General features: G+C 46.0%; 3 long non-coding RNA genes across 3 annotated transcripts; all 3 read right to left on the minus strand.

Annotated features, from left to right (window-relative positions):
- Positions 1-18988: 18988 nt before the first annotated feature.
- On the minus strand, positions 18989-23827 carry LOC130298385 (uncharacterized). Its single transcript, XR_008849771.1, has 5 exons — positions 23630-23827; positions 20816-20900; positions 19665-19731; positions 19400-19564; positions 18989-19296 (listed from the first exon to the last, which is right to left on the minus strand). It is a non-coding gene; the product is annotated as an uncharacterized LOC130298385 (long non-coding RNA).
- A 16094-nt stretch (positions 23828-39921) lies between these two features.
- Positions 39922-49440, minus strand: LOC130298383 (uncharacterized). The gene is made up of 5 exons (XR_008849769.1): positions 49383-49440; positions 41669-41753; positions 40570-40636; positions 40305-40469; positions 39922-40202 (listed from the first exon to the last, which is right to left on the minus strand). It is a non-coding gene; the product is annotated as an uncharacterized LOC130298383 (long non-coding RNA).
- An 18451-nt stretch (positions 49441-67891) lies between these two features.
- On the minus strand, positions 67892-68639 carry LOC130298384 (uncharacterized). The gene is made up of 3 exons (XR_008849770.1): positions 68528-68639; positions 68263-68427; positions 67892-68160 (listed from the first exon to the last, which is right to left on the minus strand). It is a non-coding gene; the product is annotated as an uncharacterized LOC130298384 (long non-coding RNA).
- Positions 68640-72089: the final 3450 nt, after the last annotated feature.

Raw genomic sequence — 72089 nt, forward strand, 5'->3', positions numbered from 1 at the left:
CCTAGGCCTGTGCCTTCATCCAACGTCTTGCTGTAGGTCCCGAAATGCTACTCCATGTCCTGGAAATAGTGCATCTAAGATAGGGGACAAAAAAGATAGATTATTTACATGTTTATCATAGAAATACACATGGAACTGCACTCAAGATCTTTTGGACACAACAATGTAACACTTACCAGTCACAGTCATGTGTATGACTTTGCATTCCCGCGTCCCTACACAGTGTCCAGCACCGGCCCCTCACTGATGGAGAATGAACAGGAGCCGTGTTATTTCTGCTCAGTGCTGCTCTTTGGTGGACAATGGTTATGACATCACATGTGTGACACGCTGTTACCTCCTGGGAGTTCTATTTCAGTAGTGCTGCTCTCTGATTGGCTGAAAATCAAAAAAGCTTTCTAATACATTCTGTATGACTGTTATCTAAGGTTTTTGACAAATTTTATTAAAATGGCGCCACTCCCTGTGGGTGCGTTATATTTGTTTCTCCTAACCAGACATTCTGTATATGTAATATCATTTGGTGGCCCCAACAGCCTGGGCCCATAGGTTTCTTACATAGATCAATGCTACTCCGGTAGGCTCAATGAGCAGCGCTGGCCGCCGGGACGTCTGACGAGTGACGTCCCTGACGTTGCGGTCTGGAGCGAAGGATGTCATTAGTCAGATGTCCCAGCAGCCATTGATTTAAAGTGGTCGTGGCTCCTGCTGCCAGTTCAAGATCAGACACCATGGCCCTAGATTGACATACTGCAACACCGATCCCCTGTGGCTGCCCACCTGTTGCAAAACTACAACTCTCAGCCTTTGGCTGTCAGGGCATGCTGGGAGTTGTAGCTTTGCAATAGCTGGACAGACGTCTGTCGAAAGGGGGGAAAAAGCACCAAAAATAAAGCAATGTGGGCTTTGAAAAACACCATTTATATGTTGTTTTTAATCACAGCCTAAGCCTAGGAACAAACACAATTCTTGTTTGATGTATTTTTTTTATTTTTTGCTAAAAAATCTCCCCCCTCATTTCTTTTCTCAGCTATCTTTGTGTTATTTTTGCTAAAAGCACTGGGGGGGGGGGGGGGGGTCTTAGAGATTTATCAAAACCAGGGAAGAGGGAAAGTGGACCAGTTGCCCATAGCAACCAATCAGGTAGTTTCTTTCATTTTTAAGGAGGCCTCTGAAAAGTGAAAGAAGCGATCTGATTGGTTGCTATGGGCAACTGGTCCACTTGACCTCTGCACAGGTTTTCATACATCTGTCCCAATGTGTATTATTATTTTTATCAATCATCATCATCATCATTATTATTATTATTATAGGAAGTGTTTTTTCTTTGGTGTTTTTTTTCCCCTCTGGCTTTTCTCATTACAAGTCATGTGATTCTTTCATCATTTGACTGAAGGATTTCTATAAAAAAAATTGTGAGAAAATACCCCCCCCAAAAAAAAAAAAAAGGAGGGCGCATGCGCGCGGCTCACTAGGAAGGACGTGTTCCCTGTGAGCTCCGCGCCACCTGCCGAGATTTAGCTACAACTAGCGCTGATTTTTCAGCTCCACAGCGGCATCGCGAGCACTCAAGACAGGCTAACCCTACGGAGATGGAGAAGAACCGGGCAGGAGGCTCGCAGAGGTCTCTCTCACCGACCATACCTGAGATATTCCGCTCTGGCCAGAAATCCAATATGGCGCCGACTCCCTCGCGCGCTTCCAGTCCTGTAGTCCCTGAGGAGGAAGACAGAACGGACGAGTCGCCGGCTCCTATTCTCCCAGCGGATCCCATGAACCCAGCTGAACTGTACCGGTCCATTCAACTTATGTTCAAGGCTGAACTATCTAAGGCCGTGGCTGACCTCTTCCAACAGGTGGGCGAACTGGGCAACAGGGTCTCCGATATGGAGCTGAGGGCTGATGATTTGGCGGAAGCTATTGAGGCTGATAGAAGTCTCCTCTCCGACCACATTGACAAATTGGACTTGTTGGAACTTAAGATCGAGGATCTTGAAAACAGATCCAGGCGGGCTAATGTTCGCATTTGCGGCTTGCCGGAAACGGTCACTGACCTAAACACTACTATTCTGAACCTGTTTGCTGCGCTATTACCACAAACAGACCGGTCCTACCTGCGAATGGATAGGGTCCACAGAGCACTTGGATGTCCCAAAAACCCTGATGTGCCGAGAGATGTTGTCCTACGCATGCATTATCCTGAAATGCGGGACAAGGTTCTGCAAGCCGCCCGCAATGTTTCACCACTACCTGACATGCCACCTTCAGTTCATCTATATGCGGACTTAGCACCCTCGACTCTGGAAAGAAGACGCCATATGAGACCCGTTACCTTGGGGCTCCAGAAGGCCCAAATCAAATACCGCTGGGGATTCCCCTTTTCACTACAATTTGAAATACGCTCGCGCTCATATGTTGTTCATACTCCCTCGGAAGCTATGGAGATCCTGCATCGTGAGGACATTCCTTATGACGAACATGCTACTTTGCCCTCTCGCTCTCCGACCCTTAAGAGGCTATGGCAGAGAGCTGAAGTTCCACACAAGCGCCATCGGAACCAAGCACACAAGCCTGGATGAACTCCGTTTTATTTTATTTTTCCTTCCACTCCTCTACTATTGAGGTCTATGCCTAACCCTTGTTTATTATGGGTCTTGCTGGCTACGGTGGATCCTGGACTCACGCAGGTTTTGTTTTGATTGTTCTCCCCTACACTGTGGATGAGTATACTGTTTTTACGGCTTCCTAATGATAGCCCTGTTTGTTTACAGTTTCTATGCACTATATAGGCATAATTGCCATTGTCTCTTTCTACTTTTTACCTCTTCCTTACTTCTCTCTTTTGTAACTCATGACTCTTTTCTGGCTCCTTATTGGTCCCTTCCTTTATTGACAGCTTTGTTCTCTGTTCTCTGTACCCCAGTACTCTCTGATACTGCTTCTTCCCTCCATTCTCTACCTAATCTGATCTTAGCCTGTTTTTCTATCTCATTCTTTTCTATATCTGTGGCGATGCCCATCTCAAGGGGATCTCGGTGGGGGTGGATTATCTTGCTGCCCTATCTCTCGGGTTGCTTGTGATGTTGAAATGGCAGAAAGATTTGGTTCATTTGTTTTACACATTCTTCTGCTACTGTGATTATATGTCAAGTTCCCTTGGTTTGTTTCCCTTGTTCTCCCCCAAGTTCACATGGAGCATCTTACCTTATGTTTCTCCCTTTTCAGTTCTAGTCTGTCCAGTTGCCCCTATGTTGATGTCTGCCGTGGTCAATGCATGTTCTTCCCAGAATGTCCCCCTCTTTCCTCATGTGTCGTGTCTTATCTCATAATGTGAGGGGCTTCAACTCCCCAGTAAAGAGGAAAAAGGCGTTTGTAGATTATCTCAAACATGATCCTGATGTCATTAACCTACAAGAATCCCATTTCACCCCTACCTCTTTTCCGAAATTCTTACATAAAAACTACTCCAGGGTTTATGCTGCTTCATACCAGACAAAGACTAGGGGAGTGGTAGTTATGTTAAAGAATTCCTTCTCATTCACCCCTACAAATGCCTATAGCGACCCTGAAGGTAGATTTCTCATTCTTGAGGGGGATTACCAGGACAGAAAAATGTGTATTGTAAATTCTTATGCCCCTAATGAAGATCCCCTTGCCTTTTTTGTATCATTGGCGACCAGGCTGCAGTCTCTCACATATGATTTTTTTAATTTGGAGTGGGGACTTCAACATGGTCTTCAATGGCGTACTGGACAGGTCTAATACCTCATCTTTTCGACGTACAGGAGCTCAGCAGAGGAGGTTGACCCGCACCTTTGCTGACCTTGAATTGATTGACACCTGGAGGGAGCATAATTTGCAACAAAGAGGTTACACGTATTATTCCCCTTCCCATGGCCTATACACGCGCATTGACTGGATTCTAACCAACTCTTCCACTCTCGCCCACCTTCTGTATGCACGTCATATAAACTGTGTCTGGTCGGACCATGATCTGGTCTTATCTGAATTTACTATTGGTACCCGTTGTTCTACTCCCTTCTCCTGGAGACTGAACAAGTCTTTACTTTGTAGACCTCATGTTCGCACCCAGCTTGAATCCGACCTCTCTGACTACTTTTCTTTCAACTCTGATTCCTCTAATGATGCTGGATGGGTCTGGATGGCACATAAAGCCTATATCAGGGGTAAGATCATCTCTCTAGCCTCCCGTTTGAAGCGAGATAGATTGAAAGCTCAGACCATGCTTGAAAATAAACTGGCACGATTGGCAACTGCACATCAGCTGAATCCTTCTATGTATCTACTTCATGCTTTGCGTACCACTAAATTACAATTAGATGCTGTCCTTTAAGACCATACAGAGAAGGCTTTTCGCTGGACTCAGGCTACCTATTATAAATGGGCCAACAAGCCTGACCGCCTTTTTGCCTCTATGTTGGGGAGTAGACAGAGGATCAATAAGGTACATAGGATACAGCTGAGACCCGGTGTGCCTACCTCGGACCCATCTTGCATCTACTCTGTCTTTCACTCCTTCTATTCCTCTCTATATGGTACGTGCCCTGCTTCCTCCTCCCCATCTGCTATTTCCTCGTTTCTATCTTTTGTGTATCTCCCAAAGCTCACCTCTTCTGCGAGGGACTCACTTAATGCACCTATCTTAGCTGAGGAGGTGGATGTAGCAATCTCCGGCTTGAAATTGGGAAAGGCACCAGGCCCTGATGGCCTCTCTGCCTTATACTACAAAACATTTGCACCCCTATTGATCCCTCATATTGTGACTTATTGTAATAAGTTATTGTCCGGTTCCCCCATGCCCCCAGAATTCCTACAAGCATCTATAGTTGTGATACCCAAACCTAATAAGGACCCTCTATTACCTTCTAATTATAGGCCCATTTCACTTATTAATCTAGATGCTAAATTATTTACCTCCATACTAGCTAGGCGCCTCAACACTCTATTACCCCACCTTATCCATAACGACCAGGTAGGCTTTATCCCGGGCAGACAGGCCCCCGACAACATACGCAAGGTTCTATCTATTATTCAATGGGCCTCAGTTACTAAGACGCCTTTAGCTATGTTAGGCCTTGACATAGAGAAGGCCTTCGACACTGTTTCTTGGCCGTACTTGCTTGGGGTCCTGTCTGCTATGGGCTTTTCTGGTCCCTTTGTGAAAGCCATACATGCACTATACTCAAATCCTGTGGCATATCTTAAACTTCCGTCCCCTACTCCTTCTCCAATACCTATTCTGCGGGGTACTCGCCAGGGGTGTCCCCTTTCCCCAGCTCTTTTTGCTTTGGTTATGGAGCCCCTGGCGAGTCTCATCCGCAATCACCCGGACATTACTGGAGCCTGTATTGGCTCATCGCAATACAAGACTAGTTTATTTGCTGACGATTTGTTACTCACCCTAACCAACCCTCTTATTTCACTTCCTAATTTATTCCCTTTACTGGACCGTTTTTCTACAGTTTCAGGCCTGGTGATCAACAGATCCAAATCGGAGATCCTTTTTTGCAACACACCTCCTCAGATACGTGACTCCATATCCAATAATTTCCATCTTAATCCCTCCTCATCTTTCCTCCCGTATCTTGGTATCTCACTTCCATCAACTCTCACAAATCTCTATAAGCTTAATTATCTTCCTCTCTACATATCTATTAGGGAAGACCTGGTCAGATGGAACCTTCCACATATCTCGTGGCTTGGGCGTATCCATTCTATAAAAATGGTGGTACTTCCCAAACTTCTTTACCTTTTCAGGTCCTTGCCTATTCCTCTTCGGATGGCAGACCTTCGAAAACTACAGCGAGATGTTTTTGAGTTCATCTGGCGAGGTCTTAAACCTAGGATTCCTCGAACTATTATGTTCTATCATAAAAGGCTAGGAGGCCTGTCTGTACCTCACTTTGTCCATTATTATACTTCTGCACGTCTGGCTCAACTGCTTCTCTGTAATGCTCTCTCTTCTTTTCCTCGTTGGGTGACCTTAGAAAATGACTTGCTTTCACCTTACACGCTGCAATCTCTTATGTGGTCTACTCCTTTGATCTCCTCTTATGTGCCCTCCTCGGCTATTCTCTCACTTCATTCTCTTCTTCTTTGGCAGTCTGTCCGCTTCAAGCTTAAGCTGCAATCCCCTGTTTCTCCTGTCACTCCTCTGCTTACTAACCCCTTCTTTCCCCCTGGTCTACAGAGGTCGGATTTTTCTTGGTGGCTGTCTCAAAAACTATATCTACTCCACCATTTCCTTATACGTAAACAATTGATTACCCAGACTCTTTTTATTGATAGATACAACCCTCCCCCGGAGGAATTATTTAGGGTCTCCCAGGTTTTCTCTTTTTGGCGCTCCCTAACCATTACTTCTGGAGCTATGGACAACTCATTCTTTGAATCCATGGCCCTCTATTCTCCACTACGCACTGGAGCACTCTCCCTTATTTACTCAGCCCTTAACCGTCCACCTACAGACAATAAGTTACTGTTTATGTCCCAATGGGAAGAGAACCTACACATTTCTTTGACACTCTCACAATGGCAAGAATGCTGTGTGCAATTAAGTAAGGGTAGTTGGCAAATTTCCCTGACGGAAACAGCCCTTAAGATATTACATAGAACGTATTATGTCCCCTCCAGGTTACACGCTATATATCCCTCAGTCTCTTCTCTTTGCTTTAGAGGTTGTCCTGAAACTGGTGATATGTTGCACACCTGGTGGACCTGTCCGTATGTTTCAGCTTTTTGGCATCACATCAGAGATCTAATCCTCTCTATTTTACAATTCTCCTGTCCATTAGACCCAGCTGTTTATTTATTGGGCCATAAACCTCAAGGTCTACCTTATGTCAAGTTCAGATTTCTTCAATTTATCCTTTTGGCGGCAAGAATTCATATTGCATCCAAATGGAAAACCTCGGTACTATTCCCCTCTGCAGTTATAACTAAGCTTAATGATATTGTGTTATCTGAACGACTTAATGCAATCAGAGGGGATGAAATGCAGCATTTTGACAAGGTGTGGGGCCCATGGATTAGCTCTTCATATGGCACGGATCTTTCTTACTATCTTTCCTTATAAGCCTGTTTAGTTTATACTGGTCCATTTACATTACACTTTTTTTTTTCCCTCCGTTAGTACTGCATTGACCATGCTTTGTATTTTTATTGCTGTTAGTACAATATTCTGATGATGGACGACTGTTACTGAATATGTATTACCTGCTCCTTACACTTCCTGGATTTATCCATTGTCTACCGCTCCATGTTTCCTCCCCTCCCTTCCCGCCCCTTTTTCCCCTTGGAGCTTTTCACTTTGTATTGCTCTTATTTGGCCTCGGCCCTTGTACCCTTTGTTATATTTCCACTGCATTTATTGTATCCATGCTGTGCATTTTATGTTTGAGTTTTAATAAACTTACTCCGTTTGATACTAAAAAAAAAAAAAAAAACATGCTCTCCGCATCCCACAGATTTGATAGCCTAAAAACACCATAAAAGGATGAAGAAATCCCCATTAGTGTCTGGTGTTTCATATTACCCTATTGATTCCAACCTAACATGTGCCCGCAGCGAGCATGGTGTTTTTTATCACAAACACGCCAAATGTAATCCCAGCTGAAATGAATGTTTTCACAATAGGTGTGAACAGGCTGCAGGCTGTGCTAGATATATTTGCATAGTTGCGGCATACAGCATGTGCAGCATTTATGTGGCGGCTTTCCGCTGGCATATATGGCTTTCTGTACTGGTGAATGCAGCGGGCACTTACTGGTAGTTTTTTCCTAGCTGCACAGTTTTGCACCACAACCACTCCGGCTGGGACCAGGCTGACCGATCTAACGACCAAGATGCCGCAGTGAACGGCTTTCTTTCTGTGAAAGTTCTGGTGAACTACAATGCTCAGAAGAGGAGGAGCGCCATTGAGCTTTTGGAAAGTGAATTAGTTTGGAATGGTCAGGGCCATGTGCGTTTACAAACCCCCCGTGGTGCCAGAACATTGAACCCCCCCCACATGTGACCCCATTTTGGAAACTACACCCCTCACAGAATTTAATTTACGCCCCACAGATCTTTGGAACAGTGGGCTGTGCAAATGAAAAATTTAATTTTTCATTTTTACGGTCCACTGTTCCAAAAATCTGTCAGACACCTGTGGGGCGTAAATTCTCAATTTACCCCTTATTACATTACGTGAGGGGTATAGTTTCCAAAATGGGGTCACGTGTCGTGGGTCCATTGTTCTGGCACTATGGGGGCTTTGTAAACACATGTGGCCTTCAATTCCGGACAAATTTTCTCTACAAAATCCCAATGGCGCTCCTTCTCTTCATAGCATTGTAGTTCGCCCGCAAAGCACTTTAAATTCACATATGGGGTATGTTCTTACTCAGAAGAGATGGGGTTACAAATTTGGGGGGGGACTTTTTTTCCTATTTTCCCTTGTGAAAATGAAAAATTTAGGGTAACACCAGCATTTTAGTGAAAAAAGATATATTTTTTCATTTTCCCATCCAACTTTAATGAAAATTCGTCAAACACCTGTGGGGTGTTCAGGCTCATTATACCCCTTGTCACATTCGGTGAGGGGTGTAGTTTCCAAAATAGGGTTACATGTGGGTATTTTTTTTTTTTGCGTTTGTCAGAACTGCTGTACAATCAGCCACCCCTGTGCAAATTGTTACGCCGAGCGCTCCGGGTCCCCGCTCCTCCCCGGAGCGCTCGCTACACTCTCGTTACTGCAGCGCCCCGGTCAGATCCGCTGACCGGGTGCGCTGCGATACCGCCTCCAGCCGGGATGCGATTCGCGATGCGGGTGGCCCCCGCTCGCGATGCGCACCCCGGCTCCCGTACCTGACTCGCTCTCCGTCGGTCCTGTCCCGGCGCGCGCGGCCCCGCTCCCTAGGGCGCGCGCGCGCCGGGTCTCTGCGATTTAAAGGGCCACTGCGCCGCTGATTGGCGCAGTGGTTCTAATTAGTGTGTTCACCTGTGCACTCCCTATGTATACCTCACTTCCCCTGCACTCCCTCGCCGGATCTTGTTGCCCTTGTGCCTAGTGAAAGCGTTCCCTTGTATGTTCTTAGCCTGTGTTCCAGACCTCCTGCCGTTGCCCCTGACTACGATCCTTGCTGCCTGCCCCGACCTTCTGCTACGTCCGACCTTGCTTCTGTCTACTCCCTTGTACCGCGCCTATCTTCAGCAGTCAGAGAGGTTGAGCCGTTGCTAGTGGATACGACCTGGTCACTACCGCCGCAGCAAGACCATCCCGCTTTGCGGCGGGCTCTGGTGAATACCAGTAGTGACTTAGAACCGATCCACTAGCACGGTCCACGCCAATCCCTCTCTGGCACAGAGGATCCACCTCTTGCCAGCCGGCATCTTGACAGTAGATCCGGCCATGGATCCCGCTGAAGTACCTCTGCCAGTTGTCGCTGACCTCACCACGGTGGTCGCCCAGCAGTCACAACAGATAGCGCAACAAGGCCACCAGCTGTCTCAACTGACCGTGATGCTACAGCAGCTACTACCACAGCTTCAGCAATCATCTCCTCCGCCAGCTCCTGCACCTCCTCCGCAGCGAGTGGCCGCTTCAGGCCTACGACTATCCTTGCCGGATAAATTTGATGGGGACTCTAAGTTTTGCCGTGGCTTTCTTTCACAATGTTCCCTGCACTTGGAGATGATGTCGGACCAGTTTCCTACTGAAAGGTCTAAGGTGGCTTTCGTAGTCAGCCTTCTGTCTGGAAAAGCTCTGTCATGGGCCACACCGCTCTGGGACCGCAATGACCCCGTCACTGCCTCTGTACACTCCTTCTTCTCGGAAATTCGTAGTGTCTTTGAGGAACCTGCCCGAGCCTCCTCTGCTGAGACTGCCCTGCTGAACCTGGTCCAGGGTAATTCTTCCGTTGGCGAGTACGCCATCCAATTCCGTACTCTTGCTTCTGAACTATCCTGGAATAATGAGGCTCTCTGCGCGACCTTTAAAAAAGGCCTATCCAGCCACATTAAAGATGTTCTGGCCGCACGAGAAATTCCTGCTAATCTACATGAACTCATTCATCTTGCCACTCGCATTGACATGCGTTTTTCCGAAAGGCGTCAGGAGCTCCGCCAGGATATGGACTTTGTTCGCACGAGGCGTTTTTTCTCCCCGGCTCCTCTCTCCTCTGGTCCTCTGCAATCCGTTCCTGTGCCTTCCGCCGTGGAGGCTATGCAAGTTGACCGGTCTCGCCTGACACCTCAAGAGAGGACACGACGCCGCATGGAGAATCTCTGCCTGTACTGTGCCGGTACCGAACACTTCCTGAAGGATTGTCCTATCCGTCCTCCCCGCCTGGAAAGACGCACGCAGACTCCGCACAAAAGTGAGACTGTCCTTGATGTCAACTCTGCTTCTCCACGTCTTACTGTGCCTGTGCGGATATCTGCATCTACCTTCTCCTTCCCTACTATGGCCTTCTTGGATTCCGGATCTGCAGGAAACTTTATTTTGGCCTCTCTCATCAACAGGTTCAACATCCCGGTAACCAGTCTCGCCAGGCCCCTCTACATCAATTGTGTTAACAATGAAAGATTGGACTGTACCATACGTTACCGCACGGAGCCCCTTCTAATGTGCATCGGACCTCATCAAGAAAAAATTGAGTTCTTGGTCCTCCCCAATTGCACTTCCGAAATTCTCCTTGGACTACCGTGGCTCCAACGCCATTCCCCAACCCTGGATTGGTCCACGGGGGAGATCAAGAGCTGGGGTATCTCTTGTTTCAAGGACTGCCTTAAACCGGTTCCCAGTACTCCCTGCCGTGACCCTGTGGTTCCCCCTGTAACCGGTCTCCCTAAGGCCTATATGGACTTTGCTGATGTGTTTTGCAAAAAACAAGCTGAGACTCTACCTCCTCACAGGCCTTATGACTGTCCTATTGACCTCCTCCCGGGCACTACTCCACCTCGGGGCAGAATTTATCCTCTGTCCGCCCCAGAGACTCTTGCTATATCTGAGTACATCCAGGAAAATTTAAAAAAGGGGTTTATCCGCAAATCCTCCTCTCCTGCCGGAGCTGGATTTTTCTTTGTGTCCAAAAAAGATGGCTCCCTACGTCCTTGCATTGACTACCGAGGTCTTAATAAAATCACGGTAAAAAACCGCTACCCTCTACCTCTTATCTCTGAACTCTTTGATCGCCTCCAAGGTGCCCACATCTTTACCAAACTGGACTTAAGAGGTGCTTATAATCTCATCCGCATCAGGGAGGGGGATGAATGGAAAACGGCATTTAACACTAGAGATGGACACTTTGAGTATCTGGTCATGCCCTTTGGCCTGTGCAACGCCCCTGCCGTCTTCCAAGACTTTGTTAATGAAATTTTTCGTGATCTCTTATATTCCTGTGTTGTTGTGTATCTGGACGATATTCTGATTTTTTCTGCCAACCTAGAAGAACACCGCTAGCATGTCCGCATGGTTCTTCAGAGACTTCGTGACAATCAACTTTATGCCAAAATGGAGAAATGTCTGTTTGAATGTCAATCTCTTCCTTTCCTAGGATACTTGGTCTCTGGCCAGGGACTACAAATGGATCCAGACAAACTCTCTGCCGTCTTAGATTGGCCACGCCCCTCCGGACTCCGTGCTATCCAACGTTTTTTGGGGTTCGCCAATTATTACAGACAATTTATTCCACATTTTTCCACCATTGTGGCTCCTATCGTGGCTTTAACCAAGAAGAATGCCAATCCTAAGTCCTGGCCTCCTCAAGCGGAAGACGCCTTTAAACGGCTCAAGTCGGCCTTTTCTTCTGCTCCCGTGCTCTCCAGACCTGACCCATCTAAACCCTTCCTATTGGAGGTTGATGCCTCCTCAGTAGGAGCTGGAGCGGTTCTTCTACAAAAAAATTCTTCAGGGCATGCTGTTACCTGTGGTTTTTTTTCTAGGACCTTCTCTCCGGCGGAGAGGAACTACTCCATCGGGGATCGAGAGCTACTGGCCATTAAATTAGAACTTGAGGAATGGAGGCATCTGCTGGAGGGATCTAAATTTCCAGTTATTATTTACACCGATCACAAGAATCTCTCCTATCTCCAGTCTGCCCAACGGCTGAATCCTCGCCAGGCCAGGTGGTCTCTGTTCTTTGCCCGGTTTAATTTTGAAATTCACTTTCGCCCTGCCGATAAGAACATCAGGGCCGATGCTCTCTCTCGTTCCTCGGATGCCTCGGAAGTAGAGCTCTCTCCGCAACACATCATTCCTCCTGACTGCCTGATCTCCACTTCTCCAGCCTCCATCAGGCAAACTCCTCCAGGGAAGACCTTCGTCTCTCCACGCCAACGCCTCGGAATCCTCAAATGGGGTCACTCCTCCCATCTCGCAGGCCATGCGGGCATCAAGAAATCCATGCAACTCATCTCTCGTCTCTATTGGTGGCCGACTCTGGAGACGGATGTTGTTGATTTTGTGCGGGCCTGCACTGTCTGTGCCCGGGACAAGACTCCTCGCCAGAAGCCTGCTGGTCTCCTTCACCCTCTTCCCCCCCTCCCTACTCCCTTGCCCTCTGGTTTGCCCGCTGTGGATGAAATAACTCGTGATCTTTCCACCATATGGAAAGAGACCCAAATTTCTCTCTTACAGGCTTCATCACGCATGAAGAAGTTTGCTGATAAGAAAAGAAGAGCTCCCCCCATTTTTTCTCCCGGAGACAAGGTATGGCTCTCCGCTAAAAAGAGGGGGAGACCCAAGGGGGGGGGTACTGTTACGCCGAGCGCTCCGGGTCCCCGCTCCTCCCCGGAGCGCTCGCTACACTCTCGTTACTGCAGCGCCCCGGTCAGATCCGCTGACCGGGTGCGCTGCGATACCGCCTCCAGCCGGGATGCGATTCGCGATGCGGGTGGCGCCCGCTCGCGATGCGCACCCCGGCTCCCGTACCTGACTCGCTCTCCGTCGGTCCTGTCCCGACGCGCGCGGCCCCGCTCCCTAGGGCGCGCGCGCGCCGGGTCTCTGCGATTTAAAGGGCCACTGCGCCGCTGATTGGCGCAGTGGTTCTAATTAGTGTGTTCACCTGTGCACTCCCTATGTATACCTCACTTCCCCTGCACTCCCTCGCCGGATCTTGTTGCCCTTGTGCCTAGTGAAAGCGTTCCCTTGTATGTTCTTAGCCTGTGTTCCAGACCTCCTGCCGTTGCCCCTGACTACGATCCTTGCTGCCTGCCCCGACCTTCTGCTACGTCCGACCTTGCTTCTGTCTACTCCCTTGTACCGCGCCTATCTTCAGCAGTCAGAGAGGTTGAGCCGTTGCTAGTGGATACGACCTGGTCACTACCGCCGCAGCAAGACCATCCCGCTTTGCGGCGGGCTCTGGTGAATACCAGTAGTGACTTAGAACCGATCCACTAGCACGGTCCACGCCAATCCCTCTCTGGCACAGAGGATCCACCTCCTGCCAGCCGGCATCGTGACACAAATCACCAATTTAGGCCTCAAATGTACATGGTGCGCTCTCATTCCTGAGCATACATACATCTGGGGTATTTCCGTACTCAGGAGAAATTGCGTTACAAATTTTGGAGGTCTTTTTTTCCTTTTACCGCTTGTGGAAATAAAAAGTATGGGGCAACACCAGCATGTTAGTGTAAAAAAAATAAAAAAATTTACACTAACAGGCTGGTGTAGCCCCCAACTTTTCTTTTTCACAAGCAGTAAAAGGAAAAAAAGACCCCCAAAATTTGTAGTGCAATTTCTCCCGAGTACGGAGATACCCCATATGTGGCCCTAAACTGTTTCCTTGAAATACGACAGGGCTCCGAAGTGAGAGAGCGCCATGCGCATTTGAGGACTAAATTAGGGATTGCACAGGGGTGGACATACGGGTATTCTATGCCAGTGATTCCCAAACAGGGTGCCTCCAGCTGTTGCTAAACTCCCAGCATGCCTGGACAGTCAGTGGCTTTCCAGAAATGCTGGGAGTTGTTGTTTTGCAACAGCTGGAGGCTCCGTTTTGGAAACCCTGCCGTACAAGACGTTTTAAATGTTTTATTGGGGGGGGGGGGGTAGTGTAAGCCGTGTATATATAGTGTTTTACCCTTTATTATGTATTAGTGTTGTAGTGTTTTTAGGGTACATTCACACTGGCGTGCTACGGTGAATTTCCCGCTAGGAGTTTGCGCTGCAGCGAAAAATTTGCCGCAGCCCAAACTTGAAGCAGGAAATTTACTGTAAACCCGTCCGTGTGAATGTACCCTGTACATTCACATGGGGGGCAAACCTCCAACTGTTTCAAAACTACAACTCCCAGCATGTACTGACAGACCGTGCATGCTGGGAGTTGTACTTTTGCAGCAGCTGGAGGCACACTGGTTGGAAAACCTTCAGTTAGGTTCTGTTACCTAACTCAGTATTTTCCAACCAGTGTGCCTCCAGCTGTTGCAAAACTACAACTCCCAGCATGTACTAATCACCGAAGGGCATGCTGGGAGATGTAGTTATGCAACAGCTGGAGGTACCCAACTACAATTCCCAGCATGCCGAGACAGCTGTTTGATTTCTGGGCATGCTGGGAATTGTTGTTTTGCAACATCTGGAGAGCTACAGTTTTTAGACCACTGCACAGTGATCTCCAAACTGTGGACCTCCAGATGTTGCAAAACTACAACTCCCAGCATGCCCAGACAACAAACAGCTATGTGGGCATGCTAGGAGTTGTAGTTTTGCAAGATCTGGAGGGATATAGTTTAGAGATCACAGTCTCAGACTGTATAGTGGTCTCAAACTGCAGCCCTCCAGCTGTTGCAAAACTACATATTCCAGAATGCCCAAACAGCTGTCTGGGCATGCTGGGAGTTGTAGTTTTGCAACATCTGGAGGGCTACAGTTAGGATCCCGGGAGCCGTCCTCTTCAGAAGCACGTGACGCCGCCCGCCGATCAACGTCGCCGCAGCCTCCGGACGGGTAAGTGGACGTCGGCGCCCGGTCCCCTTCGGTTCCCCATTCTGCCCCGCCTATTGTGGGTGGGCAGGACGGGGAAAACAAAAGTTAACCCCCCCGCCCCCGGTCTGCTATTGGTCGTCGCCTCTGACGATCAATAGCAGACCAATAGCAGGGATAGGAGGGGTGGCAACCCTGCCACCCCACTCCTATGCCTACAGGGGGATCGTGGGTGTCTTAGACAACCGCGATCCCCCTTCTATTCCGGGTCACCGGGTCACAATAGACCCGTATGACCCGGAATCGGCGCAAATCGCAAGTGTGAATTCACCTGCGATTTGCGCCGATCGCCGATGGGGGGGGTCTGATGACCCCCCTGGGCATTTGCGCGGGGTGCCTGCTGATTGATATCAGCAGTCACCCTGGCCCGGTCCCCGTCCGGCGCGTGGCGGGGACTGAAATTCCCACGGGCGTATGGATACGCCCTGGGTCCTTAAGTACCAGGACGTCAAAGCGTATCTGTTACGCCTAGCGCTCCGGGTCCCCGCTGCTCCCCGGAGCGCTCACAGCGTTTTCCTGTTCGCAGCGTCCCGGTCAGACCCGCTGACCGGGTGCACTGCGATAATGCCCCTAGCCGGGATGCGATTCCCGATGCGGGACGCGCCCGCTCGCGGTGCGCATCCCGACCCACTTACTCGGTCCCCGTCTGTGCTGTCCCGGCGTGCGCGGCCCTGCTCCCTAGGGCGCGCGCGCGCCGGTTCTTTGCGATTTAAAGGGCCGGTGTGCCACTGATTGGCGCATGGTTTTTAATTAGTGTGTTCACCTGTGCACTTCCCTATATTACCTCACTTCCCCTGCACTTCCTTTCCGGATCTTGTTGCCATTGTGCCAGTGAAAGCGTTCCTTGTGTATCCCTAGCCAGTGTTCCAGACCTCTTGCCGTTGCCCCTGACTACGATCCTTGCTGCCTGCCCTGACCTTCTGCTACGTCCGACTCTGCTCTTGTCTAATCCCTTGTACCGCGCCTATCTCAGCAGTCAGAGAGGTTGAGCCGTTGCCAGTGGATACGACCTGGTTGCTACCGCCGCTGCAAGACCATCCCGCTTTGCGGCGGGCTCCGGTGAATACCAGTAGCAACTTAGAACCGGTCCACCGACACGGTCCACGCCAATCCCTCTCTGGCACAGAGGATCCACCTCCAGCCTGCCGAATCCTGACAGTATCCATACGCCCTAGGTCCTTAAGTGGTTAAACACTAACCTTGAGGTTGGGGAAATTTGCAAGATTTGTAAATTATTTCTATTTAAGAATCTTAACCCTTCCAATACTTATCGGCTGCTGTATTCTAGAGAAGAAGTTATTTTCTTTTTGGATTTTTTTCCAGTCTGACCACAGTGCTCTCTGCTGACACCTCTGTCCATGTCAGGAACTGTCCGGAGTAGGAGAAGTTTACTAAGGAGATTTGCTCCTACTCACAGAGAGCACTGTAGGCAGACCGAAAAGAACTGTACAACTTCCTCTGTAGCATACGGCAGCTGATAAGTACTGTAAGGATTAAGATTTTTAAGAAGTAATTTACAAATCTGAATTCGAGTAGAATACAGACATAGCGCACATCTACAATCTTGTATAATGATCTGATTGCTTCTCAGCACAATATCAAAAACTAACAGGTTGTTAGTATACATTTTTGATCAAAAAGTACAAGCCCACTCGCCACGTCAAGGCCACCTATTCAGAGTGGGTCCCTAACATCCCTAGCATAAAATGGCGTAGCACTGGGCGGCGACCACCACCGCTGCGACACAGGTGCCCACAGGGGGGGGGAGCGACCCACTGGCAGAGCGGCCCCAATGCCTCTCAAACCAGTTTATAGGCCGCACCCGCCCGCAGACACAGCGCCACGGCAGCAACAGACGCCGCCCCGCACCTCACCAGTGTGAACAAGGTGTAATGGCTCACTTACCTTGCTCTCCCAGTCAGACTGGGAGGCAGCTAGGAGTGAAATGGCCCTAGTGTGGCTAATTACCACCTGAGGGCTGAGGGGGTGGGGAAGAGTGCAGCACATGTTCCAAAAAAAAATTTAAAAAAAAAGGGGGAAGATAGAAATCACAATATGAATTTGAGTAGAATACAGACATAGCGCACATCTACAATCTTGTATAATGATCTGATTGCTTCTCAGCACAATATCAAAAACTAACAGGCTAGGGACATTAGGGACCCACTCTGAATAGGTGGCCTTGACGTGGCGAGTGGGCTTGTACTTTTTGATCAAAAATGTATACTATCAACCTGTTAGTTTTTGATATTATGCTGAGAAGCAATCAGATCATTATACAAGATTGTAGATGTGCGCCATGTCTGTTTTCTACCCTAATTTACAAATCTGTTTAACTTTCTGGTACCAGTTGATTTAAAAAAATAAAAATTTCCCCCGGAGTACCCCTTTTACGTAACACCTTTAAATTCTGTACTACGAATATCACCAGCCACTGAAGAGAGAGGTCATCCAACAACTGAAGTCCCAAAAAAATCTGCCACTAAATCCCTCAAGCAACCATTCAGTCCCAGTCCAGAACCATCTGACCAGACCACAGGGACCAGTGTGGAGGAGAACAGGGTCCAGGCTGTAAAATAGAAGAACACCGGAGCAGCCAGATACACTGACTCTAAGGCTGAGCCTCATACTTCTACCGAAGCTGCAGAGTTATAGGGGAACTGTAAAAATGAAAGTACTACAACCCCCAGTGTGGTCCGTCTGTGCCCCCCTAAGGGTCAGGGTTGGAGGAGGCACAGGTTGAACAGACACACTACAATGGGAGTTGTAGCACTGTAGTTGTTAAAGAAAAAAAAGATGTTTTCATCAGGTTGCCCATAGCAACCAATCAGATTGCTTCTTTCATTCTTGAGAAGACCTCTGAAAAATAAAAGAAGTAATCTGATTGGTTGCTAAGAGCAACTGAACAACATTTCCTCTCCACAGGTACATTTCCCCGATTGTCTTCATATTTAGCATGAGAATCTACTGACAAAGTGAGTAGCCAACCATTTCTGGGCATAAAACTCTGTAAGAGACAGCAGTCTGGGGGCGTCTGTGGTGGACATGAAGGAAGGGGGGGGGGTCCAGGGAAATTGAGATTTGACGTCTGCAGCGAGCGCTTCTCACTGAGCGACGGGTCTCATCCCAGGTATTGCAGGGAGACCCCCCACGATCAGCTACTTATCCCATAACCCATGGATAGGGGATAAGTTAATTTTTGCCATAGTTCTCCTTTAATTGGCCAGAACACACCCAAAATCGGTCCCAGCCAAACATTGCTTCGTATTCTGTCATTTCTCCCAGCTGTTCTTTTTCTACCTGCTTGTAAGGCATGCCTACACTCTCTAATTCCTTAAAGTGGTACTCCGCCCCTAGATATCTTATCCCCTACCTTAAGGATAGGACAAAAGATGACTGATCACTGGGACCCCCGCGATCTTCATGCAGCACCCGGCGTTCCAAATAATATATTTAGAACTCTGGGTTCTCGAGGTGCGGGTCGTGACCTCACGCCACGCCCTTTCCATTTATGTCTATGGGAGGTGGTGTGATGTCACAAGAAGGTGTGGCATGATGTCACGAATCCCACCACAGGAACCAGTGATCTAAACATACTATTTAGAATTTTGGTTGCTGCATGGAGATTGCTGGGGTCCCAGCAGCAGGATCCCCTTGATCAGACATCTTATCCCCTATCCTTTACATAGGGGATAAGATATCTAGAGGCGGAGTACCCCTTTAAGGGACAGTTCATGTACCCAAAAGTTGATCCTTTGCAACCGTATGACCCCTAGCAAGTTCCCTGCATGAGTCCCATTCATCAGAAAAAGGCTTGTGCATGGAACTTGCTGGGTGTTCTACGTTTGCCTCATAAACTGCACCACCCAGCACCAGTTACCTCTCTCCGCACCGCATTATGCAGATCGTGCAGGAGAGCAGCTTTGGTTATCCATGTTTTGCTAACTCTATTTTCACACACAGAAATAAATAAATGAGTCGAACAAGTCAAAGAACAGTTTAAAAAAAGGGGAACTTTATTTATTATTTATTAAAATGTTTGTGTAGGGGATTTTTTGTAACCTCCCATCACTCACAAAGAGCGTACAGTAACTAATACTCAGGACAGGAAAAACCTCCAGAGGGGAGGAAACCTGTAGGGAATCCATGGCTACTGTATGGCCCTTCCTCTGGGCATACTAAAGGAGGTTACCTCTATAATTTGGGCAAATGTTTCTGTGTATGTGCATGATTCCTAGGCCTGTGCCTTCATCCAACGTCTTGCTGTAGGTCCCGAAATGCTACTCCATGTCCTGGAAATAGTGCATCTAAGATAGGGGACAAAAAAAGATAGATTATTTACATGTTTATCATAGAAATACACATGGAACTGCACTAAAGACCTTTTGGACAAAACAATGTAACACTTACCAGTCACAGTCATGTGCATGACTTTGCATTCCCGTGTCCCTACACAGTGTCCAGCACCGGCCCCTCACTGATGAACAGGACCAGTGTTATTTCTGGGGCTATGCCTTCATCCAACGTCTTGCTGTAGGTCCGGAAATGCTACTCCATGTCCTGGAAATACTGCATCTAAGATAAGAAAAAAAAGATAAATGATTTACATGTTAATCATAGAAATACACATGGAACTGCACTAACGATCTTTTGGACACAACAATGTAACACTTACCAGTCACAGTCATGTGTATGACTTTGCATTCCCGCGTCCCTACACAGTGTCCAGCACCGGCCCCTCACTGATGGAGAATGAACAGGAGCCGTGTTATTTCTGCTCAGTGCTGCTCTTTGGTGGACAATGGTTATGACATCACATGTGTGACACGCTGTTACCTCCTGGGAGTTCTATTTCAGTAGTGCTGCTCTCTGATTGGCTGAAAATCAAAAAAGCTTTCTAATATATTCTGTATGTCTGTTATCTAAGGTTTTTGACAATTTTTATTAAAATGGCGCCACTCCCTGTGGGTGTGTTATATTTGTTTCTCCTAACCAGATATTCTGTATATGTAATATCATTTGGTGGCCCCAACAGCCTGGGCCCATAGGTTTCTTACATAGATCAATGCTACTCCGATAGGCTCAATGAGCAGCGCTGGCCGCCGGGACGTCTGACGAGTGACGTCCCTGACGTTGCGGTCTGGAGCGAAGGATGTCACTAGTCAGACGTCCCAGCAGCCATTGATTTAAAGTGGTCGTGGCTCCTGCTGCCAGTTCAAGATCAGACACCATGGCCCTAGATTGACATACTGCAACACCGATCCCCTGTGGCTGCCCACCTGTTGCAAAACTACAACTCTCAGCCTTCAGCTGTCAGGGCATGCTGGGAGCAGGGGCGGATCCAGAGTCGAGTCTCGGGAGGGGCGCTATTAGAGTATTTTGTGTTGGTGGACAGAAGATTACGGAACTTACACTATTATTAAATGTATCATACAGTCCTAACCTTGTTTAAGACTCTTAGGCCGTGCTCATATGTCAGAATAATAATCAAATATACCAATTGCCACAGAATGGGAAAGTGCTAAAGCTCTATAGTGAGGAGAATACGCAGTGATATCAGTGACTACAGGTGACGTCTTATTATTGTGTATTCTCCTCACTATAGAGAAGACATCACCTGTAATCACTGATATCATTGTGTATTCTCCTCACAATAGAGATCAGTGATTACAGGTGACGTCTTCTCTATAGTGAGGAGAATACACAATGATATCAGTGACTATGGGTGACGTCTTCTCTATAGTTAGGAGAATACACAATGATATCAGTGATTACAGGTGACGTCTTCTCTATAGTCTTTCCTTATCTAATTCAGATGGTACATACCACCAGAATTTGTTCCAGCTAAAACTTCTCGATGCAGAACTTGATGCCCAGACGTCTCCTCACTATGTCAACGCATTCTGATCCTCTATATGAAAACAATAATTATTATAATACTTCCAAACACTGTATTCTTTGAATATAATACTGGCACACACCTTCCTAATATAATTCTGACATACTGTACCCCCTGAATATACAACACACTGTACCCTCTGAATATAATACCGCCATACACTGTACCCTCTGAATATAATACTACCACACACTTTGCCCTCTAAATGTAATATTACCAAACACTGCACCCTCTGAATATAATACTATCACACACTGCACCCTCTAAATATAATACTATCACACACTGTACCCACTGAATATAATACTAACACACACTGTGCCCTCTAAATCTAATACTACCACACAGTGCATTCTCTGAATATAACTTGCTGTGCTGTAACTACCCTCTGAGTAAAATACCGTAATGTATTGTGGCCCCTAAAAAACGTACCACCCCAGAAATTCCTCACAATATACACTATACTTCTGAAAGGCAAAACACTCTGTGCCTTCACATATAGTAATAATGCCCCATCTTGTGCCCCTACATATAATATGACCCGTCCTGTCCCCCCCACATAATAATGCCCTCTGTGCTGTGCCCCTCACATAGAATGCTCCTGTCATGTGCCCCACACATTTAATGCCCCCTGTGCTGTGCCCTTCACATATAATGCCCCCATTCTTTGCCCCTCACATATAATGCATCCATCATGCGCCCCTCATATATAAATCCCCCATCATGCGTCCCGCACATATAATGCCCTTATCATGCGCCCCTCACATATAATGCCCCCTGTGCTGTGCCCTTCACATATAAAGCCCCATGTCCTGTCCCCTCAGGGGGCATTATATGTGAGGGGCACAGCACAGGGGCAATATATGTGAGGGGAACAGCACAGGGGGCAATATATGTGAGGGGAACAGCACAGGGGGCAATATATGTGAGGGGCACAGCACAGGGGGCATTATAAGTGTGGGGTACATAACAGGGGGCATTATATCATATAATGCCCCCCTGTGCTGTGCCCCACACATATAATGCCCCCTGTGCTGTGCCCCACACATATAATTTATATATGTGAGGGGCACAGCACAGGGGGGCATTATATCATATAATGCCCCCCTGTGCTGTGCCCCACACATATAATGCCCCCTGTGCTGTGTGCCCCACACATATAATTTATATGTGTGGCACAGCACAGGGGCATTATGTGAGGGGCACAGCACAGGGGGCATTATATGATATAATGCCCCCCTGTCCTGTGCCCCTCACATATAATGCCCCCTGTGCTGTGCCCCTCACATATAATGTCCCTTGTGTTGTGCCCCTCACATAATGCCCCCTGTGCTGTGCCACACATATAAATTATATGTGTGGGGCACACAGCACAGGGGGCATTATATGTGAAGGGCACAGGACAGGGGGCATTATGTGAGGGGCACAGCACAGGGGGCATTATATGTGAAGGGCACAGGACAGGGGGCCCCCCTGTCATGTGCTCTTCACATATAATGCCCCCTGTACTTTGCCCTGCAGACCCTCATTAAATATTCAATTTTCTCTGACCCCCCTCCTCCTAACAGTGGCGCATATCCTGTTTCCATAATCCCCTGCACCCTGAGCATACCCTTACTTACAGTATGCAGGCCGCAGGGACGGGTCCTCCAGGCGCCGGCACGATGATGTGACGTCATTGCGACGGCCTTTAGTGGATCTCGTCCCCGCAGCTCACACGCTGTGTACTCACAGTGTGTGTGTAAGGTTAGTGCAGTGTTTCCCAAACTTTTTCGGGTCGGGGCACACCTCGGAAATTTTTTTTTCCGCGGGGCACCACTACCGAGGTTGACGAGCAAAAAAAAAAAAGAGGGAAAAAACGCACTGAACTATATCTATTTATCTGTCTCACTGTCACTCAGTACTTACTGCACTTGTCTCCTTGGAGGACCGGACTATAGTTAAAAAAAAAATAAAAATAAAAAATATATATATATATATGAACAAATTCCTATGCACACTGCATATATCTTATCTTGCATATATCTTATCTTCCCCCACATTAGGTTGGCAGTATACTCCCCCCACATTAGGTTGGCAGTATAGTCCCCCCACATTAGGTTGGCAGTATAGTCTCCCCACATTAGGTTGGCAGTATAGTCCCCCCACATTAGGCCCCGCATAGTCCCCCCACATTAGGCCCCGCATAGTCCCCCCACATTAGGCCCCCGCATAGTCCCCCCACATTAGGCCCCCGCATAGTCCCCCTACATTAGGCCCCACATAGTCCCCCCACATTAGGCCCCGCATAGTCCCCCCACATTAGGCCCCGTATAGTCTCCACATTAGGCCCCGCATAGTCCCCCCACATTAGGCCCCGCATAGTCCCCCCACATTAGGCCCCGCATAGTCCCCCCACATTAGGCCCCGTATAGTCCCCCCACATTAGGCCCAGTATAGTCCCCCCACATTAGGCCCAGTATAGTCCACCCTAAATTAGGCCCAGTATAGTCCCCCCCACATTAGGCCCAGTATAGTCCCCCCACATTAGGCCCAGTATAGTCCCCCCACATTAGGTGCAGTTCCCCCACAAACATACAGCCTTCAGCCATACAGTGTATTACTGAAGGCTGTATGCCTGTGTACTGCCCCACTTCAGTGTTCCGAGCACCACTCCTCTAGTCCGGCTATAGAAGTAGGTCCCGGGACCGGAGGAGCGCTGCTCGGAACACCAAAGGAGACGCGCCGCTGGTAACACTTACCAAGTTGACAGCGCGCGTCCTCCTCGCTGCTCAGGTCCTCTGCGATTGTTGCTATGGGCGAACGCATGGGATGTCAGTGACGTCCCTGCGTGCGGTACCTCCCGACGGTCCCCACGTTTTTAAAGTAAACGCGGGCCCGCAGGGACTTAGAGGCATCCCTGTGTCCCAAAAGCAACTTTCGGGACACAGAGGTGTCCTGCGGCAAAAACACCCGGCAGGTGTTTTTCCCGCGGCACATCTTACACTATGTCACGGCACACTAGTGTGCCGTGGCACAGTGGTTGAAAAACACTGGGTTAGTGAATGGTGGAGCCGGAGCTTAGCTGGACAGACGTCTGTCGAAAGGGGGGGAAAAGCACCTGAAATAAAGAAATGTGGGCTTTGAAAAACACCATTTATATGTTGTTTTTAATCACAGCCTAAGCCTAGGAACAAACACAATTCTTGTTTGATGTTTTTTTCTGTTTTTTGCAAAAAAAAACAAACATCAAAATCTTCCCCCTCATGTCTTTTCTCAGCTATCTTTGTGTTATTTTTGCTAAAAGCACTGGGGGGGGGGGGGGGGTTAGAGATTTATCAAAACCAGGGAAGAGGGAAAGTGGACCAGTTGCCCATAGCAACCAATCAGGTAGTTTCTTTCATTTTTAAAAAGGCCTCTGAATAGTGAAAGAAGCGATCTGATTGGTTGCTATGGGCAACTGGTCCACTTGACCTCTGCACAGGTTTTCATACATCTGTCCCAATGTGTATTATTATTATCATCATCAGCATCATCATCATCATCATCATTATTATTATTATTATAGGAAGTGTTTTTTCTTTGGTGTTTTTTTCCCCTCTGGCTTTTCTCATTACAAGTCATGTGATTCTTTCATCATTTGACTGAAGGATTTCTATAAAAAAAAAAAATAGTGAGAAAATACCCCCCCAAAAAAAAAAAAAAAACATGCTCTCGGCATCCCACAGATTTGATAGCCTAAAAACACCATAAAAGGATGAAGAAATCCCCATTAGTGTCTGGTGTTTCATATTACCCTATTGATTCCAACCTAACATGTGCCCGCAGCGAGCATGGTGTTTTTTATGACAAACACGCCAAGTGTAATCCCAGCTGAAATGAATGTTTTCACAATAGGTGTGAACAGGCTGCAGGCTGTGCTAGATATATTTGCATAGTTGCGGCATACAGCATGTGCAGCATTTATGTGGCGGCTTTCCGCTGGTATATATGGCTTTCTGTGCTGGTGAATGCAGCCGGCACTTACTGGTGTTTTTTTCCTAGCTGCACAGTTTTGCACCACAACCACTCCGGTTGGGACCATTCTGACCGATCTAATGACCAAGATGCCGCAGTGAACGGCTTTCTTTCTGTATAAGTTCTGGCGAACTAAAATGCTCAGAAGAGGAAGAGCGCCATTGAGCTTTTGGAAAGAGAATTAGTTTGGAATGGTCAGGGCCATGTGCGTTTACAAAGCCCCCCGTGGTGCCAGAACAGTGGACCCCCCCACACATGTGATCCTATTTTGGAAACTACACCCCTCACAGAATTTAATAAGGGGTGCAGTGAGTATTTACACCCCACAGATCTTCGTAACAGTGGGCTGTGCAAATGAAAAATTAAATTTTTCATTTTTACGGACCACTGTTCCAAAAATCTGTCAGACACCTGTGGGGCGTAAATTCTCAATGTACCCCTTATTACATAATGTGAGGGGTGTAGTTTCCAAAATGGGGTCATATGTGTCGGGGGTCCATTGTTCTGGCACTATGGGGGCTTTGTAAACACATGTGGCCTTCAATTCCGGACAAATTTTCTCTACAAAATCCCAATGGCGCTCCTTCTCTTCTGAGCATTGTAGTTCGCCCGCAGAGCACTTTAAATTCACATATGGGGTATGTTCTTACTCAGAAGAGATGGGGTTACAAATTTGGGGGGGGCTTTTTTCTGATTTTCCCTTGTGAAAATGAAAAATTTAGGGTAACACCAGCATTTTAGTGAAAAAAACTATTTTTTTTTAATTTTCCCATCCAACTTTAATGAAAATTCGTCAAACACCTGTGGGGTGTTCAGGCTCATTATACCCCTTGTCACGTTCGGTGAGGGGTGTAGTTTCCAAAATAGGGTCACATGTGGGTATTTTTTTTTTTTTTTGCGTTTGTCAGAACCGCTGTACAATCAGCCACCCCTGTGCAAATCACCAATTTAGACCTCAAATGTACATGGTGCGCTCTCATTCCTGAGCCTTGTTGTGAGCCCGCAGAGCATTTTACGCTCACATCTGGGGTATTTCCGTACTCAGGAGAAATTGCGTTACAAACTTTGGGAGTCTTTTTTTCCTTTTACCGCTTGTGGAAATAAAAAGTATGGGGCAACACCAGCATGTTAGTGTAAAATTTTTTTATTTTTTACACTAACAGGCTGGTGTAGCCCCCAACTTTTCCTTTTCACAAACGGTAAAAGGAAAAAAAGACCCCCAAAATTTGTAGTGCAATTTCTCCCGAGTACGGAGATACCCCATATGTGGCCCTAAACTGTTTCCTTGAAATACGACAGGGCTCCGAAGTGAGAGAGCGCCATGAGCGTTTGAGGACTAAATTAGGAATTGCACAGGCGTGGACATAGGGGTATTCTACGCCAGTGATTCCCAAACAGGGTGCCTCCAGCTGTTGCTAAACTCCCAGCATGCCTGGACAGTCAGTGGCTGTCCAGAAATGCTGGGAGCTGTTGTTTTGCAACAGCTGGAGGCTCCGTTTTGGAAACCCTGCCGTACAAGACGTTTTTTAATTTTTTATTGGGGGGGGAGGGGCAGTGTAAGGGGGTGTATATGCAGTGTTTTACCCTTTATTATGTGTTAGTGTAGTATAGTGTTTTTAGGGTACATTCACACTGGCGTGTTACGGTGAATTTCCCGCTAGGTGTTTCCGCTGCGGCGAAAAATTTGCCGCACCCCAAACTTGAAGCAGGAAATTTACTGTAAACCTGTCCATCTGAATGTACCCTGTACATTCACATGGGGGGGGGGGCAAACCTCCAGCTGTTTCAAAACTACAACTCCCAGCATGTACTGACAGACCGTGCATGCTGGGAGTTGTACTTTTGCAACAGCTGGAGGCACACTGGTTGGAAAACCTTCAGTTAGGTTCTGTTACCTAACTCAGTATTTTCCAACCAGTGTGCCTCCAGCTGTTGCAAAATTACAACTCCCAGCATGTACTAATCACCGAAGAGCATGCTGGGAGATGTAGTTATGCAACAGCTGGAGGTACCCAACTACAATTCCCAGCATGCCGAGACAGCTGTTTGCTTTCTGGGCATGCTGGGGATTGCAGTTTTGCAACATCTGATCGCAGGGACGTGGAACCTATCTTCTTTTTACATGTGGGGTCAAGTATTTACATTCTGACACCTTCACCTTTAGCACCCTATTTTTTGTTTTCTTGCACTACTTTTTTTACATTTATTGTATACACTTATATTTCCGTGTTGCACATTGCACCTTATGCATATATTTTTAAGGTTAAACACACTTTTTATGCTTTAAACAGAGTGTCACATTGCACGTATTTTATAGCAACAGGTGCTTTTATGATCCATTGGTGATCAGTTGACCCCGACATTTACGCCTTTCTTTTTTACATCCTTTTCCCGTCCCTGCTATCTATTGCATTTTTTAAGTTCATTTATTTTTATATATATATATATATATATATATATATATATATATAATTAATTTTTTTAAACAATTATACACAATATCAAATTGCGCTAATGATTACTATTTTTATGTATGTTATATAGCTATATATTATTATCAATCTCTTTTTTTGCTTGTGTATAATATATATATTTTTTTGTAAAATAAAACTATATTTATTAAATTTGATGGTCATTGATTTATCAGATTAATATATTTCTTATTTATTTTATTATATACATTTTTTATTCTGGGTGGGTTTACCCTATACGCTGTAGTGGCGTATTTATAGGTTTTTTTAACAGCTGGAGGTACCCAACTACAATTCCCAGCATGCCGAGACAGCTGTTTGCTTTCTGGGCATGCTGGGAATTGCAGTTTTGCAACATCTGGAGAGCTACAGTTTTTAGACCACTGCACAGTGATATTGGGGAAGGGATGGGATTTTATATTTCTTCATAAGCATTAATGTTCTTTTGTTCCATGAATGTATCTAATCCTGTTTTAAAGCTGTTAATTGTTCCTGCTGTGACCAGTTCCTGAGGTAGACCGTTCCATAAATTCACAGTCCTCACGGTAAAGAAGGCGTGTCGCCCCTTGAGACTAAACTTTTTCTTCTCCAGACGGAGGGAGTGCCCCCTCGTCCTTTGGGGGGGTTTAACCTGGAACAGTTTTTCTCCATATTTTTTGTATGGGCCATTAATATACTTATATACGTTTATCATATCCCCCCTTAAACGTCTCTTCTCAAGACTAAACAATTGTAACTCCTTTAATCGCTCCTCATAGCTAAGATGTTCCATGCCCCATATTAGTTTAGTCGCGCGTCTCTGCACCCTTTCCAACTCCGCAGTGTCCCTTTTATGGACAGGTGCCCAAAACTGAACAGCATATTCCAGGTGAGGCCGTACCAATGCTTTATAAAGGGGGAGTATTATGTCCCTGTCCCTTGAGTCCATGCCTCTTTTTATACATGACAATATCCTGCCGGCCTTGGAAGCAGCAGCCTGACATTGCATGCTATTCTGTAGTCTGTGCTCTACAAGTACACCCAGATCCTTCTCTACCAGTGACTCTGCCAGTTTAATCCCCCCTAAGACATACGACGCATGCAGGTTATTAGTACCCAGATGCATAACTTTACATTTATCCACATTGAACCTCATTTGCCAAGTGGATGCCCAGACACTTAGTCTATCCAAGTCATCTTGTAACTTATACACATCCTCTATAGACTGTACCGTGCTACAAAGCTTGGTGTCATCTGCAAAGATAGAAACAGAGCTGTTAATACCATCCTCTATATCATTGATGAATAAATTAAACAGCAGCGGGCCCAGTACTGAACCTTGGGGTACACCACTAATCACCGGGGACCAATCAGAGTACGAATCATTTACCACCACTCTCTGGGTACGATCCATGAGCCAGTGTTCAATCCAGTTACAAACTAAAATTTCCAAACCCAAAGACCTTAACTTACCTGTCAGACGTCTATGAGGGACAGTATCAAACGCTTTAGCAAAATCCAGAAACACTATATCCACAGCCATTCCTCTGTCAAGGCTTCTACTCACCTCTTCATAAAAGCAAATTAGATTGGTTTGACAACTTCTATCCTTAGTAAACCCATGCTGGTTATCACTTATAATATAATTATCCCCTATGTATTCCTGTATGTAATCCCGTATAAGTCCTTCAAACAATTTACCCACAATGCACGTTAAACTTACCGGTCTATAGTTTCCTGGGGAAGACCTAGAGCCCTTTTTGAAGATTGGCACCACATTCGCCTTGCGCCAGTCCCTTGGCACAATACCAGACACCAGAGAATCTCTAAATATCATGAACAGGGGTACAGATATTACTGAACTTACCTCTCTAAGAACTCTTGGGTGTAGTCCATCCGGCCCTGGGGATTTGCTTACATTTATATCACTTAACTTACCTTGTACCATCTCTACATTAAGCCAGTTCAGTACATTACATGATGTGTTACCAGCACTGACCTGACCAATGTCAGCTCCTTCTTCCATAGTGTATACAGAACTAAAGAACCCATTCAGTAGCTCCGCCTTCTCTTGATCGCCTGTGACAACCTCCCCATTATCATTATTAAGGGGTCCTACATGCTCTGTCCTTGTTTTTTTTGCATTTATATATCTAAAAAAATATTTAGGATTAGTTTTGCTTTCTTTGGCCACCTGTCTCTCGTTTTGAATTTTTGCTGTTTTTATTACATTTTTACAGATTTTATTAAGCTCCTTGTACTGTTTAAATGTTATAGCTGACCCATCAGATTTGTATTTTTTGAAGGCAATTTTTTTGTTGTTTATTGCTCTTTTAACATCATGTGTCAGCCATGTAGGATTTAGTTTTAATCGTTTATATTTGTTCCCCTTTGGTATATATTTAGCTGTATAGTTATTTAGAGTTGATTTAAAGATGTCCCATTTACCTTCTGTATCAGTATTTGACAACATCTCCCCCCAGTCTATGTCCTGTAGTGCAGCCCTCAGCCCAGGGAAGTTTGCCTTTTTAAAGTTATATGTTTTTGCCTTCCCCGCCTGTCTTTGTTTTCTACATTTTAAGTCAAAAGTAACTATATTGTGGTCGCTATTACCAAGGTTTTCCCGCACAGTTATATTACCAACCAGCCAGGGGCGGACACAGACAGCAGAAGGCCCCTGTGCAAAGAATGTGCCTGCCCCCCCCCCCCCCCCAGGCACTGTGCCCCCTCATGTACCTAGACCCCACCGGAGTGCCTCCACTTATCCCGCCCGTGTAGTGTCGCCACTTGCCTTGTCCACCACAGGTGGATGGAACGGCTCCTGAGGTGGGCTCCGGGTGGCCCCTGTCCCTCTCAGTGTGCGGACCAGGCCCCATGAGTACTCCCCCGGGTCAGCCTGACCCGTATCTAGCTGGGAGGCAGAGGGCAGTGCTCCCCTTTACACTCGCACCCCTTGACTTAGCACGACACCCCTTGGCACCCCCTGGTTCCTTGGCTCCTTAGTAATAGAAGTGACTTACAGGCAGGGCCAGACTGGGACGAAAAATAGGCCCAGGCATTTTAAAATAAACAGCCCATTTTTATAGTGGGGGTCTGACTCATGGGACCCCCACCAATCACCTTGGTTCAAGTGGCTCCCCAGATGTTGGAAATCTGCAACTCCCATCATGTCTGAAGTGACTACAGCTGATGGGACAGTCAGGAGACTACACAATGATATCAGTGACTACAGCTCTGATGGGACAGTTAGGAGAATACACAATGATATCACTGACCTGAGTGACGTCTTCTCTGTTGTCTTTACTTTTCTTCTTCATCTGGTCCAGACACCGGGATTTCTTCCATCTTCTCTGCAGAGTCTGACACCTGGACATCATTGGTTCCTTAATTTGTCAGTAGATCCTCATCCTCTGTATGATGACAATAATCATTATAACCTTGCCAAATACTGTACCCATGAATATAATACTGCCAACCACTGTACCCCCTGAATACTGCCAACCACTGTACCCCTGAATATAATACTGCCAACCACTGTACTCCATTAATATAATACTGCCAATCACTGTACTCCATTAATACTGCCAACCACTGTACCAACCACTGAATCATCCCATACACCCCACGCACTCCATCCTCAGTCTCATCACCCCAAATACCCCACGCACCCCATCCTCAGTCTCCTCATCACCCCATACACCCCATCCTCAGTCTCCTCATCACCCCATTCACTCCATCCTCAGTCTCCTCATCACCCCATGCACTCCATCCTCAGTCTCCTCATCACCCCATACACCCCATGCACTCCATCCTCAGTCTCCTCATCACCCCATGCACTCCATCCTCAGTCTCCTCAACACCCCCATACACCCAACGCACTCCATCCTCAGTCTCCTCATCACCCCATATACCTTAAGCACCTCATCATTATTACACAGCTGACACACACCCCCCCCCCCGGTCCTTCTCATCAGGGCTGCCGTCAGAAATTTTGGGGCCCCTTACACAGGTCAAGGCCCCCTTCAACCCCTCCCCGCCCCCAGGTAATTTTTAGATTGCATATACTTACCAATGTTGTGCCATAGCACAGAATTTGTTATTGGCGCTACCTTACTACAGGCTGTTGAAGCTTTCTGCACTAACGGAGCACAGATCAGACGAGCCGGAGGCAGATAGGTACCCTCCGCTGAGTTGATCGGGACACCACAATTTTGCTGTGGTCCTGATCAGCTCCTCTGGGCTATCTGGCAACCTATTTTCATACTTTTAGATGCTGCAATGAACTTTGATTGTGGCATCTAATGTGGTTAATGCTGGACATCACCCTGATTGGTGAACTCTGGCATTAGCCACATGTCCCAGCTCTAACCAACCGGTTATGAAGCATAGAACTGGAGGGGGGCAGGACGTACATTTACACCCTGCAACCTTAAGGAAATACACATATACAGCCTCATATGTGTACACAGCCTCTATATACTCATACACAGCGCCAATACACACATATAGTCATGGCCGTAAATGTTGGCACCCCTGAAATTTTTCTATAAAATTCTCACAGAAAAGGATTGCAGTAACACATGTTTTACTATACACATGTTTATTCCCTTTGTGTGTATTGGAACTAACCCCCCAAAAAGGGAGGAAAAAAGCAAATTGGACATAATGTCACACCAAACTCCAAAAATGGTCTGGACAAAATTATTGGCACCCTTTCAAAATTGTGGATAAATAAGATTGTTTCAAGCATGTGATGTTCCTTTAAACTCACCTGGGGCAAGTAACAGGTGTGGGCAATATCAAAATCACACCTGAAAGCAGATAAAAAGGAGAGAAGTTCACTTAGTCTTGGCATTGGGTGTCTGTGTGTGCCACACTAAGCATGGACAACAGAAAGAGGAGAAGAGAACTGTCTGAGGACTTGAGAACCAAAATTGTGGAAAAATATGAACAATTTCAAGGTTACAAGTCTATCTCCAGATATCTAGATTTGCCTTTGTCCACAGTGCGCAACATTATCAAGAAGTTTACAACCCATGGCACTGTAGCTAATCTCCCTGGGCATGGATGGAAGAGAAAAATTAATTAAAGGTGTAAACGCAGGATAGTCCTGATGGTGGATAAGCAGCCCCAAACAAGTTCCAAAGATATTCAAGCTGTCCTGCAGGCTCAGGGAGCATCAGAGTCAGCACGGAACTATCAGTCGACATTTAAATGAAATGAAACGCTATGGAGGGGACCCAGGAGGACCACACTGCTGACACTGAGACATAAAAAAGCAAGACTACATTTTGCCAAAATGAACTTGATTAACCAAAATCCTTCTGGGAAAACGTCTTGTGGACAGATGAGACCAAGATAGAGCTTTTTGGTAAAGCCCATCATTCTACTGTTTACCGAAAACGGAATGAGGCCTACAAAGAAAAGAACACAGTACCTACAGTGAAATATGGTGGAGGGTCAATGATGTTTTGGGGTTGTTTTGCTGCCTCTGGCACTGGGGGCCTTGAATGTGTGCAAGACATCATGAAATCTGAGGATTACCAACGGATTTTGGGTCGCAATGTACAGCCCAGTGTCAGAAAGCTGGGTTTGCGTTCGAAATCTTGGGTCTTTCAGCAGGACAATGACCCCAAACATACGTCAAAAAGCCCCCAGAAATGGATGGCAACAAAGCGCTGGAGAGTTCTGAAGTGGCAGCAATGAGTCCAGATCTAAATCCCATTGATCACCTGTGGAGAGATCCTTAAATTACTGTTGGGAAAAGGCGCCTTCCAATAAGAGACCTGGAGCAGTTTGCAAAGGAAGAGTGGTCCAACACTCCGGCTAAGAGGTGTAAGAAGCTTATTGATGGTTATAGATAGCGACTTATTTCAGTTATTTTTTTCCAAAGGGTGTGCAACCAAATATTAAGTTAAGGGTGCCAATAATTTTGTCCAGACCATTTTTAGAGTTTGGTGACATTATGTCCAATTTGCTTTTTTTCCTCCCTTTTTTGGTTTAGTTCCAATACACACAAAGGGAATACACATGTGTATAACAAAACATGTGTTACTGCAATCCTTTTCTGTGAGAAATACTTCTTTTTCTTGAAAAATTTCAGGGGGCCAACATTTACCATTATGACTGTATATGGCACTGAATACATAATCTGAGACTTTAAAACCTCACTTTTAATACTTCTTCTAAAAACCATATATCAAAAAAGAAAGTGAATAGAACTGTATTTATACATATCTGCAGCTATTTCCGGCCACCATCTTAGTAGCCATATTAATACTTGCTGCCTGTTCACACCGACCATATATGCACACTTGCCTGAGTGAACATCCAATTTTCAACATCAATGTGTTAGTCTTATATACAATCATGTGTTCCATGTCCCTCGCAGGAATCCTTGTCAGTTATTTTATGTATTTGCATGTATTCAGAATTAGTAGTGTTAGTTTTGTAGTCATTATTAGTATATTTTTGAGAGTTTTAGCGCACTCCGAAACATCAATGTATAAATCCTCTCTCTGGCAGACCACATTCTCAGTCTCTTACTGGATGCTATCAAATGAATGGCATTAACCCATACAGTGCATACAACATAACTGTTCTTAGGACATCTTCATATCTGCAGGTACTATTAGTTACCCAATGCCCACATTCTAAGATTAGTCACATGAAGTAAACAAACAATCCTCCACATTAGTGTGAAACAAAAGCTGTTATCCTGATTTTGCTTCCTAATTGGCTTTTCCTTTTCCTTTTAGACTCTATACGTTTCCGTCTGTCCTGTCATCAGGAATTGATGTGACAGTATTTACAGTCATAAATATGTGGCTTCGCGTGTATATGACACGACGATGATGGCGGCCATAACACATACACACACACTACCCCTATATACACACACACATGGCCATCATACACAGCTTCTATATGCACATACACTGCCGCTATATACACACATGCATCATAAATATATACACTGCCTCTATATACACACAGCCATCATACACACATACACAGCTGCTATATGCAAACACTGCCCCTTTATACACACATTGCCATCATACACATACACAGCTTCTATATGCATATACACTGCCACTATATAGACACACACTGCCATCATACACACATATCAGCCGCTATACACAAACACTGCCACTATATACACACACTGCCATCATACACACATATACAGCCACTATACACAAACACTGACACTATATAGACACACACTGCCATCATACACACATATCAGCCACTATACACAAACACTGCCACTATATACACACACTGCCATCATACACACATATACAGCCACTATACACAAACACTGACACTATATAGACACACACTGCCATCATACACACATATACAGCCACTATATACACATACACTGCCACTATATAGACACACACTGCCATCATACACACATATCAGCCACTATACACAAACACTGCCACTATATACACACACTGCCATCATACACACATATACAGCCACTATACACAAACACTGACACTATATAGACACACACTGCCATCATACACACATATATAGCCACTATATACACATACACTGCCACTATTTAGACACACACTGCCATCATACACACATATACAGCCACTATACACATACACTGCCACTATATAGACACACACTGCCATCATACACACATATATAGCCACTATATACACATACACTGCCACTATATAGACACACACTGCCATCATACACACATATACAGCCACTATATACACATACACTGCCACTATATAGACACACACTGCCATCATACACACATATCAGCCACTATACACAAACACTGCCACTATATAGACACACACTGCCATCATACACACATATATAGCCACTATATACACATACACTGCCACTATATAGACACACACTGCCATCATACACACATATACAGCCACTATATACACATACACTGCCACTATATAGACACACACTGCCATCATACAAACATATACAGCCACTATATACACATACACTGCCACTATATATACACACACTGCCCCTTTATACACACATGGCCATCATACACAAACACAGCTTCTATATGCATATACACTGCCACTATATAGACACACACTGCCATCATACACACATGGCCATAAATAAATACACTGCCTCTATATACACACATGGCCATCATACACATACACAGCTTCTATATACACATACACAGCTTCTATATACACATACACAGCTTCAATATACACATACACAGCTTCTATATACACATACACAGCTGCTTTATACACACACTGCCCCTTTATACACACACAGCCATCACACACACATACTCTGCCCCCATATACACACACACACAGCCATCATACACTGCCCCCATACATACATACACACACACGCAGCCATCATACACTGCCCCCATACACACACACAGCCATCATACACTGCCCCCATACATACATACACACACACACACAGCCATCATACACTGCCCCCATACACACACATACACACACACAGCCAACATACACTGCCCCCATACACACACACACACACACACAGCCATCATACACTGCCCCCATACACACATGCACTGCCCCCATATATACATACACACACACAACCATCATACACTGCCGCCATACACACACACACACAGCCATCATACACTGCCCCCATACACACATGCACTGCCCCCATACATACATACACACACACACAGCCATCATACACTGCCCCCATACACACACACACACACACACAGCCATCATCCACTGCCCCCATACACACACACACACAGCCATCATACACTGCCCCCATACACACACACACACAGCCATCATACACTGCCCCCATACACACATGCACTGCCCCCATACATACATACACACACACACAGCCATCATATACTGCCCCCATACACACACACACACACACAGCCATCATACACTGCCCCCATACACACATGCACTGCCCCCATACATACATACACACACACACAGCCATCATACACTGCCCCCATACACACACACAAACACACACACACACAGCCATCATACACTGCCCCCATACACACATGCACTGCACACACACACACACACACACACACATCATACACTGCCCCCATACAAGTAAGTACCTGTGTGCAGTGTAGTCTGCTGCTCCGCTCCTCTATTGCAGGCAGTGGGCAGGAAGAGGAGGGACACATGAGGTGACATCACTGGCCAGCTGCTACTATCAGGCCCTGCTGGTAACTGAGAGCCGCGCACAGGCATGTCTCATACCAACTGCAGCCCCTGACATTATAAAGTGAAAGAGTTCTGCCCTCCGGACGGCGCACCCTCTTGCTCCAGCCCCCGCTGGCCAGTCTGGGCAACAGACAGGGCAGGGCTGGAACATAAGAAAAAAGAATGTGATGTAGTCAGTCAGTGTATAGTGATGCCCCCCCCAGCTGTCAGTGAGTGACAGTCACTCACTGACTCGCAAGAAAGAGTGTTGGGGCCAGTAGGGCCTCCCTGAGGGTCCGGGCCCCTTACTGGGGTACCGGTTGTACCCCCCTGATGGCGTCCCTGCCTGTCCGTCTCGCCCGGCCGGTTTAAAGGTAAAGGACTGCTGTCAGCGGCAGGTCCGGGACCTGTTGCTGCAGCATTTAGCATGAAGTACTGGCAGGGGGCCCTGCAGGGGCCCAGACTGTGAGGCCCAGGCTGTGACCTGGGCCACTAGGTGGGCCCCCTAACACGCTGGGCCCCTGTGCAGCCGAACCGGCTGAACAAGTGATATGTCCGCCCCTGCAACCAGCTCTGCGATGTTGGAAATGATCAGATCCAACAAGGCATCACTTCTTGTTGGGTCCTCCACAAACTGGCCCATAAAATTATCCTGCAATAAATTTAGGAATTGTCGCCCCTTTGTAGTTTTAGCCAACCCCGGACCCCAGTCTATATCTGGATAGTTAAAATCTCCGATTATTACCACTGTACCTGCCCGGGCGGCCTTCTCTATTTGTTTATGAAGCCGAATTTCTATCTCTTCAGTGATATTAGGGGGTCTGTAGATTACCCCAAATATTATTTTTTCAGTATTTCCCTCCTTTTGTAATTCTACCCACAGTGATTCCACCTCCTCAAAATCATCACACACTATGGCATCGTTCACACTGACTTTCATACCACTTCTTACATACAGACAGACTCCACCACCTTTTCTGTTCATTCTATCCTTGCATCGCCGCAGCCTCCGGACGGGTAAGTGGACGTCGGCGCCCGGTCCCCAACGTCGCCGCAGCCTCCGGATGGGTAAGTGGACGTCGGCGCCCGATCCCCTTCGGTTCCCCATTCTGCCCCGCCTATTGTGGGTGGGCAAGACGGGGAAAACAAAAGTTAACCCCCCCCGCCCTCGGTCTGCTATTGGTGGCCACCTCTGACGATCAATAGCAGACCAATAGCAGGGATAGGAGAGGTGGCAACCCTGCCACCCCACTCCTATGCCTACAGGGGGATCGTGGGTGTCTTAGACAACCGCAATCCCCCTTCTATTCCGGGTCACCGGGTCACAATAGATCCGTATGACCCGGAATCGGCGCAAATCGCAAGTGTGAATTCACTTGCAATTTGCGCCGATCGCCGATGGGGGGGTCTGATGACCCCCCTGGGCATTTGCGCAGGGTGCCTGCTGATTGATATCAGCAGTCACCCCGGCCCGGTCCCTGCCCAGCGCGCGGCGGAGAATGAAATTCCCTCGGGCGTATGGATACGCCCTGGGTCCTTAACCCCTTAAGGACCGAGCCCTTTTTCACCTTAAGGACAATAGACCCGTATGACCAGGAATAGGCGCAAATCGCAAGGATTTCTTTCCAGTCTGACCACATTGCTCTCTGCTGACACCTCTGTCCATGTCAGGAACTGTCCGGAGTAGGAGACGTTTACTATGGAGATTTGCTCCTACTCACAGAGAGCACTGTAGTCAGACCGAAAAGAACTATACAACTTCCTTTGTAGCATACGACAGCTGATAAGTACTGTAAGGATTAAGATTTTTAAGAAGTAATTTACAAATCTGTTTAACTTTCTGGCACCAGTTGATTAAAAAAATAAATAAAAATGTTTTCCCCCGGAGTACCCCTTTAACGTAACACCTGTAAATTCTGCACTACGAATATCAGCAGCCACTGAAGAGAGAGAGGTCATCCAACAACTGAAGTCCCAAAAAATCTGCCACTAAATCCCTCAAGCAACCATTCAGCCCCAGTCCAGAACCATCTGACCGGACCACAGGGACCAGTGTGGAGGAGAACAGGGTCCAGGCTGTAAAATAGAAGAACACCGGAGCAGCCAGATACACTGACTCTAAGGCTGAGCCTCATACTTCTACCGAAGCTGCAGAGTTATAGGGGAACTGTAAAAATGAAAGTACTACAACCCCACTACAAGAAAAATAAAAGAAGTGATCTGATTGGTTGCTAAGAGCAACTGGACAACATTTCCTCTCCACAGGTACATTTCCCCGATTGTCTTCATATTTAGGATGAGAATCTACTGACAAAGTGAGTAGCCAACCATTTCTGGGCATAAAACTCTGTAAGAGACAGCAGTCTGGGGGCGTCTGTGGTGGACATGAAGGAAGGGGGGGGGGTCCAGGGAAATTGAGATTTGACGTCTGCAGCGAGCGCTTCTCACTGAGCGACGGGTCTCATCCCAGGTATTGCAGGGGGACCCCCCACGATCAGCTACTTATCCCATAACCCATGGATAGGGGATAAGTTAATTTTTGTCATAGTTCTCCTTTAATTGGCCAGAACACACCCAAAATCGGTCCCAGCCAAACATTGCTTTGTGTCCTGTCATTTCTCCCAGCTGTTCTTTTTCTACCTGCTTGTAAGGCATGCCTACACTCTCTAATTCCTTAAAGTGGTACTCCGCCCCTAGATATCTTATCCCCTACCTTAAGGATAGGACAAAAGATGACTGATCACTGGGACCCCCGTGATCTTCATGCAGCACCCGGCGTTCCAAATAATATATTTAGAACTCTGGGTTCTCGTGGTGCGGGTCGTGACCTCACGCCACACCCTTTCCATTTATGTCTATGGGAGGTGGTGTGATGTCACAAGAAGGTGTGACATGATGTCACGAATCCCACCACAGGAACCAGTGATCTAAACATACTATTAAGAATTTTGGTTGCTGCATGGAGATTGCTGGGGTCCCAGCAGCAGGATCCCCTTGATCAGACATCTTATCCCCTATCCTTTACATAGGGGATAAGATATCTAGAGGCGGAGTACCCCTTTAAGGGACAGTTCATGTACCCAAAAGTTGATCCTTTGCAACCGTATGACCCCTAGCAAGTTCCCTGCATGAGTCCCATTCATCAGAAAAAGGCTTGTGCATGGAACTTGCTGGGTGTTCTACGTTTGCCTCATAAACTGCACCACCCAGCACCAGTTGCCTCTCTCCGCACCGCATTATGCAGATCGTGCAGGAGAGCAGCTTTGGTCATCCATGTTTTGCTAACTCTATTTTCACACACAGAAATAAATAAATGAGTCGAACAAGTCAAAGAACAGTTTAAATAGAGGGGAACTTTATTTATTATTTATTAAAATGTTTGTTTAGGGGACTTTTTGTAACCTCCCATCACTCACAAAGAGCGTACAGTAACTAATACTCAGGACAGGAAAAACCTCCAGAGGGGAGGAAACCTGTAGGGAATCCATGGCTACTGTATGGCCCTTCCTCTGGGCATACTAAAGGAGGTTACCTCTAGAATTTGGGCAAATGTTTCTGTGTATGTGCATGATTCCTAGGCCTGTGCCTTCATCCAACGTCTTGCTGTAGGTCCCGAAATGCTACTCCATGTCCTGGAAATAGTGCATCTAAGATAGGGGACAAAAAAGATAGATTATTTACATGTTTATCATAGAAATGCACATGGAACTGCACTAAAGACCTTTTGGACAAAACAATGTAACACTTACCAGTCACAGTCATGTGCATGACTTTGCATTCCCGTGTCCCTACACAGTGTCCAGCACCGGCCCCTCACTGATGAACAGGACCAGTGTTATTTCTGGGGCTATGCCTTCATCCAACGTCTTGCTGTAGGTCCGGAAATGCTACTCCATGTCCTGGAGATAGTGCATCTAAGATAAGAAAAAAAAGATAAATTATTTACATGTTTATCATAGAAATACACATGGAACTGCACTAAAGATCTTTTGGACACAACAATGTAACACTTACCAGTCACAGTCATGTGTATGACTTTGCATTCCCGCGTCCCTACACAGTGTCCAGCACCGGCCCCTCACTGATGGAGAATGAACAGGAGCAGTGTTATTTCTGCTCAGTGCTGCTCTTTGGTGGACAATGGTTATGACATCACATGTGTGACACGCTGTTACCTCCTGGGAGTTCTATTTCAGTAGTGCTGCTCTCTGATTGGCTGAAAATCAAAAAAGCTTTCTAATACATTCTGTATGACTGTTATCTAAGGTTTTTGACAATTTTTATTAAAATGGCGCTACTCCCTGTGGGTGCGTTATATTTGTTTCTCCTAACCAGATATTCTGTATAAGTAATATCATTTGGTGGCCCCAACAGCCTGGGCCCATGGGTTTCTTACATAGATCAATGCTACTCCGGTAGGCTCAATGAGCAGCGCTGGCCGCCGGGACGTCTGACGAATGATGTCCCTGACGTTGCGGTCTGGAGCGAAGGATGTCACTAGTCAGACGTCCCATCAGCCATTGATTTAAAGTGGTCGTGGCTCCTGCTGCCAGTTCAAGATCAGACACCATGGCCCTAGATTGACATACTGCAACACCGATCCCCTGTGGCTGCCCACCTGTTGCAAAACTACAACTCTCAGCCTTCGGCTGTCAGGGCATGCTGGGAGCAGGGGCGGATCCAGAGTCGCGTCTCGGGAGAGGCGCTATTAGAGCATTTTGTGTTGGCGGACAGAAGATTACGGAACTTACAATATTATTAAATGTATCATACAGTCCTAACCTTGTTTAAGACTCTTAGGCCGTGCTCATATGTCAGAATAATAATCAAATATACCAATTGCCACAGAATGGGAAAGTGCTAAGGCTCTATAGTGAGGAGAATACGCAGTGATATCAGTGACTACAGGTGACGTCTTATCATTGTGTATTCTCCTCACTATAGAGAAGACTTCACCTGTAATCACTGATATCATTGTGTATTCTCCTCACTATAGAGATCAGTGATTACAGGTGACGTCTTCTCTATAGTGAGGAGAATACACTATGATATCAGTGATTACAGGTGACGTCTTCTCTATAGTCTTTCCTTATCTAATTCAGATGGTAAATACCGCCAGGATTTGTTCCAGCTAAATCTTCTCTCTGCAGAACTTGATGCCCAGACGTCTCCTCACTATGCCAACGCATTCTGATCCTCTATATGAAAACAATAATTATTATAATACTGCCAAACACTGTATTCTTTGAATATAATACTGGCACACACCCTCCTAATATAATTCTGACATACTGTACCCCCTGAATATACAACACACTGTACCCTCTGAATATAATACCACCATACACTGTACCCTCTGAATATAATACTACCACACACTGTGCCCTCTAAATGTAATACTACCAAACACTGCACCCTCTGAATATAATACTATCACACGCTGCACCCTCTAAATATAATACTATCACACACTGTACCCACTGAATATAATACTAACACACACTGTGCCCTCTAAATATAATACTACCACACAGTGCATTCTCTGAATATAACTTGCTGTGCTGTAACTACCCTCTGAGTAAAATGACGTAATGTATTGTGGCCCCTAAAAAACGTACCACCCCAGAAATTCCTCACAATATACACTATACTTCTGAAAGGCAAAACACTCTGTGCCTTCACATATAGTAATAATGCCCCATCTTGTGCCCCTACATATAATATGACCCGTCCTGTTCCCCCACATAATAATGCCCTCTGTGCTGTGCCCCTCACATAGAATGCTCCTATCATGTGCCCCACACATTTAATGCCCCCTGTGCTGTGCCCTTCACATATAATGCCCCCATTCTTTGCCCCTCACATATAATGCATCCATCATGCGCCCCTCATATATAAAGCCCCCATCATGCGTCCCCCACATATAATGCCCTTATCATGCGCCCCTCACATATAATGCCCCCTGTGCTGTGCCCTTCACATATAAAGCCCCATGTCCTGTCCACTCAGGGGGCATTATATGTGAGGGGCACAGCACAGGGGGCAATATATGTGAGGGGAACAGCACAGGGGGCAATATATGTGAGGGGAACAGCACAGGGGGCAATATATGTGAGGGGCACAGCACAGGGGGCATTATAAGTGTGGGGTACATAACAGGGGGCATTATATCATATAATGCCCCCCTGTGCTGTGCCCCACACATATAATGCCCCCTGTGCTGTGCCCCACACATATAATTTATATGTGTGGCACAGCACAGGGGGCATTATATGTGAGGGGCACAGCACAGGGGGCATTATATGTGAGGGGCACAGCACAGGGGGCATTATATGTGAGGGGCACAGCACAGGGGGGCATTATATCATATAATGCCCCCCTGTGCTGTGCCCCACACATATAATGCCCCCTCTGCTGTGTGCCCCACACATATAATTTATATGTGTGGCACGGCACAGGGGGCATTAGGTGAGAGGCACAGCACAGGGGGCATTATATGATATAATGCCCCCCTGTCCTGTGCCCCTCACATATAATTCCCCCTGTGCTGTGCCCCTCACATATAATGTCCCCTGTGTTGTGCCCCTCACATAATGCCCCCTGTGCTGTGCCACACATATAAATTATATGTGTGGGGCACACAGCACAGGGGGCATTATATGTGAAGGGCACAGGACAGGGGGCATTATGTGAGGGGCACAGCACAGGGGGCATTATATGTGAAGGGCACAGGACAGGGGGCCCCCCTGTCATGTGCTCTTCACATATAATGCCCCCTGTGCTTTGCCCTGCAGACCAGGGACGTGCACAGACATTTTGAAGGGCAGGGGCTCAAGTAAAAAAGAGGGCACTTTTCATAATTTAAAAAACGTCTACCAGACTTAATGGGCAGATGTGTTGCGGCCCAGGGACACAGTGGACTCCCGCCAGGCTTTCTCGACATTCTTAGCCCCCATAAAAGTTGGTGTTTTTGTAAAATCGAGTCAAGAACAGTTTCTATGAAGGTCTGCCATGTGTATATACACTTTGGCTGTGCTGTCAGTCTTATTTACAGAAAAGATATGACAGCTGCCCTATAATATACTGTATTATAGAGGAGATTTATCAAACCTGTGCAGAGAAAGAGCAGTGCAGTCGCCCATAGCAACCAATCAGATCATTTTGCGGAAGGATTTTCCTCTGCAAAGGTTTTAATAAATCTCCCCCTATATGCCCCCACCTGAGCTCTATATGACAGAACCCAGCACCCATCACCAATCACCCATCCCCAATCACCCAGCACCAATCACCCAGCACCCATCCCCAATCACCTAGCACCAATCACCCAGCACCCATCCCCAATCACCTAGCACCAATCACCCAGCACCCATCACCAATCACCCAGCACCAATCACCCAGCACCCATCACCAATAACCCAGCACCCATCACCCATCCCCAATCATCTAGCACCAATCACCCAGCACCCATCCCCAATCACCCATCACCCATCCCCAATCACCCAGCACCCATCACCCATCCCCAATCATACAGCACCAATCACCCAGCACCAATCACCCAGCACCAATCACCCAGCACCAATCACCCAGCACCAATCACTCAGCACCCATTACCCAGCACCCATTACCCAGCACCAATCACCCAGCACCAATCACCCAGCACAAATCACCCAGCACCAATCACCCAGCACCAATCACCCAGCACCCATCACCAATCACCCACCTTATGCAGGAATCTCCACACAGCTCTGGTTCTTACACTGAAGAGATGGACACCACACTAATATATGCTTACAGTCTACAATATACTAGAGTTGGCAAAAAAAAATAATTATAAATATACAAAGATGGCGAGGCATAGCACAGCATACAGGATGGAGGCAGGGAAGCTCCGCCTCCATTGCGCACAAGACTGACTTCGCATACTAGCAATGTGGGGCAATACCTAGAAAATGGAAAGACCAATTTTTGTATACTGCACTGTAACCTAGTATATTGGGTTTAGTGCGAGTAAACAGCCTGTCAGTTTCCCTTTAATTATATACCGTACCTCCCCTTAATTCCCTATATACTGTGCCACCATTGATCTATTAATTCCCTATATACTGTGCCACCATTAATGAACTATATACTGTGCCACCATTCATCTATTAATTCCCTATATACTGTGCCACCATTAATGAACTATATACTGTGCCACCATTCATCTATTAATTCCCTATATACTGTGCCATCATTCATCTATTAATTCCATATATACTGTGCCACTATTAATTAACTATATACTGTGCCACCATTCATCTATTAATTCCCTATATACTGTGCCACTATTAATTAACTATATACTGTGCCACTATTAATGAACTATATACTGTGCCACCATTCATCTATTAATTCCCTATATACTGTGCCACCATTCATCTATCAATTCCCTATATACTGTGCCACCATTCATCTATTAATTCCCTATATACTTTGCCACTATTAATGAACTATATACTGTGCCACTATTAATGAACTATATACTGTGCCACTATTAATGAACTATATACTGTGCCACCATTCATCTATTAATTCCCTATATACTGTGCCACCATTCATCTATTAATTCCCTATATACTGTGCCACCATTAATGAACTATATACTGTGCCACCATTCATCTATTAATTCCCTATATACTGTGCCACCATTAATGAACTATATACTGTGCCACCATTCATCTATTAATTCCCTATATACTGTGCCACCATTCATCTATTAATTCCCTATATACTGTGCCACCATTAATGAACTATATACTGTGCCACCATTCATCTATTAATTCCCTATATACTGTGCCACCATTAATGAACTATATACTGTGCCACTATGATTTAACTATACTGTGCCACCACTAAGGGTGCATTCACACGTGCGTATTTTCTGCTGCAGATCTGCTGCAGATTTGCTTTAGCAGATTTCTCTTCCCATTGTCAATGAGAAGCAAAATCTGCAGCAAAAATAGGCACACGTGAACGCACCCTAAGGATCTACACACAGTGCCAGCATACATAAAAATATAATGTTCCAATATAATGAAATATATGCTGTGCTTCCATAAATTCCCTATATACTGTGCTTACATTCCTCTATTAATTTCCTAATAATGTGCTTCATACAATAAATACAAGCACATAACATAAAGGCACATACAGTACATAGGTAATATACACACATACAGTACATAGGTAATATACACACATACAGTACATGGGTAATATACACACATACAGTACATAGGTAATATACACACATACAGTACATGGGTAATATACACACATACAGTACATGGGTAATATACACACATACAGTATATAGGTAATATACACACATACAATACATAGGTAATATACACACATACAGTGCATAGGTAATATACACACATACAGTATATAGGTAATATACACACATGCAGTACATAGGTAATATACACACATACAGTATATAGGTAATATACACACATACAGTACATAGGTAATATACACACATACAGTACATAGGTAATATACACACATACAGTACATAGGTAATATACACACATACAGTACATAGGTAATATACACACATGCAGTACATAGGTAATATACACACATGCAGTACATAGGTAATATACACACATACAGTACATAGGTAATATACACACATACAGTACATAGGTAATATATACACATACAGTACATAGGTAATATACACACATGCAGTACATAGGTAATATACACACATGCAGTACATAGGTAATATACACACATACAGTGCATAGGTAATATACACACATACAGTATATAGGTAATATACACACATACAGTACATAGGTAATATACACACATGCAGTACATAGGTAATATACACACATACAGTACATAGGTAATATACACACATACAGTACATAGGTAATATACACACATACAGTACATAGGTAATATGCACACATACAGTACATAGGTAATATACACACATACAGTACATAGGTCATATACAGTACATGGGTAATATACACACATACAGTACATAGGTAATATACACACATACAGTACATAGGTAATATACACACATACAGTACATAGGTAATATATACACATACATAGAGACACTGACACATACATACAACATGGAATATATACTAAAAGATATAGCCAATAGGCACATCATACATACAGGTACACACATACAATCACTCACAGATATACACACACATACATAGATTTACTTGCTCATATATATATATATATATATATATATATATATATATATACACACACACACACTTATATACATACATACATACACATACACAGACAGATTCACTTGCTCACATATATATATATACACACACATACATACACACATATATACACACACACATATATACATACACACATATATACATGCACACACATACATACACATATACACACACATACATGCATACATACACACACATACACACATATATACATACACACATACATATATACATACATATACATACACACACACACATATACACACATACATACATACATACATACATACACACACACACACACACATATATACATACATACACACACATATACATACACACATATACACATACATACACACATATATACATCTTCCAGCTTGTGTGGTGTAAAGAAGGCTCTAATCCTACTATGTGAGACTGGCGTGCGAATGTTCGCATATGCGAAAATATGCATATGCTGATTTTCGCATATACGAATTTTCGCTTATGCTGATTTTTGTATATGCTAATTTTCGCATATGTTAATTTTCGCGCACACAAATATTCGCATATGCGAAAATAAAACGAGAATATTACGAATATGCGAATATTCGCAAATATTACGAATATTCGTCCATATATTCGCGAATATTCGCGAATTCGAATATGGCCTATGCCGCTCAACACTAATACACATACATACACACATAGATTCACTTGCTCACATATATACATACACACACACTGACATACAATCACTCACATATATACATATACACACACTGACATACAATCACTCACATATATACATATACACACACTGACATACAATCACTCACATATATACATACACACACTGACATACAATCACTCACATATATACATATACACACACTGACATACAATCACTCACATATATACATACACACACTGACATACAATCACTCACATATATACATACACACACTGACATACAATCACTCACATATATACACACACACACACTGACATACAATCACTCACATATATACATATACACACACTGACATACAATCACTCACATATATACATACACACACTGACATACAATCACTCACATATATACATATACACACTGACATACAATCACTCACATATATACATACACACACACACACTGACATACAATCACTCACATATATACATATCCACACACTGACATACAATCACTCACATATATACATACACACACTGACATACAATCACTCACATATATACATACACACACACTGACATACAATCACTCACATATATACACACACACACACACTGACATACAATCACTCACATATATACATATACACACTGACATACAATCACTCACATATATACATATACACACACTGACATACAATCACTCACATATATACATATACACACACACACTGACATACAATCACTCACATATATACATACACACACACTGACATACAATCACTCACATATATACATACACACACTGACATACAATCACTCACATATATACATACACACACACTGACATACAATCACTCACATATATACATACACACACACTGACATACAATCACTCACATATATACATATACACACACTGACATACAATCACTCACATATATACATATACACACACTGACATACAATCACTCACATATATACACACACACACACTGACATACAATCACTCACATATATACATATACACACACTGACATACAATCACTCACATATATACATACACACACTGACATACAATCACTCACATATATACATACACACACACTGACATACAATCACTCACATATATACATATACACACACACTGACATACAATCACTCACATATATACATATACACACACTGACATACAATCACTCACATATATACATACACACACACACTGACATACAATCACTCACATATATACATACACACACTGACATACAATCACTCACATATATACACACACACACACACACTGACATACAATCACTCACATATATACATATACACACACACTGACATACAATCACTCACATATATACATATACACACACTGACATACAATCACTCACATATATACATATACACACACTGACATACAATCACTCACATATATACATACACACACTGACATACAATCACTCACATATATATACACACACACTGACATACAATCACTCACATATATATACATACACACACTGACATACAATCACTCACATATATACATATACACACACTGACATACAATCACTCACATATATACATATACACACACTGACATACAATCACTCACATATATACACACACACACACTGACATACAATCACTCACATATATACACACACACACTGACATACAATCGCTCACATATATACATATACACACACTGACATACAATCACTCACATATATACATATACACACACTGACATACAATCACTCACATATATACATATACACACACTGACATACAATCACTCACATATATATATATACACACACACTGACATACAATCACTCACATATATTTACAGTTACTTACAGTAAGGGCTGCTTAGACTGGTTTGTGGCCGGACATGTTGTGGGCGGGGCCTCCCTCTGCCTCCTCTGCTCCTGTCTCCTCCGTGTGGAGAGAAGCAAAGAAATGGCAGATAATGACACGGTGAGTGGCGCCCCCTTGCTGCAGGGAGGGCACAGCACCCTCCATTAAACCACATACAAATCTCCAGCAATGGATCCTTTTTACTTCACTTGTCAGCCTGAGTCTGCACCTCCTTTTGTGAGGGCACTAGAGGGGCAGGTGAGGAAAAGGGCAGGGGCTCCAGCCCCCTTTCACTCCTATGTGTGCACGTCCCTGCTGCAGACCCTCATTAAATATTCCCTTTTCTCTGACCCCCCTCCTCCTAACAGTGGAGCATATCCTCTTTCCATAATCCCCTGGACCCTGAGCATACCCTTACTTACAGTATGCAGGCCGCAGGGACGGGTCCTCCAGGCGCCGGCGCGATGATGTGACGTCATTGCGACGGCCTTTAGTAGATCTCGTCCCCGCAGCTCACACGCTGTGTACTCACAGTGTGTGTGTAAGGTTAGTGCAGTGTTTCCCAACCTTTTTCGAGTCGGGGCACACCTCGGAAATTTTTTTTTTCGCGGGGCACCGCTACCGAGGTTGACGAGCAAAAAAAAAAGAGGGAAGAAACTCACTGCACTATATCTATTTATCTGTCTCACTGTCACTCAGTACTTACTGCACTTGTCTCCTTGGAGGACCGGACTATAGTTAAAAAAAAAAAAAATATATATATATATATATATATATATATATATATATGAACAAATTCCTATGCACACTGCATATATCTTATCTTGCATATATCTTATTTTCCCCCACATTAGGTTGGCAGTATAGTCCCCCCACATTAGGTTGGCAGTATAGTCCCCCCACATTAGGTTGGCAGTATAGTCCCCCCACATTAGGTTGGCAGTATAGTCCCCCCACATTAGGTTGGCAGTATAGTCTCCCCACATTAGGTTGGCAGTATAGTCCCCCCACATTAGGTTGGCAGTATAGTCCCCACACATTAGGTTGGCAGTATAGTCCCCCCACATTAGGTTGGCAGTATAGTCCCCCCACATTAGGTTGGCAGTATAGTCCCCCCACATTAGGTTGGCAGTATAGGCTCCCCACATTAGGTTGACAGTATAGTCCCCCCACATTAGGTTGGCAGTATAGGCTCCCCACATTAGGTTGACAGTATAGTCCCCCCACATTAGGTTGGCAGTATAGTCCCCCCACATTAGGTTGGCAGTATAGTCCCCCCACATTAGGTTGGCAGTATAGTCCCCCCACATTAGGTTGGCAATATAGTCTCCCCACATTAGGTTGGCAGTATAGTCTCCCCACATTAGGTTGGCAGTATAGTCCCCCCACATTAGGTTGGCAGTATAGTCTCCCCACATTAGGTTGGCAGTATAGTCCCCCCACATTAGGTTGGCAGTATAGTCTCCCCACATTAGGTTGGCAGTATAGTCTCCCCACATTAGGTTGGCAGTATAGTCTCCCCACATTAGGTTGGCAGTATAGTCTCCCCACATTAGGTTGGCAGTATAGTCCCCCCACATTAGGCCCCGCATAGTCCCCCCACATTAGGCCCCCGCATAGTCCCCCACATTAGGCCCCGCATAGTCCCCCCACTTTAGGCCCCGCATAGTCCCCCCACATTAGGCCCCGCATAGTCCCCCCACATTAGGCCCTGCATAGTCCCCCCACATTAGGCCCCGCATAGTCCCCCCACATTAGGCCCCGCATAGTCCCCCCACATTAGGCCCCGTATAGTCCCCCCACATTAGGCCCCGTATAGTCCCCCCCACATTAGGCCCAGTATAGTCCCCCCACATTAGGCCCAGTATAGTCCCCCCCACATTAGGCCCAGTATAGTCCCCCCCACATTAAGCCCAGTATAGTCCCCCCCACATTAGGCCCAGTATAGTCCCCCCCACATTAGGCCCAGTATAGTCCCCCCCACATTAGGCCCAGTATAGTCCCCCCACATTAGGCCCAGTATAGTCCCCCCCACATTAGGCCCAGTATAGTCCCCCCACATTAGGCCCAGTATAGTCCCCCCACATTAGGCCCAGTATAGTCCCCCCACATTAGGCCCAGTATAGTCCCCCCACATTAGACCCCGCATAGTCCCCCCACATTAGGCCGCGTATAGTCCCCCCACATTAGGCCCCGTATAGTCCCTCCACATTAGGCCCCGCATAGTCCCCCCACATTAGACCCCGCATAGTCCCCCCACATTAGACCCCGTATAGTCCCCCCACATTAAGCCCCGTATAGTCCCCCCACATTAGGCCCCGTATATTCCCCCCACATTAGGCCCAGTATAGTCCCCCCACATTAGGCCCAGTATAGTCCCCCCCCACATTAGGCCCAGTATAGTCCCCCCCCCACATTAGGCCCAGTATAGTCCCCCCCCACATTAGGCCCAGTATAGTCCCCCCCACATTAGGCCCAGTATAGTCCCCCCACATTAGGCCCAGTATAGTCCCCCCCACATTAGGCCCAGTATAGTCCCCCCCACATTAGGCCCAGTATAGTCCCCCCCCACATTAGGCCCAGTATAGTCCCCCCCACATTAGGCCCAGTATAGTCCCCCCACATTAGGCCCAGTATAATCCCCCCACATTAGGCCCAGTATAGTCCCCCCACATTAGGCCCAGTATAGTCCCCCCCACATTAAGCCCAGTATAGTCCCCCCACATTAGGTGCAGATCCCCCACAAACATACAGCCTTCAGCCATACAGTGTATTACTGAAGGCTGTATGCCTGTGTACTGCCCCACTTCGGTGTTCCGAGCACCACTCCTCTGGTCTGGCTATACAAGTAGGTCCTAGGACCGGAGGAGCGGTGCTCGGAACACCAAAGGTGACGCGCCGCTGGTAACACTTACCAAGTTGACAGCGCGCGTCCTCCTCGCTGCTCCGGTCCTCTGCGATTGTTGCTATGGGCGCACGCATGGGATGTCAGTGACGTCCCTGCGTGCGCTACCTCCCGGCGGTCCCCGCGTTTTTAAAGTAAACGCGGGACCGCAGGGACTTAGAGGCATCCCTGTGTCCCAAAAGCAACTTTCGAGACACAGAGGTGTCCCCCGGCAAAAACACCCGGCGGGTGTTTTTCCCACGGCACATCTTACACTATGTCACGGCACACTAGTGTGCCGTGGCACAGTGGTTGAAAAACACTGGGTTAGTGAATGGTGGAGCCGGAGCTTACAGCTTCGGCTCCACCATGCTAGGGAGCGGGGGGGCAGCAATCTCGGGGGGGGGGGGGGGGGCAATTGCCCCGTTGCCCCCATCCCCCCCCCCCTGGATCCGCCACTGGCTGGGAGTTGTAGCTTTGAAATAGCTGGACAGACGTCTGTCGAAAGGGGGGAAAAAGCACCAAAAATAAAGCAATGTGGGCTTTGAAAAACACCATTTATATATTGTTTTTAATAACAGCCTAAGCCTAGGAACAAACACAATTCTTGTTTGATGTTTTTTCCTTTTTTTGCAAAAAAAAAACAAACATCAAAATCTTCCCCCTCATGTCTTTTCTCAGCTATCTTTGTGTTATTTTTGCTAAAAGCACTGGGGGGGGGGGGGGGGGGGGGGGGGGTCTTAGAGATTTATCAAAACCAGGGAAGAGGGAAAGTGGACCAGTTGCCCATAGCAACCAATCAGGTAGTTTCTTTCATTTTTAAAAAGGCCTCTGAAAAGTGAAAGAAGCGATCTGATTGGTTGCTATGGGCAACTGGTCCACTTGACCTCTGCACAGGTTTTCATACATCTGTCCCAATGTGTATTATTATTATCATCATCATCATCATCCTCCTCATCCTCATCCTCATCCTCATCAACCTCATCCTCCTCATCCTCATCCTCATCCTCAATTCAATCATCATCCTCATCCCCATCATCAATTCAATCATCATCCCCATCATCATCATCAATTCAATCATCATCCCCATCATCATCATCAATTCAATCATCATCCCCATCATCATCATCAATCCATCATCAATTCAATCATCATCCCCATCATCATCATCATCAATCCATCATCAGAAGTGTTTTTTCTTTGGTGTTTTTTTTCCCTCTGGCTTTTCTCATTACAAGTCATGTGATTCTTTCATCATTTGACTGAAGGATTTCTATAAAAAAAAATAGTGAGAAAATACCCCCCCCCCCCCCCCCGAAAAAAAAAAAAAAAAAAAACATGCTCTCGGCATCCCACAGATTTGATAGCCTAAAAACACCATAAAAGGATGAAGAAACCCCCATTAGTGTCTGGTGTTTCATATTACCCTATTGATTCCAACCTAACATGTGCCCGCAGCGAGCATGGTGTTTTTTATGACAAACACGCCAAGTGTAATCCCAGCTGAAATGAATGTTTTCACAATAGGTGTGAACAGGCTGCAGGCTGTGCTAGATATATTTGCATAGTTGCGGCATACAGCATGTGCAGCATTTATGTGGCGGCTTTCCGCTGGTATATATGGCTTTCTGTGCTGGTGAATGCAGCGGGCACTTACTGGTGGTTTTTTCCTAGCTGCAAAGTTTTGCTCCACAACCACTGCGGCTGGGACCAGGCTGACCGATCTAATGACCAAGATGCCGCAGTGAACGGCTTTCTTTCTGTGAAAGTTCTGGCGAACTACAATGCTCAGAAGAGGAGGAGCGCCATTGAGCTTTTGGAAAGAGAATTAGTTTGGAATGGTCAGGGCCATGTGCGTTTACAAAGCCCCCCGTGGTGCAAGAACAGTGGACCCCCCCACATGTGACCCCATTTTGGAAACTACACCCCTCACAGAATTTAATAAGGGGTGCAGTGAGTATTTACACCCCACAGATCTTTGGAACAGTAGGCTGTGCAAATGAAAAATTAAATTTTTCATTTTTACGGACCACTGTTCCAAAAATCTGTCAGACACCTGTGGGGCGTAAATTCTCAATGTACCCCTTATTACAGTACATGAGGGGTGTAGTTTCCAAAATGGGGTCACATGTGTCGGGGGTCCATTGTTCTGGCACTATGGGGGCTTTGTAAACACATGTGGCCTTCAATTCCGAACAAATTTTCTCTACAAAATCCCAATGGCGCTCCTTCTCTTCTGAGCATTGTAGTTCACCTGAAGAGCACTTTAAATTCACATATGGGGTATGTTTTTACTCAGAAGAGATGGGGTTACAAATTTTGGGGGGGCTTTTTTCCTATTTTCCCTTGTGAAAATGAAAATTTTAGGGTAACACCAGCATTTTAGTGAAAAAATATATTTTTTTTCATTTCCCATCCAACTTTAAAGAAAATTCATCAAACACCTGTGGGGTGTTCAGGCTCATTATACCCCTTGTCATGTTCGGTGAGGGGTGTAGTTTCCAAAATAGGGTCACATGTGGGTATTTATTTTTTTGCGTTTGTCAGAACCGCTGTACAATCAGCCACCCCTGTGCAAATCACCAATTTAGGCCTCAACGCTCTCATTCCTGAGCCTTGTTGTGAGCCCGCAGAGCATTTTTTGCTCACATCTGGGGTATTTCCGTACTCAGGAGAAATTGCGTTACAAATTTTGGGGGTGTTTTTTTCCTTTTACCGCTTGTGGAAATAAAAAGTATGGGGCAACACCAGCATGTTAGTGTAAATTTTTTTTTTTTTTTTTTTTACACTAACAGGCTGGTGTAGCCCCCAACTTTTCCTCTTCACAAGCGGTAAAAGGAAAGAAAGACCCCCAAAATTTGTAGTGCAATTTCTCCCGAGTACGGAGATACCCCATATGTGGCCCTAAACTGTTTCCTTGAAATACGACAGGGCTCCGAAGTGAGAGAGCGCCATGCGCATTTGAGGACTAAATTAGGGATTGCACAGGGGTGGACATAGGGGTATTCTACGCCAGTGATTCCCAAACAGGGTGCCTACAGCTGTTGCTAAACTCTCAGCATGTCTGGACAGTTAGTGGCTGTCCAGAAATGCTGGGAGTTGTTGTTTTGCAACAGCTGGAGGCTCCGTTTTGGAAACCCTGCCGTACAAGACGTTTTTAATTTTTTATTGGGGGGGGGACAGTGTAAGGGGGTGTACATGTAGTGTTTTACCCTTTATTATGTGTTAGTGTAGTGTAGTGTTTTTAGGGTACATTCACACTAGCGTGCTACGGTGAATTTCCCGCTAGGAGTTTGCGCTGCGGCAAAAAATTTGCCGCAGCCCAAACTTGAAGCAGGAAGTTTATTGTAAACCTGTCTGTGTGAATGTACCCTGTACATTCACATGGGGGGCAAACTTCCAGCTGTTTCAAAACTACAACTCCCAGCATGTACTGACAGACCGTGCATGCTGGTAGTTGTACTTTTGCAACAGCTGGAGGCACACTGGTTGGAAAACCCTCAGTTAGGTTCTGTTACCTAACTCAGTATTTTCCAACCAGTGTGCCTCCAGCTGTTGCAAAACTACAATTCCCAGCATGTACTAATCACCGAAGGGCATGCTGGGAGATGTAGTTATGCAACAGCAGGAGGTACCCAACTACAATTCCCAGCATGCCGAGACAGCTGTTTGCTTTCTGGGCATGCTGGGGATTGCAGTTTTGCAACATCTGGAGAGCTACAGTTTTTTGACCACTGCACAGTGATCTCCAAACTGTGGACCTCCAGATGTTGCAAAACTACAACTCCCAGCATGCCCAGACAACAAACAGCTATGTGGGCATGCTAGGAGTTGTAGTTTTGCAAGATCTGGAGGGATATAGTTTAGAGACCACTGTATAGTGGTCTCAAACTGCAGCCCTTCAGCTGTTGCAAAACTACATATTCCAGCATGCCCAAACAGCTGTCTGGGCATGCTGGGAGTTGCAGTTTTGCAACATCTGGAGGGCTACAGTTAGAGACCACAGTCTGATGACCCCCCTGGGCATTTGCGCGGGGTGCCTGCTGATTAATATCAGCAGTCACCCCGGCCCGGTCCCCGCCCGGCGCGCGGCGGGGACTGAAATTTCCACGGTCGTATGGATACGCCCTGGGTCCTTAAGTACCAGGACGTCAAAGCGTATCCATACGCCCTAGGTCCTTAAGTGGTTAAACATTAACCTTGAGGTTGGGGAAATTTGCCAGATTTGTAAATTATTTCTATTTAAAAATCTTAATCCTTCCAATACTTATCAGCTGCTGTATTCTACAGAGGAAGTTATTTTCTTTTTGGATTTCTTTCCAGTCTGACCACAGTGCTCTCTGCTGACACTCTTTTTATTAGAAAAATACAAAACTTATCAAATACAAAACACAAAGCAAGCTTAACCAGCTATAACATAAATAAGAAATACTCTAGAACCAAAAACAAAACCTCATAAACAAAACCCTGCCTAACCGGCCAGCCCAGCTTTACTAAGATACTAAAATACTAAGATATTAACCCCTTCCCGCAGAATGTCATTTATAAACGCCGGGTTGTGCAGTGCGTTCGCGCATCCCGACGTTTATAAATGACATTCAGTTAAGCCGGCGATGCGCAGCATCGCACGGGTTAACTGGCAGAAGTCCCGCTGTTTCCAGCAGGGGACAACTTCTGCTTCACCCCCAGGACCATCCATTGATGGTCCTGGTCAGCGATCACTGTGATTGGTCCCTGTGGACCAATCACAGTGATCTAGGGTGAAAGTTCAGATCCCGCGGCATAGGTGGGGGAACACGCGGGGACCGGCGGCCTTACCCGAACCAGCGGCGGGACCGAGGAGCAGCGCGGGACCGGCCACGTGGACGAGCAGCGACGGGACCGGCAGGTAAGTACATGGTCCTCAAAAGCAGCAGTGAAGATCTTCACTGCTGCTTCTAGGAGTCTGAAAACTACAACTCCCAGCATGCCTAGACAGCCTTTGGCTGTCTGGGCATGCTGGGAGTTGTAGTTTTGCAACATCTGGAGGGCCCCAGTTTGGAGACCATTGTATAATGGTCTCCAATCTGTGCTCTTCCAGCTGTTGCAAAACTACAACTCCCAGCATGCACTGACTGTCCAGACATGCTGGGATTTTTAGTTCAGCAACATCTGGCCCTTCAGATGTTGCCAAACTACAACTCCCAGCATGCCCTTCAGCTGTCTGGGCATGCTGGGAGTTGTAGTTTTGCAACAACTGGAGACACACTGGTTGGGAAACATTGTTTCTAACTCAGTGTTTCCTAACCTGTGTGCCTCCAGCTGTTGCAAAACTATAACTCCCAGCATGCACTAACAGACCATGCATGCTGGGAGTTGTAGTTTTGCAACATCTGGAGGGCCCCAGTTTGGAGACCATTGTATAATGGTCTGCAATCTGTGCTCTTCCAGCTGTTGCAAAACTGCAACTCCCAGTATGCACTGACTGTCCAGGAATGCTGGGAGTTTTAGTTCAGCAACATCTGGCCCTTCAGATGTTGCCGAAATACAACTCCCAGCATGCCTTTCAGCTGTCTGGGCATGCTGGGAGTTGTAGTTTTGCAACAACTGGAGACCCACTGGTTGGGAAACATTGTCTGTTTCTAACTCAGTGTTTCCTAACCCGTGTGCCTCCAGCTGTTGCAAAACTATAACTCCCAGCATGCAGTATGCAACAGACCATGCATGCTGGGAGTTGTGGTTTTGCAACAGCTGGTGCCCCCCCCTGTGAATGTACAGGGTACATTCACATGGGCGAGGCTTTTACAGTGGGTTTCTCGCTGCAAGTTTGAGATGCAGCAGATTTTGCGCTGGGAAACTCGCTGTAATCCCCCGCCCATGTGACTGTACCCTAAAATCACTACACTGCACCAACACAAAATAAAATAAAAAGTTAAAAACACTACATATACACGTACCCCTACACAGCCCCCCTCCCCCAATAAGAACGTCCGTTACACGACTGTTTCCAAAGCAGAGCCTCCAGCTGTTGAAAAACAACAACTCCCAATATTGCCGGACAGCCGTTGACTGTCCAGGCATGCTGGGAGTTTTGCAACAGCTGGAGGCACCCTGTTTGGGAATCACTGGCGTAGAATACCCCTATGTCCACCTCTATGCAAATCCCTAATTTAGGCCTCAAATGCACATGGCGCTCTCACTTTGGAGCCCTGTCGTATTTCAAGGCAATAGTTTAGGGTCACATATGGGGTATCGCCGTACTCGGGAGAAATTGCATTACAAGGTTTGGGGCGTATTTTCTTCTTTAACCCTGAAAAGGAAATGTTGGGGTCTACACCAGAATGTTAGTGTAAAAAATTTAAATTTTTTACACTAACATGCTGATGTTGCCCTATACTTTACATTTTCACAAGAGGTAAAAGGGAAAAAAGCCCCCCAAAATTTGTAACGCAATTTCTCCTGACTACGGAGATACTCCATATGTGGGCGCAAAGTGCTCTGGGGGCGCACAACAAGGCCCAGAAGGGAGAGCGCACCATGTACATTTGAGGTGATTTGCACAGGGGTGGCTGATTGTTACAGCGGTTTTGACAAACGCAAAAAAATCAAAACCCCACATGTGACCCCATTTCGGAAACGACACCCCTCAGGGAATGTAATGAGGGGTGCAGTGAGAATTTACCCCCCAGAGGTGTCTGACGGATCTTTGGAACAGTGGTCCGTGAAAATGAAAACTTGTACAGCCCACTGTTCCAAAGATCTGTCAGACACCAGTGGGGGGCAAATTCTCACTGTACCCCTTGTTACGTTCCTCAAGGGGTCTAGTTTCCAAAATGGTATGCCATGTGTTTTTTTTTTGCTGTCCTGGCACCATAGGGGCTTCCTAAATGCGACATGCTCCCCGAGCAAAATTTGCTCTCAAAAAGCCAAATATGACTCCTTCTCTTCTGAGCATTGTAGTTCGCCCATAGTGCACTTCAGGTCAACTTATGGGGTACCTCCATACTTGGGGGGTATTTCCTGCTATTAACCCTTGGAAAAATGTGAAATTTGGGGGGAAATACACATTTTAGTGAAAAAAATTAAAAAATTTTTACAGATGCAAAAGTCGTGAGACACCTGTAGGGTTTTAAGGCTCACTTTATTCCTTGTTATGTTCCTCAAGGGGTCTAGTTTCCAAAATGGTATGCCATGTGAGGTTTTTTTGCTGTTCTGGCACCATAGGGGCTTCCTAAATGCAACATGCCCCCCAAAAACCATTTCAATAAAACATACTCTCCAAAATCCCCTTGTCGCTCTTTCCCTTCTGAGCCCTCTACTGCGCCCGCCGAACACTTTACATACACATATGAGGTATGTGCTTACTCAAGAGAAATTGGGCTACAAATATAAGTATACATTTTCTCCTTTTACCCCTTGTAAAAATTCAAAAATTGGGTCTACAAGAACATGCGAGTGTAAAAAATGAAGATTGTGAATTTTCTCCTTCACTTTGCTTCTATTCCTGTGAAACACCTAAAGGGTTAAAATGATGACTGAATGTCATTTTGAATACTTTGGGGGGTGCAGTTTTTATAATGGGGTCTTTTGTGGGGTATTTCTAATATGAAGACCCTTCAAATCCACTTCAAATCTGAACTGGTCCCTGAAAAATAGTGAGTTTGAAAATTGCTGCTGAACTTTGAAGTCCTCTGGTGTCTTCCAAAAGTAGAAACTCGTCACTTCTATGATGCAAACATAAAGTAGACATATTGTATATGTGAATAAAAAATTTTTTTATTTGTAATATACATTTTCCTTACAAGCAGAGAGCTTCAAAGTTAGAAAAATGCAAAATTTTCAAATTTTTCATCAAATTTTAGGATTTTTCACCAGGAAAGGATGTAAGTTACCACAAAAATTTACCACCATGTTAAAGTAGAATATGTCACGAAAACACAATCTCGGAATCAGAATGATAACTAAAAGCATTCCAGAGTTACTAATGTTTAAAGTGACAGTGGTCAGATGTGCAAAAAACGCTCTGGTCCTTAAGGCAAAAATGGGCTTGGTCCTGAAGGGGTTAAAATATGCCCAAAATATCTAATCAAACACTCACACGCTTACCGAAAATGAACATAAGAAAAATAAATAAATAAATAAAATAGCACAACTTGGCTTGTCAAAATATAAACATAAAAGTTATCATTACCCGACTATAACTCAAAACCATCCATACTTGGGAACACGCAACAAGAAAACTAAACAGAAAAGTAGCAAGCACACCTAAAAAAAATAAAAAAAAATTAAAATAAATAAAAAATAATTATTGTATGTTTTTTTACATTTTATTTTTTTATATATTTTTTTATTTATTTTTTTACATTTTTTAGATTTTTTGTTAATCTATATATATAAATATTTTTTTTTCTTCTCATATATTAAAAAAAAAAAAAAAAAAATAAAAATTACAAAAAAAAAATTATATTTTAATAATAATAAAAATAATCAAAATAATCATATCTAATGAAAGGACTAATGAAAATACCAAGGAAAACATAAAAAAAGACCAAATAACTGAAATAAACGAAATAAACCACATATCAACACAACAACTGGTCCGGCTACCATAACGCTATAACATGAAACAATATGAAACAATATAGATATAACACAATATAGGTACAAAATTACTAAATTTACTATATAAATAAAATATAATATAAACAAAATATATGCACTACAGAAAACACCTACAAAATCAATAGAAAACCCTAGGAAAAACCCTACACTAAAACTGTACCCTCACCCACACCACCCCTCCTGTACATGGGTCAGAGTCCATACCGTTCTTACAGTTCACAAAGTCCAGTCCTTAACTGACCCATGTCAGGTTCCCCAAAGATGAACACCACCACCCACAAGCACACCCTCCCCACCTAGCACTCCTCCCAACCAACTTATACACAAACTTATACACACTGAACCACAACCCACTTTAGGCCCAAGTTTGGTCGCCTGTAAGCCCTTCATACCATATCAGCTTAAAAACAAAACAAAAAGCTAGCGTGCACATGCATTAGCCCTCCACCAGGAAGAAGGATGGCAGACTTGATACATTCAAAATAATTTTACACTCTTTCCCTAACTCCCCCTACAATTTTCCCTAATCCTATCCCTCCATTCAAACTAACCCTGTTCTCATCCTATTTCTATCCCTATAACACCGTCCCTAACCAAAATAAAGGTACTCTACCTAAAAGGTCTAGTACCTAGGGCACATCAAAAGAAAACCCTCTCCATAGGAGAGAAGCCCTACTGTTACCAAGACTGCCATACTCCAAAGACCTGATCTTCCCGAGGTCACCGGTGATGTTCCTACAGACCTCCACCTCGGAGAGGATTTTCTGTTGGGTCGACACTAAACACCGTGCATTCCACGTGTAGTACCTAATTACTAAACTAACTAAGAATAAAGTGCCCCGATCTCGGCCACCCAGGTTCCTGAATGCCCCATAAGCCCACTCCGGATAGGTAAGGCCGGCAAGTTGACTCCAAAGAAGGTGTTGGTTAAGAACACCACAGGGTTTACCATAGATAAACCCCCTAGTCTCCTCGTGCGGTACGTAACCTCCCTCTTGACTAGGTTCCTCCTGTTTCCCCATAACAGTTGGAAAAACAGGCTGTAGATTCTAATGTAGTAAGCTTCTGGCAAGATACATACGCTGCAGATAGATAAACAAGGGAGCAGGTACGATTTGATCAGGTGTACCCTTTCCCTGAGGGTCATAGACCAACCCTTCCATTGGTCCACCTTCTGAGCGGCATCCTGGAGCTTACCATCCCAGTTTTTGGTGGGATAATCATCCTGGCCGAATATGATGCCCAAAACTTTTGCTGACTCTTGGGGCCCGGGAAGAGTGTCCGGGAGATCTCCCCCTCCCAGCCATAGACTCTCACACTTATCTCGGTTGATCTTAGACCCAGATGCCTAGCGGTCCACTTCCGACATCACCACATCGACCTCCTCTCGCGAGGAGACAAAAATAGTGACATCGTCAGCGTACGCCACCACTCTCTGGGCGACATCCAGCTCCGCCAGACTCATCCTGACTCCCGCCAATGGCCCACAATCTACCCTCCGGACGAAGGGATCGATCGCAAACACGTATAAAAGCAGGCTCAAAGGAAAACCCTGACGGACTCCGGACCCCACCTCAAAACAGCGGCCAGACCTACCGTTGACCAATGGGAAACTCTGTGCCCCTGCATACAAGATCTTAAGCCAATTAACAAAAGTACTCGGTAAGCCATATCTCAGGAGGACGGACCAGAGGTACTCGTGGTTCACCCGATCAAACGCTTTGGCCTGATCCAGGGATAGCAAGTATCCCTTCCAGAAACCCGCACTACTCCGCTCCACTGCCTCCCTGACACTAAGGACCGCACTTAAGGTGCTTCGGCCTGGAACAGAGCAGTGCTGAGCCCCCGAAAGGAGGGGGAGGAGATGGTATCGAGGACGAGGTACCGGTTTGACAGGTCAACCAGAGGGGGGGCAGTCAGGCTTCCGTTTTGGACCTGGCCCGTAGTACAAGGAGCAGATGACTCTGACCTCTTCTTTCTCCCTTTCCTTTTGCCCTTATCTTTCTTTTTAGGCCTCTCCCCACTATCCTCATCCACACTTTCATAGTGGGAGGAATCAGAAGGGTCGGCCATATTGCCATCCTCTTTGCGCAGTCTCCTGATCTCCTCATCTAGCACGTTCTCCTCCAGGGCTTCAGCAGTTACAGGGCCAGCTTCAGGAGCAGGGGCTGAAGCTACCCCCGCCACCTGGGCACTCTCCAGCTCCCTACTCCTTCGACGATTTTCCTCCCGCCTTAGTTTGGCGGGGCCCTTTTTCCTCCTCACTAGCCCTGGTGCGCCCCCATCCCTGCTCGTACCCTCCCCAGCCGAGGCAACTTCACAGCTCTCCTCAGCCAGAGCGGCCGCCGCACGGGTGAAGGCCCGAGGACACCACACAGGTGGCACCGGATCTGCCGACAGGATGCGGCCAGATGACCCACCCCACCACACAAAGCGCAGACCTGCACAGTACAGGCTGCGCTAAAGTGGGTGGGGCTGTAAAAGACCTTAGGCTGCCCCTGGTAGAAGACCTGACTCCTATCACGTCCAAGGAAGGCGGCTGACGGAATGTGGGCAACCGTACTGCCTGAACGCTTGAGTTTGACGGAAAACGTCCAGGCCCCAGACCAGATCCCGTGCTCATCAAAGTTTTTCTTGGGCATGTCCGTCACATCCCCATACCGACCAAGCCAGGTCATGATGTCATAACAAGAAAGCGACTCGTTACGGGTCAAAACGGTCACTTTCTTGACAGAGTTCTGACGGGAAATCGCCTTTACGGCGAAATCCCGCCAGCCGGGCTCGTTCTTCGCCACTTCATAGTTTGACCAGAAGAGTTCAAGACCCTCTGGCCGAACGAAACTGACGTCAAACTCAGACGAACCGTAGGGGTGAATCAGGGCAAAGATGTCACTCGCCCTGAATTCCATCTGAAGGAGGAGCTCAACCATTTAGCGCGTGCTGGACACGCATCCTCGCCCCTCCAAATCAGACGGACCACATTCCTACGGTTATTGTCCTGCCCGGGTGTCGGGAGGGACCAGACCACCTCCCCATTCCGCTCTCGGAAAGCCCCCAAACCGTGTCTCTCTATCCAGAAAGACAGGTCGACCTCACCCCTTCCCTCTACCTGGATCGACCTGTCACCCCTGCGTAAAGCCTCCAGGAGGCGCTGTTGCAAATGGCCCCCAGGGCCGGCCAGAGACAGGGACCCCCTGAACCCCCGGCAGTGACATTGGCATAGCTCCTAGGAGCAGTCACTACCGGGGGGGGTAGCCAGACCAGACCCAGAACCAGACCCAGAACTACTAATACCACCATTCGCACCACCACTCTCATCCACACCAGACTTACCATTTAAAACACTACCACTCCCACCAATATTTACTCCACTGACACTCCCACATACACTCCTCTCATCCACAACACTACCACACTCAGCATTCACCCACCCTGCACTCTTGACCTGACTAATAGATTCTGGGCTGGCTGGGAGTTGTAGTATTGCTGGCTTCAGAATGGTCTTTTTCTCTGCTGCTGCTGCTGCTGGGGTCGACACCGATGGCTCCTCCTCCATGGCTGATGTTATTATCAGAGTCTGAGACTGCCCCATCGGGCGCACCCCAGCTCCTCCCACAATGCCAGCACCTGCCTTGCCCGACCGCACGGGCTCTGCGGATGATTCCGGCACCCGGACACTCCCCCCCCCTCACAGAGGAGTGCCCCGCAGTGCCCACAGAACACACTATACTCGGAGGACCGCCCCCCGAGCACATGGACCTACCACTCTCTGCCACCAGCACCCGGACACTCCCCCCCCTCACAGGGGAGTGCCCTGCAGTGCCGGTAGTGCCCACAGAACTCAGGGAACCTCCCCCCGAGCACACGGCGGCATAGCTCGCCTCTGGAACTTGGACACGCCCCCCGCCACCCTGGGGCGGTCCTGCAGTGCCAGAGCTGCCCACCATGAGCCCATCCTGCCCCTCCCTACCGGCAGGATGGGTGGGCTTCACGTCTATTGCATCCACAACCTTTACGGACGCCATGCTGTACCCCCCATGCTGGCTCCGTTCCACCACAGAAACGGGGTCTGGCAGTCTGGGGGGCCCAGCAGCCTGAACCAGCTTTGCAGCTGGCCCAGATTGCTGGAAAGGAACAAAGACATACTGCACAGTTTCCTGCATCTTATGTTTCTTAGCTTTATGCTTAACTGCCACATCCTCACATGGGTTTTCTCCAAAAGTGAAATTCTGGAGGTGGGCTGGGGACTCCTGTAACACTATAGCCCTCAGCAATTCCCCAGCCTCACTCTCCACATCATCCTCCTCGCTATCAGTAAGTGGAAGTGCCACCTGTGCCGGCTCAATGTAGCTGTCCTGGGTGGTATGGGCTACAGGCACAGCATCTTTCTCCACAACTGCACTTTCCACCACCTTCTCCTCTTCCTCACCACCATCCTCACTTTCTTCACCGCCACTACTCTCCCCATCATCCACCTCCACCTTACCTGGGGATTTCATGGCGGCAAACTGATCCTCGTTGATCAGCTTCTCCCGGAAGAGGCCGCTCCCTTCAATGATCTCTGCCCTCCGCATCTCTAATTTCACAATTTCACTTTTCAGCGCTGAGATCCTTTTCTTTAATTCTGGATGGTTCTTTTTGGACCCCGTATTTGCCAGATTCTGAGACACCCGTAGATTCTCTCTGGCCATCTTCAGCTCCTTGCCGCACTGGTCGTACTCCGCAAACCTTGCGGCCATGCAAGAGCAGTAGGTCTCGCTGGACTCTTTGGGCTCTCTCTCAGCCCACAACTCCACACTTTTCCTCCTCACCTTCTTTCTACCAGATCTCTGGCTGGCACACTTTGCCGGAGGAGCAGAGCCTGCATTGCTGCAGACTCTGCTAGATCTTCTTCCTCCGGCCGGAACATTGGCTGTTGCAGTTTTCTCTCCACTCCCCGCCAGCCTGGAAGAACGAGGAGTGGAGGCCCGAGACTCCATACAGGGAGGCTCTCCTAAGGATCCTGCCACGCTCCTGGGAAAAGCTCATGTAACACCTGCTGCTTTGCCTCTGGAAGTCTGGAGGAGCTCAGAAAGGGACACACCCGCTCGCTGCACACACTGAACTTCTCTGGACTACAGGAAGTGCGCTCTGCTGACACCTCTGTCCATGTCAGGAACTGTCCGGAGTAGGAGAAGTTTACTATGGAGATTTGCTCCTACTCACAGAGAGCACTGTAGTCAGACCAAAAAGAACTTTACAACTTCCTCTGTAGCATACGGCAGCTGATAAGTACTGTAAGGATTAAGATTTTTAAGAAGTAATTTACAAATCTGTTTAACTTTCTGGCACCAGTTGATTTAAAAAAATAAAATAATGTTTTCCCCCGGAGTACCCCTTTTACGTAACACCTGTAAATTCTGCACTACGAATATCACCAGCCACTGAAGAGAGAGGTCATCCAACAACTGAATTCCCAAAAAAATCAGCCACTAAATCCCTCAAGCAACCGTTCAGCCCCAGTCCAGAACCATCTGACCGGACCACAGGGACCAGTGTGGAGGAGAACAGTGTCCAGGCTGTGAAAGAGAAGAACACTGGAGCAGCCAGATACACTGACTCTAAGGCTGAGCCTCATATTTCTACCGAAGCTGCAGAGTTATAGGGGAACTGTAAAAATGAAAGTACTACAACCCCCAGTGTGGTCAGTCTGTGCCCCCCTAAGGGTTAGGGTTGGAGGAGGCACAGGTTGTACAGACACACTACAATGGGAGTTGTAGTACTGTAGTTGTTAAAGAAAAAAAAGATGTTTTCATCAGGTTGCCCATAGCAACCAATCAGATTGCTTCTTTCATTCTTGAGAAGACCTCTGAAAAATAAAAGAAGTGATCTGATTGGTTGCTAAGAGCAACTGGACAACATTTCCTCTCCACAGGTACATTTCCCCGATTGTCTTCATATTTAGGATGAGAATCTACTGACAAAGTGAGTAGCCAACCATTTCTGGGCATAAAACTCTGTAAGAGACAGCAGTCTGGGGGCGTCTGTGGTGGACATGAAGGAAGGGGGGGGGTCCAGGGAAATTGAGATTTGACGTCTGCAGCGCGCTTCTCACTGAGCAACGGGTCTCATCCCAGGTATTGCAGGGAGACCCCCCACGATCAGCTACTTATCCCATAACCCATGGATAGGGGATAAGTTAATTTTTGCCATAGTTCTCCTTTAATTGGCCAGAACACACCCAAAATCGGTCCCAGCCAAACATTGCTTCATGTCCTGTCATTTCTCCCAGCTGTTCTTTTTCTACCTGCTTGTAAGGCATGCCTACACTCTCTAATTCTTTAAAGTGGTACTCCGCCCCTAGATATCTTATCCCCTACCTTAAGGATAGGACAAAAGATGACTGATCACTGGGACCCCCGTGATCTCCATGCAGCACCCGGCGTTCCAAATAATATATTTAGAACTCTGGGTTCTCGTGGTGCGGGTCGTGACCTCACGCCACGCCCTTTCCATTTATGTCTATGGGAGGTGGTGTGATGTCACAAGAAGGTGTGACATGATGTCACGAATCCCACCACAGGAACCAGTGATCTAAACATACTATTTAGAATTTTGGTTGCTGCATGGAGATTGCTGGGGTCCCAGCAGCAGGATCCCCTTGATCAGACATCTTATCCCCTATCCTTTACATAGGGGATAAGATATCTAGAGGCGGAGTACCCCTTTAAGGGACAGTTCATGTACCCAAAAGTTGCTCCTTTGCAACCGTATGACCCCTAGCAAGTTCCCTGCATGAGTCCCATTCATCAGAAAAAGGCTTGTGCATGGAACTTGCTGGGTGTTCTACGTTTGCCTCATAAACTGCACCACCTAGCACCAGTTGCCTCTCTCCGCACCGCATTATGCAGATCGTGCAGGAGAGCAGCTTTGGTCATCCATGTTTTGCTAACTCTATTTTCACACACAGAAATAAATAAATGAGTCGAACAAGTCAAAGAACAGTTTAAAAAAAGGGGAACTTTATTTATTATTTATTAAAATGTTTGTGTAGGGGACTTTTTGTAACCTCCCATCACTCACAAAGAGCGTACAGTAACTTATACTCAGGACAGGAAAAACCTCCAGAGGGGAGGAAACCTGTAGGGAATCCATGGCTACTGTATGGCCCTTCCTCTGGGCATACTAAAGGAGGTTACCTCTATAATTTGGGCAAATGTTTCTGTGTATGTGCATGATTCCTAGGCCTGTGCCTTCATCCAACGTCTTGCTGTAGGTCCCGAAATGCTACTCCATGTCCTGGAAATAGTGCATCTAAGATAGGGGACAAAAAAGATAGATTATTTACATGTTTATCATAGAAATACACATGGAACTGCACTAAAGACCTTTTGGACAAAACAATGTAACACTTACCAGTCACAGTCATGTGCATGACTTTGCATTCCCGTGTCCCTACACAGTGTCCAGCACCGGCCCCTCACTGATGAACAGGACCAGTGTTATTTCTGGGGCTATGCCTTCATCCAACGTCTTGCTGTAGGTCCGGAAATGCTACTCCATGTCCTGGAGATAGTGCATCTAAGATAAGAAAAAAAAGATAAATTATTTACATGTTTATCATAGAAATACACATGGAACTGCACTAAAGATCTTTTGGACACAACAATGTAACACTTACCAGTCACAGTCATGTGTATGACTTTGCATTCCCGCGTCCCTACACAGTGTCCAGCACCGGCCCCTCACTGATGGAGAATGAACAGGAGCCGTGTTATTTCTGCTCAGTGCTGCTCTTTGGTGGACAATGGTTATGACATCACATGTGTGACACGCTGTTACCTCCTGGGAGTTCTATTTCAGTAGTGCTGCTCTCTGATTGGCTGAAAATAAAAAAAGCTTTCTAATATATTCTGTATGTCTGTTATCTAAGGTTTTTGACAAATTTTATTAAAATGGCGCCACTCCCTGTGGGTGCGTTATATTTGTTTCTCCTAACCAGACATTCTGTATATGTAATATCATTTGGTGGCCCCTACAGCCTGGGCCCATAGGTTTCTTACATAGATCAATGCTACTCCGGTAGGCTCAATGAGCAGCGCTGGTCGCCGGGACGTCTGACGAATGACGTCCCTGACGTTGCGGTCTGGAGCGAAGGATGTCACTAGTCAGACGTCCCAGCAGCCATTGATTTAAAGTGGTCGTGGCTCCTGCTGCCAGTTCAAGATCAGACACCATGGCCCTAGATTGACATACTGCAACACCGATCCCCTTTGCCTGTTGCAAAACTACAACTCTCAGCCTTAGGCTGTCAGGGCATGCTGGGAGTTGTAGCTTTGCAATAGCTGGACAGACGTCTGTCGAAAGGGGGGAAAAAGCACCAAAAATAAAGCAATGTGGGCTTTGAAAAACACCATTTATATGTTGTTTTTAATCACAGCCTAAGCCTAGGAACAAACACAATTCTTGTTTGATGTTTTGTTTTTTTTTTGCAAAAAACAAACAAACATCAAAATCTTCCCCCTCATTTCTTTTCTCAGCTATCTTTGTATTATTTTTGCTAAAAGCACTGGGGGGGGGGGGGGGGGGGGGTCTTAGAGATTTATCAAAACCAGGGAAGAGGGAAAGTGGACCAGTTGCCCATAGCAACCAATCAGGTAGTTTCTTTCATTTTTAAAAAGGCCTCTGAAAAGTGAAAGAAGCGATCTGATTGGTTGCTATGGGCAACTGGTCCACTTGACCTCTGCACAGGTTTTCATACATCTGTCCCAATGTGTATTATTATTATCATCATCATCATCATCATTATTATTATTATTATTATTATGGGAAGTGTTTTTTCTTTGGTGTTTTTTTCCCCCTCTGGCTTTTCTCATTACAAGTCATGTGATTCTTTCATCATTTGACTGAAAAAATTGTGAGAAAATACCCCCCCCCCCCCCCAAAAAAAAACATGCTCTCGGCATCCCACAGATTTGATAGCCTAAAAACACCATAAAAGGATGAAGAAATCCCCATTAGTGTCTGGTGTTTCATATTACCCTATTGATTCCAACCTAACATGTGCCCGCAGCGAGCATGGTGTTTTTTATGACAAACACGCCAAGTGTAATCCCAGCTGAAATGAATGTTTTCACAATAGGTGTGAACAGGCTGCAGGCTGTGCTAGATATATTTGCATAGTTGCGGCATACAGCATGTGCAGCATTTATGTGGCGGCTTTCCGCTGGCATATATGGCTTTCTGTACTGGTGAATGCAGCGGGCACTTACTGGTGGTTTTTTCCTAGCTGCATAGTTTTGCTCCACAACCACTGCGGCTGGGACCAGGCTGACCGATCTAATGACCAAGATGCCGCAGTGAACGGCTTTCTTTCTGTGAAAGTTCTGGCGAACTACAATGCTCAGAAGAGGAGGAGCGCCATTGAGCTTTTGAAAAGAGAATTAGTTTGGAATGGTCAGGGCCATTGGCGTTTACAAAGCCCCCCGTGGTGCCAGAACAGTGGACCCCCCCACATGTGACCCCATTTTGTAAACTACACCCCTCACAGAATTTAATAAGGGGTGCAGTGAGTATTTACACCCCACAGCTCTTTGGAACAGTGGGCTGTGCAAATTAAAAATTTAATTTTTCATTTTTACGGACCACTGTTCCAAAAATCTGTCAGACACCTGTGGGGCGTAAATTCTCAATGTACCCCTTATTACATTACGTGAGGGGTGTAGTTTCCAAAATGGGGTCACATGTGTCGGGGGTCCATTGTTCTGGCACTATGGGGGCTTTGTAAACACATGTGGCCTTCAATTCCGGACAAATTTTCTCAACAAAATCCCAATGGCGCTACTTCTCTTCGGAGCATTGTAGTTCGCCCGCAGAGCACTTTAAATTCACATATGGGGTATGTTCTTACTCAGAAGAGATGGGGTTACAAATTTGGGGGAAGCTTTTTTCCTATTTTCCTTTGTGAAAATGAAAAATTTAGGGTAACACCAGCATTTTAGTGAAATTTTTTTTTTTTTTTCATTTTCCCATCCAACTTTAATGAAAATTCATCAAACACCTGTGGGGTGTTCAGGCTCATTATACCCCTTGTCACGTTCGGTGAGGGGTGTAGTTTCCAAAATGGGGTCACATGTGGGTATTTTTTTATTTTTTTTGCGTTTGTCAGAACCGCTGTACAATCAGCCACCCCTGTGCAAATCACCAATTTAGGCCTCAAATGTACATGGTGCGCTCTCATTCCTGAGCCTTGTTGTGAGCCCGCAGAGCATTTTACGCTCACATCTGGGGTATTTCCGTACTCAGGAGAAATTGCGTTAAAAATTTTGGGGGTCTTATTTTCCTTTTACTGCTTGTGGAAATAAAAAGTATGGGGCAACTCCAGCATGTTAGTGTAAACATTTTTAATTTTTTTACACTAACAGGCTGGTGTAGCCCCCAACTTTTCCTTTTCACAAGCAGTAAAAGGAAAAAAAGACCCCCAAAATTTGTAGTGCAATTTCTCCCGAGTACGGAGATACCCCATATGTGGCCCTAAACTGTTTCCTTGAAATACGACAGGGCTCCAAAGTGAGAGAGCGCCATGCGCATTTGAGGACTGAATTAGGGATTGCACAGGGGTGGACATAGGGGTATTCTACGCCAGTGATTCCCAAACAGGGTGCCTCCAGCTTTTGCTAAACTCCCAGCATGCCTGGACAGTCAGTGGCTGTCCAGAAATGCTGGGAGCTGTTGTTTTGCAACAGCTGGAGGCTCCATTTTGGAAACCCTGCCGTACAAGACGTTTTAAAAATTTTTATTGGGGGGGGGACAGTGTAAGGGGGTGTATATGCAGATTTTTACCCTTTATTATGTGTTAGTGTAGTGTAGTGTTTTTAGGGTACTTTCACACTGGCGTGTTACGGTGAATTTCCCGCTAGGAGTTTGCGCTGCGGCGAAAAGTTTGAAGTAGGAAATTTACTGTAAACCTGTCCGTGTGAATGTACCCTGTACATTCACATGGGGGGCAAACCTCCAGCTGTTGCAAAACTACAACTCCCAGCATGTACTAATCACCGAAGGGCATGCTGGGAGATGTAGTTATGCATGCAACAGCTGGAGGTACCCAACTACAATTCCCAGCATGCCGAGACAGCTGTTTGCTTTCTGGGCATGCTGGGAATTGCAGTTTTGCAACATCTGGAGAGCTACAGTTTTTAGATCACTGCACAGTGATCTCCAAACTGTGGACCTCCAGATGTTGC

This window comes from Hyla sarda (genome assembly GCF_029499605.1).
Source record: "Hyla sarda isolate aHylSar1 chromosome 2 unlocalized genomic scaffold, aHylSar1.hap1 SUPER_2_unloc_6, whole genome shotgun sequence".
Taxonomy (NCBI): Eukaryota; Metazoa; Chordata; class Amphibia; order Anura; family Hylidae; genus Hyla; species Hyla sarda.